The following is a 72,089-nucleotide window of genomic DNA, read 5'->3' as shown; positions in this document are numbered from 1 at the left end:
CTAGCATGCTTTTATGATCCTATACAAATTTGGCACCATCTATGGGAAACACACATGATTCTGCAACGTGGACATGGAAGACACTAGAAAACTCACAACTGTCACCTTTTCGCAAGAGGATCTGGACCTACTTGTGTTGGGTTTTTCGGGCCGTGAAAACCGCGTTTTCGCGTCGTGGAAACCCCGAATCACCCTAGCCAACGGATCTCGTGCGAAGAAAAGATTTAAAACAAAATTACGAGTACGAGTTTCTCCTTAGATCTACTCCTAGATCTACATGAAAAGAGTTATACCTTTGAAGCGAAGCCCTTCGCATTCCCGCTCGTCCAAACGGTGCCGGATCTCAAGAGTATCAAGATAGATACTCCTCTAGAAGTATCCACACGGACAACTTAGGTGGAGAAGACCTAAACAAAGGTGTGCTAGCACCTTGATAGGTCACGACAAGAAGAGGAGAGGGAGAGGAAGAGAGCTCCAAGAGGAAGAAGAAGGAATAATGCACTTGAATGAGGAAAATCAATTTGATTCCCATTCAAAAGTGGCCGGCCACTTTCAAGTTGTGTAACTCCCAAAAAAATTGCATTAAGTGCAATTAATGTGAAGCTATTAAAGAAAATGACTTTGTAACTTCCATAAGGTGGCACCCATGATGATGTGGAGTAACATCATTGGTCCACATCAATGCCAACTCACCAATGAGGTGACATAAAGTCAAATCAAACTTGACTTTTAATCTTCCTCTCAAGTCAAGTCAAACTTGACCAAATCTCTTCCATGGTTGATCTAATCTAATCATTTGATTCAAGCCAACTTAATATAATGAATCTAATTTATTAAATTAAGTTGATTTAATGAGTCATAATCTAAATTAGACTCATTGAATACATGAATCCACTTGAGTCTGACTCAAGTTAGCCCAATTAGGATTACTCTTAATCCAATTTGATTCATCAAATGAATCTAATCCTCTTGGTTCATCATATGAACCTAATCTCCATCTAATTGTCCTTAGTGTGTGACCCTATAGGTTCTTGTAACATTGGCAATGCTCTAAACTCATTTAGGAGCATAAGTAATGAGCGGTATCTAGCAACACATCATTACTACCCAAGTTACAAGAATGTTGAGATCCAACATCACCTTGTGACTACTAATTGTGACTCCTCACAATATATGACAAGTGTCCTTCTATCCTAGACATCTAGATTGGTCAATGTGAGGCATAGACCGTGTCATCCTCTAATCAATCTAAATCTTGAACTCCAAGTAGACTCACTAAATCAAATGAGCTCAATATCCTATATTGACTCATTTGGGCATGGCCATGCACTTCGTGGTCTCACTCTATCAAGAATACCGATGTCTCTCCCGTCATATAGGAGGGATAGATCTCATCTACATCACTCACATCCCTCTGCATAATTTGTTATATACCCCGTAATCACCTTTATAATCCACCCAGTTACGGGTGACGTTTGACGAAACCAAAGTACATAACTCCTTATGTAGGGATCTATGGTGACTTCAGGTCTAAGGACTAGTAGTCATACTAATAGCCACATGAGAAAGTATATGACACTCATATAACGATCCATGATACTTTCTCATGGCGGGTCATTCAGTATATATTCTCTAATGTATACCCATGTGTCAACTTGATATCTCTATATCCATGACTTGTGAGATCAAGTCATCGAGTTGACCTACATGCTAGTCTTATTGCATTAACATTGTCCCTGAATGTTAATACTCGACTAGGAATGATTAAGAGTAGTGTTCCTTATATCATCTCACTATCGGTTCAACTAACCGATTGATATAGGTGAGAACCGTCTACTCAAGGACATTATTATACTTAGTTTATTTGGCACCAATACAAGTAAGTATAATAACCAAAATCAAAATGTCTTTATTTATATAGAATATGATACAATAAGTCCAAAATACAATCATCAAATGATTGGCTCTAGGGCTCTAGCTAACAACTCGTTGCATCAAAAGCGCAAAGGTTGGTGCAATAACAAGTTGCTTGGCACCTACTGTCAAATGCCCTAGCGTTATCTATGATGGGGGTCTCATATGACAGAGCGAAGGACAAGGCCGAAAGGACTTAGTGAGTAAGTATGCCTTTTATCTTGGAGATTTTGGAAGATAGATTGTCACACCACTTTCTATCCCTGGCAATTGGGGAATATGGAGGTGCAACAGACTCGGAAGATCATCCACTAAAGTTCAAGAATGTATCTATAGTACATCGGTACACAGACTGTGTAAAATGCAAAGTGTTCTTGACGACACTCTCTAGTTTTGCCCAACGATGGTTTAACCTATAGGATCGATGAACATGTGAGGAGGAGGGGGTAATCTCGTATATTCAAAAAACTTTATCTTTTTGAAAACTTAAAGGAAAAGTGAGTGTGTAGCGAAATAAAAGAAAAGAAAAGACGGGAAATATAGAATATAGTCAGTTATTTGGTTCAGAGCCTTCAATGCCTGCTACTCTAAGACCTATGCCCCTTAGACCTATTAAAGGGGGAGAAGGAAAAGTATAAGTCTAGGGAGAGATAGAATATAATTTTTTCTATTTTTTTGTACTTTATTACAATATTAGTTATTTTACTTTAATGTCTATTTACTCTAGCTTAACTTGGGTTACTCACATCAAAAAGGGGGAGATTGTTAGAACTCCAAGGTTGTTTTGATGTAATTAATAAGTTAAGTTAGGTCCTGTGGTGTTTTAACCTTGTGTCTAAGTGTGCAGGAGCTTAGGAGCACAGTGAGTCGAGCAAAAGATGCAGCTAGCGAGAAGGATGACACGGGAGAGAGCTGACGGGCTCTGTGTGTCTGAGGTACAAGGTGCTGCGGAAGAGTACGCGGGCGGACGAGAAGGAGGCGCGCGACGTTTTTGAGGGATGAGAAGCCGGAGCGAAAGGTTGCTCAAGAAGGCCGAAATTGGGTTTTAGTGAGCCTTATTTCGGTTGGCTGAAATCACCAAAGCGAGTGGAGCCGGAGCGGAAGACCCGGACCAAGGCGAGCAACACCGGAGCAGAGGGCCCGGACCAAAATTCAACTTTGTTGACTTCAGTGGTCCGGGCGCTCGGAACCATTTCGGGCGCGTGGACCAGTCCGGGCGCCCGGAAGTGAGTTTTGACTAGATCACGGTCAAACGCGATCCGCTGCGAAGGGGATAAAATTGTATTCCCTCCCAAGTGCCTGGAACCCTTTCAGGCGCATCGACCAAGGCTATAAATACAGCCTTGGTTCAGGAGCTTTTTATCAATTCAAGCAATTAGCATTCCAACACTTGTGCGCTTTCATTTATAATTTAGCTTCTATTATTGTGTACGTCATTACTGTTAACGCTATAAGAGGTTACTCCGCCCGAAGGAGATCTTCAGATAGTTTGATTAATTCTCCTTGGATTAGCAATCTTCTGATTGCAAACTAAGTAATTCCTTTGTGTCTATTTCCTTTTTAATTAGTCTCTTTATTTTTAAATTACAAGTGTTCTTAATCTAGTCATAATTCGAGAAAGGATTGATTTATTTTTTCAGGGTAATTCACCCCTCCCCTCTTACTGGCCTACAAAGGGACCAACACTCTCTTCCCATGGGTGAGCAGGTGCTCGCACCTGGGAGCCTGTTGCCCGTACAGGTGTATGGGCACTTTGTTGGCACACTTTGTGCTCGGATGACATGTCATGTGCCTATGTGGCTGGGAGATATGACTAGGCAAAATGAATGACAACCATTGGATAAAAGAGGGTGATGGATCATAAGTGACATAATCTGGAGCGTTGATCACGAAGAGTCGCAATCTGACCATTAGCGACCATACCTGATCTGAAGCGTCATATTGAATGAATTAATCTCGCGGCTGAGATTAAAAGATGATCTGAAGGCTCGGATCAAGGGCTATCTGAAAGGATACAACCCTCTAGATTAAACGACTCAGATGAATCATGAAGTTATCCCACTCGTGATTATCCCAAATTGTTGGTGCAATATTCCCTAGGTCAAGGTTGACCTGGTTGACTGAGCTTGAATTGGGTCAAGCTCGAGTCTTGATATTGAGTTTCGATTTTTGACAATACATGGAGATTGCAAGTGCAATTGTTCATGTGGGGAGATTGTTGGTACAATTCCCTTTTTGGTCAACGTTGACCAGTTCAGATGTGAAGGAGAGTTGAGTAGGTCAAGGTTGAATGGATACTTGACTGGAAAATCCTGGTGAGTGAAGGCAGGTGAAAGACCTAGTGAGTGAAGCTAGGCAGAAGTGAAAGACCTAGTGAGTGAAGCTAGGCAGAAGTGAAAGTCCTGGTGAGTGAAGCCAGACAGATGAAAATTCCTAGTGAGTGAAACTAGGCAGAAGAGAAGTCCTGGTGAGTGAAGCCTGGCACAGGAAATTCAGATGGATCAAGGTTGATCGGACATCTGGTGTTGGGAAGTCCGAGTAGGTCAAAGGGATTGACCGGATACTTGGAACGAAGAAATCCAGATGGGTCAAGGGTGACCGGACATCTGGTGAAAGTTCAAGTGGGTCATGGAGGACCGGACACTTGGCATGAGACGATAAATCTAAGTGGGTTAAGAAGGACCATACTTGGTGATCAAAAGACCAACAAGAAGTTGGCAAAGAGAAAGTCCAGATGGGTCAAAAGTTGACCGAATTCTTAGCAGTCGTAAGTCCAATAGGGAGTTGGCATGGAACTAGGAAGTTCGGACGTATTAATCTTCCGAAGGCCATAACTTTTGACTCGGATATCGGAATGAGGTGATCTTGGATGCGAAATGAAGCTAATTTCAAGCTCTGCACAGATTTCTGCTTCCCAATCGATTGGGGGGTTCAATCAATTGGTCAATTGATTCGGCAACGTGATTTTGTGCAAAAAAGCTGTGGATCGATCGGTGGATCGATCGAAACTTCCCCAATCGATTTGTCAATCGATTGGGAGAGTTTCTGAGTGAACAGTAAGCTTCTGAATTGATCAATTGATCGATTGAAGCCTCCAATCGATAGGGCGATCGATTGGAGCGCTGGAAATTGCACGAGAAACCTTGAATCGATTGGGCAATCGATTCAGGGTGATTCCAAAGAGCACAGAGGCGCTCTGGATCAATCGACCAATCGATCCAAAGCCTCCCCAATCGATTGGGAGTAATCCAATCGATTGGGATTTGACCGTTGGCGCAGATAAAGTCGTTGGCCAGCATTTTTCTGTGCACGACTTCCTCTCTTATCCACAGGCGATCACAGCAAACCTCCACAGCGATCCTTTCTTCCTCACCGCCAGTTCTTGAAGGTTCTTGGAGGCACATCCAAGTCAAGAGGCGAGTTGCAACAAGAAGAAGAAGAAGCTAGAGTTTCATTGTAATCTTGTAAGATTTACTTGTATTTTGCTTCTTTCTTTCTCATTATTGTATTGTGAGCTTGTAAGGCTTCTCTGCCTACGGTAGTTACCGTAAAGGAGTGTTTTCAAAGTCGAGGGTGCGTGAGTGGGTGGATCCTTGGACTAGTCACCTCTTCTTGAGATGGATATCAAGTAAATCCCTAGAGTTAGCATTGTTGTGTTGGTTCTTGTATTTTCCGCTGCATATCTTCACATGAAGTGAGCAACGACGAACGAGATCGCGAAGAGCTATTCACCCCCCCTCTAGCTACTTTTCGACCCTAACAAGTGGTATCAGAGCAAGGTTGCTCTTCACCGAAATCATCGCCGGAAGGGGCAAAAAGCTAGAGGGTGAAGAAGTTGGAGCAATTCTACAAGTCGAAGACTTCATTCAAGAAGCTCAACTTCAAGATGGAATTCCAAGATAGACTTGGATTCGATACAAGGGTGCCTCCACCGTTCACCATGACAAGCTTCGATTCTTGGAAATCAAGAATCGAGAATTTTCTTATGATGGAGATAGAGCAATGGTTTGCTCTCATGAAAGGCTTCAAGGCTCCAAGAAATTCAAAGGGAAAAATCCTCAAAAAGAGCAAATGGAGCCAAGAACAAATTCAAAGGTGCGAGGCAAATGACAAGGTAACCAAATTATTGATTAATTTATTGCCAAGCGTCATTCTTTGCAAAATTGGAGAATTTGAAGATGCAAAGGAATTGTAGAGCAAGTTGGCCAAACTTCATGAAGAACCCTCCACTGTATCAAATCAAGATAAATCCAAAGAGGACAACTCATTGGAGCAAGACCAAGAGCAAGTGAACTCCGAAGTTGAGAGATGCTCAACTTCTGAAGAAGAAGAAGTCCAAGAAGCCTTATCTTCAAAGGAATGCAATGAAAAGGGTAAAGAGCATACTCTTTGTTCCATGTACAAGATGAAGATGATGAAGCCACCACCTCTAGGATTGAGGGGGAGCGATCTTCGTTGACACCGGATCAAGAAGAAGGAGAAGCTTCTACATCCGGGTCTAATGAAGAAGAAGACAATGCATCCTCCACAAGTCAAGTCAAATCTATTGGAGGAGCATCATTGTCAGATCAAGAGGAAATTTCTACCTCCGGATCAAAAGGAGAAGATGCCATCCCTACACATGAAGGTATAAATGTTTCAATTAAAAATAAAAATTATATTATATGTTTTGAGTGTAGGGAACATGGACATTATAAGAGCAAATGCCCCAAATTGGCCAAGAAGAAGGACCAAGTGACACTAAAGGGCAAAGAGAAGCCTAAGGAGACCGTTCCTGGAACAAAGAAGAGCAAGGAGCACATTGTGTGCTTCTTTTGCAATTAAAAAGGACATTATAGAAGTCAATGTCCTAAGGGGAAGAAAGCGGTCAAGCCTAAGGGAGGAAGCATGAGTAAAGGGGAAGTCTCCAAGGTAAAACGAAAGGTATCATTTATTGAGCCTACCCATTTAAATAATGATAAAAAGCATGCTAATTCTAATTTTTATCATTTTAATGCTATTTACCATAAAAATAGGGAGCATGATAGCATTAAAGAAAAACATATGGCTCTCCATGCTAAGACTACCACACCTAGGGTTAGGAAGATAGGTAAAAGTTTAGACAATAACACTAAGGACCATAGTTATAAGCCTAGAAATAAAAATGCTCAAGGATTTAAGGAAAAATCAAAATCTAGGGATTTATGGGAAGAAAATCAAGTCTTGAGGTCAAGGCTTGATAAAATGGAAAAGACCCTAAAAAGGACGGAAAGTATCCTAAAAGGGCAAAATGAGCAAAACCTAAGTTTAGCACAACAAGGGTCATTCAAGGGCCATAAAGGTTTGAGATACAAACTTAAGAATAAGAAGGATGTAACTTCTTACCATATGGTTCCATATAATTATGGAACCAACCCTAGGTCAAATGATCAAGTCAAAAATACAATGGAAGTTATCCCTAGAAGTATTTTTGCAACAACAAACGTGACTAGAACTTCTAAGAAGTCTAAGAAAGTCACTAAAAAGGTCACAAGGGAGGCAATCCCTAGAGTTGATCTAGAAAAGTGACCAAGACTTCTAAGAAGCCTAACAAGGTCACTAAAAAGGTATCTAGGGAAGTTATCCCTAGTGAGTACCTAGAGCATCCAAGGAGCTCCAATAGGTTTTGAGTTCCTAAGAGCATTTTATCTACCCCTTAGATGGGATAGAGAGTGTCAACTCCGATTAGAAGGGTAGCTAGTTAACCCAACTTTGATGAAGTTGACACTCGGAGAGCATTTTCAAGGTTATTATTAACCTTTGAAAATGAAAAGGATTATCATTTACTTCCTAAATGGATTAAAATGTGCCATAATTTGAGTATTTGGATATAATTTTAATTGGCACAAGAAATCAAGTGTAAGAAATGTCAAGTTGGGATTTTGACATTTTATTGGGAAGTTAAAGGCAAATCTAAGCCTTATTTTAATTTGTTACTCTTTAAAAGAGTAATTTGTGCCAAAATTTGAGGAATATGCTTAGTTTAAATTGGCACAATGTAGGAAAAGCAAAGGAAATGTCAAAATTGGGATTTGACATTTTCTTGGGAAATATTGGGCAATCTAGGCTTAAACTTTAAGTTAGCTAAGGTTTAAGGATACTTAGATAGTTATTCTAGATATTTTACTTGTGCTAATTTGCCATGCTTTGTTTGCCCATCATATGTCATGACATCATGTTTATTTTTGCATTCATGCCTTATTATGAAAAATATAAAAATATCATGTCATGTCATACATGCATCATGTAATTATAGGAAATTTTCTTTTGAAAATTATTTATCTTTGATGTATGCCATAACACATCATGAATTATTTTAATTCCTTACAAATCTAAGGACAAATGGCATTCATTAACAAGTAATGAATTATTTTAATTCCTTACAAATCTAAGGACAAATGACATTCATTAACAAGTAATATCCTTGGTTGATGTTCATAACCTCAAAATGCCTAGATAGATATGCATGATCCCTAGATTAGGGCAAAACCAAAGTTTACATCTCACTAAGAACTATAAGGTGACTTGTATGTGGTTTCGTACACATTAAATACAAGTGAGATGTTAGGATGATGAACAAAACTCAATTTAGTGCATTCTTTTGAGTTTTAAGTTCATCGAAACACATAGTTATATGTTTTCCAATTATTGGGAAAGCTAATGTACAAGTCATGTGCATTGAGCCCAAAGAACATGATTGGATATTGGTTTTGAAAATAATTTTAAAATACTTTTGGAAAACTTTGGTGAAGACTATCTTTTGATAATAGTCATCATTGAAAAGTTAGACACAAACTAGAAGAAAACACTAAAGTTTTTATAAGTTTTCAAGTTTGTGTCAATCTTGGAAAATAGAAAGTATTTTCATAGAAAACTATTTTTCCTTGATAATAAATACCCTAAATAATGTCTACATGAATTTTCATGATTTTTGAAATTTTGTAGAATTTTCTAGGGGTTTCTGAAGTTGACTGAAATGGAATTTCAGCAACTTCAGAACTTCAATCGATCACCCGATCGATTGAAGAGTCTCAATCGATCGGGCGATCCATTGAGAGTGAGCTTCTCGCAAACAGAAGCTCACTGGATCTATCAGTCGATCGATCTACGTAGTCTGAATCGATCAGTGGATCGATTCAGTAGGGTTCAATCGATTGTGACTCAACTCTAATCGATTGAGGATGCTGATTTTGGCTGGGAAAGCTTATGTTCAGCATTCTAAACCATTTTTAGTTTATAAAACCTTTCCTAACCCCTTAAAACACATTTATATACATTTAGGGGGAGTTTTCATGATGAAAACAAGGACAGATTGGTTAAGGGAGACTAAGTAGAGGTTTAGGTTGAGGTTTGGTTTCAGTATTGAATTTTTGAACCTCAAAACTTCTAAATTTCGGTTTCCTATATGTTTAGGGATTCCAAGTCATTATTGGTGCAATGACAGAAGTTACGTGCATGTCTTTAGGGGGAGTTACTCTTTAAGGACATGAAAATATATTTTTCATACACCTTGGGAGGTGGTTAACCTTCCTTAGCGAAAATGCTCAGGGTTGGGCATTTGAATATAATGGAGAGTGGATATCTTCATTATTCATGTGGTATATGCTCAAGGATGAGCGTTAAGAATAATGAAGGGTATGGGACCTTCGTTATTGTGTTGTAAACAACGAGTGAAGTTATAAACAACGTTGGGTAACTCTTCAGGGGGAGACCCTTCAGGGGGAGAGTTTTTGATGTGTGCCAATAGGGGGAGAATGTGTAGTTAAGTTAGGCCTTCATTACCTAAGAGGAAGTTTACCCTATAGAAAAGGAGGAGAATGAAGGAAACCATCATTCTTACATTGGTATGAAGGAGAGTTGAGGCTATGAGAGTAGCCTAACTTAAAGGTATTGTCAAACATCAAAAGGGGGAGATTGTTGGTGTAATATTCCCTAGGTCAAGGTTGACCTGGTTGACTGAGCTTAAATTGGGTCAAGCTTGAGTCTGGATGTTGAGTTTCGATGTTTGACAATACATGGAGATTGCATGTGCAATTGTTCATGTGAGGAGATTGTTGGTACAATTCCCTTTTTGGTTAACGTTGACCAGTTCAGATGTGAAGGAGAGTCGAGTAGGTCAAGGTTGACTGAATACTTGACTGGAAAATCCTGATGAGTGAAGCTAGGTGAAAGACCTAGTGTGTGAAACTAGGCAGAAGTGAAAGTCCTGGTGAGTGAAGCCAGACAGATGAAAAGTCCTAGTGAGTGAAGCTAGGCAGAAGAGAAGTCCTGGTGAGTGAAGCCAGACACAGGAAATTCAGATGGATCAAGGTTGATCGGACATCTGGTGTTGGGAAGTCTGAGTAGGTCAAAGGGATTGACCGGATACTTGGAACGAAAAAATCCAGATGGGTTAAGGGTGACCGGACATCTGGTGAAAGTCCAAGTCGGTCACGGAGGACCGGACACTTGGCATGAGACGGTAAATCTAAGTGGGTCAAGAAGGACCATACTTGGTGATCAGAAGTCCAACGAGAAGTTGGCAAAGAGAAAGTCCAGATGAGTCAAAAGTTGACCAAATTCTTGGTGGTCGTAAGTCCAATAGGGAGTTGGCATGGAACTAGGAAGTTTGGACGTATTAAACTTCCGAAGGCCATAACTTTTGACTCGGATATCGGAGTGAGGTGATCTCGGATGCAAAACGAAGCTAATTTCAAGCTCTACATAGATTTCTACTTCCCAATCGATTGGGGGGTTCAATCGATTGGGCGACACAATTTTGTGTAGAAAAGCTATGAATCAATCGGTGGATCGATCGAAACTTCCCCGATCGATTGGTCAATCGATTGAGAGAGTTTTAAGCGAACAGTAAACTTCTGAATCGATCAATTAATCGATTGAAGCCTCCAATTGATCGAGCGATCGATTGGAGCGTTCGAAATCGCACGAGAAGCCTTGAATCGATTGGGTAATCGATTCAGGGCGATTCCAGAGAGCACAGAGGCGCTCTGGATCTATCGACCAATCGATCCAAAGCCTCCCCAATCGATTGGGAGTAATCCAATCAATTGGGATTCGACCGTTGGTGCAGATAAAGCCGTTGGCGAGCATTTTTCTATGCACGACTTCCTCTCTTATCCACAGGCGATCACAACAAACCTCCACAGTGATCCTTTCTTCCTCACCGCCAGTTCTTGAAGGTTCTTGGAGGCACATCCAAGTCAAGAGGCGAGTTGCAACAAGAAGAAGAAGAAGCTAGGGTTTCATTGTAATCTTGTAAGATTTACTTGTATTTTGCTTCTTTCTTTCTCATTATTGTATTGTGAGCTTGTAAGGCTTCTTCGCATACGGTAGTTACCGTAAAGGAGTGTTTTCATAGTGGAGGGTGCGTGAGTGGGTGGATCCTTGGACTAGTCACATCTTCTTGAGGTGGATACCAAGTAAATCCCTAGAGTTAGCGTTGTTGTGTTGGTTCTTGTATTTTCTACTGCATATCTTCACAAGAAGCAAGCAACGACGAGCACGAGATCACGAAGAGCTATTCACCCCCCCCTCTAGCTACTTTTCGACCCTAACACAAATGAGTTCAGGTTGAAAGGAATTATATTAGCCACTGCACTAGTGTCTGTCCTAGTGGGAGTGATGGTAACCTATCTAGAGTATTGTTATTATTATTGTCATTATGTATGAACAATATTAGTTCATTTCATTCATGTTAGTTTATTATATATTAACAATATGCAACATAGTTTTTTATGTTAATGATGCGTTCATTCATTTATGCTATTTACTTTACATGATGCATGATAAATGATTAGTTCATTTTATTAAATAATTAGTTCATTTAATTAAAGAAATCATAATATAATAAATGATTAGTTCATTTGTTGGGATATGTGTAATAGTATTGATCAATATTGATTTGATTGGTCATACGAATGATGAGTGAAAAATATAGTTATCACTTAATTTTATAAACCAACTCAAATTAATATTGAGTTAATCATAAATTGCATACATATGAATTACACTGAATACTAAATAATGTGTTTATTTATAATAGATTATGACAATAAAAAATATTATAGCTGAACTGAACAAAGGTGAAAAACTTAATAGGGATAAATATAAGATCTGACACCTCGGGATACAGTATATACTTGAGAAACTAGAAGTTCTGGAGGCTATAAATTAGGTTATGGTAGAACCTGATGGAGTCAAAGAAAGAGAGTAACAAGCTAACGATATGGATCGTGGTCAACCCACTCTAGATATTAATGATGATCCATTATGCATCAATGGAGGGTCAATTACAAGGGCTATGGCTAGAAAAATGAAGGAAGCACTTAATGTACTAATTGAAGATGTAAAGGCCAAAGCTACCATTGAAGAAGGTTTGACCAAGAGCAAGTCATTCAGCATAGTCAACCTAATTCAAGCCTTAGATGAGCTTAATTAGCACTTAAGTCTCATGTCTATGTAGTAGGGATATGTAGGCTCAATTTAGACTCAATTTATACTTTTATTTGGGTTGTAATAAAACCATAAGCTTAAAATGACTAAGCAGCCTACATAGGCCTTTACTAAATGGGCTTTCTTGTGGCCTTTTAGGATTTTTTTTTAGTCACCTTATAGCTATAAATAAAGGGGGTGACGGTCACACATGTATCTTTGACATATTTTCAATCCAAAGCATGGCGAGGCTCTCACTTGTTGGTTCTTCATTGAATTAGAACTTATCAAGGCATTTCCTTATGGTGCTCGAAGACTTATCAACCTCCATCCCAAGGTTATGACGTCTTCCATCTTCTATACCAAGGTTCATGCTTTCCTAAGCATTGGGTCGAGGTTCTTTTCATCAATGTTATCGATTAAGTTCTTTCTTTCTTTCTTCTTCCATTCGTTGTGAGTTCTTGAGATATCTTTCTTTTTGGATTCACATCAAAACCTGTAGATGGTCCCACTACACAGCACAGACAAGATCTTAATCCCTATAAAGCATGGAAGAAAAAGGACTCCACTACAAAGGGCATATGGATTAGTTCAATGGTGGACGACCTAGCTTTTGAGTATGAGTCATATCTTTCGGCTCATGCAATCTAGGTATCCCTTAAGGAGAAATACAGTAGAGTAAGTCTCAGTAAGCTTCGACAGCTGACAATCAAGTTTGATAACTATAAAAAGTGTCCGAATGTTTCAATGGTTCAACACCTCAGAGAGATGTCGAACATGATTCGGGAGCATAAAATTGCTAGTCATGAGTTGACCGATGAACAACAGGTTTAAGCAATTATTTGTTCCCTTCTAGATTCTTGGGAGATCATGAAGCAGACCCTAACTCACAATGAAAGTATCAAGACTTTCATTGATGTCTCACACCATGCAGAATTGGAGGCGGAGAGAGTTGAATCCGCAAGGATTTCTAGACTAGCTTATGTGGCTGTCGGTTCCGTTGGATCATCTGGATCCATAAAAAAGAAATGGTTCAAGAAATGAAAGGAAAAGAAGAAAAATGATGTTACTGTAGGACAGGGCCCAATCAAGAAGATAGGAAAGAAAATTGAAAAGAAACTTGAAAGTAAGTTGACTTGCTTTAACTGTAGCAAGAAGGGTCACTTCTCTCGGGAGTGCACTAAGCCAAAAAAAGGTAAATCCAAATGTGTCTTCTTTTCTTGAGCATTTTGTTGCTAGCTCAGTATTGTTAGTTGATTCTTATCCTTTGTAGATTATAGATTCGGGTGCAACCAACCATGTAACTCGGGAGTGAGTTACATTGGTAAAGTATCGTCGGGTATCAGCTGGCAACAAATGGATCTATGTAGGAAATAATGCAAGAGTTGAAGTCAAAGGAGTCATCACTTGAAAACTCAACCTCCTTGGTGGTAGTATTTTGTTTCTACATGATATTTTGTATGCTCTTGAAATTTGACAGAATCTTGTTTCCATTACGTGTCTACTTGATTTAGGGTATTGTATTAGTTTTTACAGCCGATGTGTTGAACTTAAGATTGACTCTATGTTAATCGGATATAATTTTTTAACAAATGGTTTTATGGTTCTTGATATAGAACCAGTATCAATTCTATTATTAAAGGTTATTTTTCAAATATTGCTCTAACTAGTGATGCAGATATAAATGATGAGATTTTGCATGCTAGATTAGGACACATAGGATAAGAACGTATGAATCGGTTGGCTAGAGAGGGTCTATTAGATACTCGGGCTAAGATTCACTTGTCAATATGTGAGCATTGTCTTACTGAAAAAGCAAGTAGAAAATCATTTGGTAAGGAAGGCTATTAGAGCTGAATCACCATTGCAATTAATTCATTTGGATATTTATGGTCCAATGAATGTTAAGACTAGACATGGAGCTTCATATTTTATTACATTTATTGATGATTTCTCTCGTTTCAGTCATGTGTATTTGATTTCTCATAAATCTAAAGCATTGGATTGCTTCATTCATTATATGAACAAAGTTAAGAATCAAACAAAACGTAAAGTTAAGACTTTACACACTGACTGTGGAGAAGAATATTTGTCAAATATGTTCAAGACAATATGTAATGATAGAGAGATTATTAAACAACTGACAATCACTGGAACTCCACACCAAAATGGGATAACTAAAAGAAGAAATAAGACTCTTTTTGAAATGGTTAGGTCTATGATGGCACAAGCTAATTTTTTTATCTCCTATTGGGGAGATGCGACCTATATACTTAACAAAGTGCATTCAAAATATGTTCTATCTACCCCATATGAACGTTAGACAAGCAGAAAATCAAGTTTGAGTAATCTAAGACCTCGGAGGTCAGCTGCTTATGTTCATGATAGTTCTCACAAGTATGAGAAGCTGTGACCTAGGGGTAAGAAATGTATCTTTATTAGATATCATGAAATCTCCAAAGGTTGTACTTTCATAGGTGAGCAATAAGATGGAACCATCTCCGAAACATATTTGAGAGATGCGACTTTTCTCGAAATAGATTCCCAACTAGAGGTAATGTTGATAAAAGAGTTCCTCTATTTAAGGAGGATGAGATATTATCAACAAGAGAGGTGTCAAAAGGGATGTCTGAGTCTAGTCAACACGAGTGGGAGTGATATACCAAGTCATGAGTTGACTTCTTAACAGCCTAACTTACGAAGAAGTGTTAGTAAAATCAAATCTAAGAAGAGGTTTGATATTAAGAATGAGGCATTGATAACACTTCCAGTTGATGATGATGAACCTCAATCCATTGAAGACTCATTAGAATATAGAGTTAGAGAAAAGCGGAAAGCTACAATGGTTGAAGAAATGGAGTCTATGATTCAAAATCATGTTTGGGACTTAGTTGATTTTCCTCCGGGCCAAAAGATTATTGGGAATAAGTGGATTCTTAAGATAAAGAGGAAAGCTGATGGATCAATTAACAAATACAAAGCTCGTTTAGTTGTAAAAGGATATACCCAAATGGAGGGTATTGACTTTAAAAAGACAGTTTCTCCCGCAGTAAAATTTGTATCAATATGAATTATTTTGGCTTTTGTGACACATTATGACTTAGAATTACATCAAATGAATGTAAAAACTACTTTCCTAAACGATGAGCTTGATGAGGAAATTTATATGAGTCAGCCTAAAGGTTTCATTGTTGAAGGCCAAGAGGAGAAAGTATGTAGACTTAAAAAGTCTATATATGGGCTAAAGTAAGTGTCAAGATAATGGAATATAAGATTTAACAAAGTCATTTTATCTTATGGTTTCAAGATGGTCAATAAAGATCATTGTGTTTTCCTGAAGAGGAAAAAAGGAAAGTATGTCATTTTATTATTATATGTTGATGATATACTGATAGTTGAAAATCACATAAGGTATGTGAATGAAGTCAAGAAGTGACTATCATCGTAATTTGATACAACGGATATGGAAAAAGCTAAGTACATTTTAGGGGTAAAGATCATTAGAGATCGTCCTAAAAAACTTTTGGGTCTGTTATAAGAGTCTTATATAAAGAAGATGTTACATCATTTTGACATGTCTAATTGTAACATAGAATACACATATATTGTGAAAGGTACTATTTTGAGCAAGACTTTGTGTCCCAAAACTCCAGAGGAAATAATTGAAATGAATAAAAAAATCATATGCCAGTGCTATTGGTATTTTGATGTACACTATGTTGTGTACACGTCTCGATATCAACTATGTTATTGGCTTAGTCAGTCACTTCCAATTAAACCCAGGAGCGAGATACTGGAAGGTAATAAAAAGGATATTCAAATATCTGAAGGAGACAGCAGATTATTTTTTCTATTTTCAAGGATCAGATATGAGTCTGAAAGGTTATTCAGATGCAGATTGGGCTAGGAACCTGGATGATAGAAAATTCATATCAGGCTATGCATTCTTGTTGAATGATGGTGTCATCTCATGGAACAACAAAAACAAGCTTATGTAGTTTTGTCAACTATGGAAGCTGAATATGTGACATGTTTAGTGACTATGCAAGAAGCAGTTTAGTTGAAAAGGTTCCTGAATCATCTGAAAATTGTTCAGGACAATGGAAGTCCAATAACTGTCTACTGTGACAGTCAAGTTGCAATAGCTTTTTCCAAAAATCCTAAATATCATAGCAAAGGAAAGCATATAGCGATAAAATATAACTTTGTGAGGGATATTGTGGCTAAAAGAAAAGTAATTCTTTAGTATGTCCCTACATGTGTTATGCTTGCAGATCCTTTTACTAAGTCAATGACTAAAGAGTCATTTAAAAAATATGTAAAGTCTTTAAGACTTCATAGAATGTAATAATATTGTAATAACAATAAGATATTGTGATTTAATTGTGTAATTTACCATAATTTATTCAGTGTATATGATTTTGTTACATTCATAAAAGATCTCAGTGAGTATGTTGGCAGGTTGAGATTGGTCCACTCACATGGACAATCATCTCTGTTTGGTGAGTACAAATAGAGATAAGATCGCTGCTTATAGGACAAATTACGTAGTTGTGAACAGAGACAGATCCATAAGTTAAGATTGTCTTGATAATTATATCAAGTTGAGATCATTTATGTATTAATAATGATCAAAGTAAATACTCCCACCATTTACTAAACCTGTCGAAAGCTAGATTGGAATTCATAAATTCAGGGTTAGACATTAGGTATGTCTAAATCAAAATCTGTACGATGTTAAATTTGAGAAAAACATGCGCTCTTTTTAGTAAAGAGAATAACATTGTAGCATGTGATTCATACCACATGTGCTATTGCGACAATAAAGGTAGTAGGAGAATGAATCTCTGTTTCTCTACTATGTGAGACCTTTGCGATTATAAGTTTATCTCAGTTTTACCCTTAGTAACTATTTAGTTGTTGCTTGAAGTTTTAATCAGTATATGTTATTTTAGCATGTATCCTATGGCTATGGATGATTCGTTCTATGAAACATAACTAGGAAAATGACTGATTAGAATGAATAGATTCTAGCTAAAAAGAAAGATTAAATAGATTTACATCTTTTGATGTTATTTATTTGTCGACCTATTTCTGTTATGCATAGAAATAATTTTGAATATGGAATATGGAATATGTAACATGCTCATGACATAATAAACATAATAAGGGATCAGAGATGTTCATATTAATGTAAATGAAGATTATTTAATCTTGATAAATAGCAAGATATGTATATCTTCAAGATAATGGTTCCGTGCCACTAGGAGATTGGATGTATCCTGGATAAAGGCTATGTGCCACCAAGACAGAGAGGATATGTGCTATTATGAGAATGTCTTTGACTCATTTAGAAAAGCAGCTAAATAAAGTATAACAACTTTGTTAGCATTGATTCTTCAAAGAGCGGCTATGTAAGGTGTAACAATCTTCTTAGCATCTATCGCTCAGTGTGCTTGTTGTCGCACGAACCATTTTTCTAAGTATGGATTGGATGTTCTGATATGGTCTTTGTAACTAAACTCTTATATAGTCTATGTGACTTATTTAGTCTTTGTGACTAACTGGTCTTAATGACTTACCTTGGACGAGTGGGAGATGTAGGAAATGGGGAATGCGGGCAAGCCCACGTTGCCCACTACTCTTAAGGGAAAAAATCCCTTTTACCCCTTAGATAATTCGCATATAAAGGGTGCGCCTAAGGTGATTCATGAGAAGGGGGTGTGGAAGAACGAGACGAAGACATCCAAGGCTACGGGATTTAGTTTGTGAAATTGGCGAGAGTTTTTAGTTTTTGTAATTGCTTTTCCGATAGTAAGTCTGAAGATTACACGGTCACCGATTGCAGATTTATGGGAGATCACTGTAAATGTTTATATTACGATTTTATATCATGCTATACAATCTTTCAATCATACTTATCAAAATTATGGTTAAATCATAGCTAATTCATTTAATTTATTTTCTATGACATATAAATTTTGATAACTTCAACTTGCATAAACTTCTCTTTGTAGATATAATTGTAACTAGTATATCTAATAAAATTTTATAAACAACATAATCATTTGAATAATAATCATCCATTTTCTTTAGATAAATTCAATACATCAATCACTTTTTTCACTTCTGTTAGTATTTTTTTTTTCAATTATTAACTTTATATACAAACCATGATTATCAATATCAAAATTATCATTAAGCCTCAAAAATTGTTTTGAGGGAGCGTTTGGTTCTTTGTTAGGAATAGGAATCGGAATGAGAATCATTATATAGTGGAATGAGAATGGGTATGAGCATAAATATCACTCTTAAAAGCAATGTTTGGTTAGTTGTATATTTTCTATCGGAATAAATAAAAATATCCTTTTTTACCCTTAAAGAAAAATAAGAGAAAAAAATAGATGTAAGAGAAAGATAAATGTGAGAGAAAAATATGATGAAAGAGAATGATGAGAGAGAAAGGATGATGAGAGAGAAAGTGTGATGAGAAAGAATAAAGAGAGAGAAAGTGTGATGTGAAAGAATGAAGAGAGAGAAAGTGTGATGAGAGAAAATGAGAAAAGAGAGTGTAGTAGGAGAGAACATGATGAGAGAAGATGAGAGAGAAAATATGATGTGAGAGAAAGTACGATGGGAGAGGATGAAGAGAAAGAAAATATAATGAGAAAAAATGAAGAGAGAGAGTGTGATGAGAGAGATTAAGGAGAGAGAAAGTATGGTGAGAGATAAAGTATGATGAGAGAGAAAGTAGGATGAAAAAAAGAAAACATTGAGTATGATGGGAGAGATTGAGGAGAGAGAAAGTATGATGAGGGAGAAAGTATGATGAGAGAGAAAGTGTGTTGAGGAAAAAAAAGAGGGAGTGTGACAAGAGAGATTGTGGAGAGAGAAAGTGTGATGAGAGCGAAAGTGTAATGAGAAAAAAAGAGAAAAGGGAGTGTGATGGGAGAGATTGAGGAGAGAGAAAGTATGATGAGAAAAAAATAAGGAAGAGAGTACGATGGAAGAGATTGAGGAGAGAGAAAGTATGATGAGAGAGAAAGTGTAATGAGAAAAAAAAGGAAAGAGAGTGTGATAGGAGAGAGAAAGTGTGTGATAAAATGATGAGAGAGAAAATATGATGAGAGAGAACAAGGAGAGAGAAGTGATATGAAAGAAAAAATAAATAAATATATTTTGATATTTGATATTAAAGGAGAAAATTTTAGTTTTAGCTCAAGGGTATTTTTGGAATAAGGGAATATTTTGATTGATGAAAATAGGGTAATGACTCATTGAAGGGGAGGTACATGGGAATGAGTTATTACCCACTTTCAAGGATTCATTCCCTTATTTGCATTCCTATTCCTATAATCCAAACATTAACAATGACAATCAATGATTCTCATTCCCATTCCCCACTCCTATTCCCCTAAACCAAACGCCCCTCTTATAAGATTTCGATAAATCATCAACAACGTAACTTAACCTCTCCAAATAATTAAATAAAAATCCTAAAGTTTTTTTTCTTACTTTTAAAATCAATGAAACATATTTTATAGTGAGAAAATAGCTTGATCTAATTAAAAAGAAAAAAAATAATGAACTCCGAATTTTTTTTCCAACTAATTGTGTTATCTTATCATCAACACTTTCATCAAATGATTTTTTCCTCTGAATAATAAATATTTTTTATTATATTATTTAATTATATTTTATGTTTGCATATCAGACGATATTATTTTGTTAGATGAGATACATAAAAGAGTAATATTAAATTCAAATTTTAGTAGAAAAATTAGAAGTGAAGGTTTTAGAATTAGTAGAAAAAATATATAATATAAGAAATTTTAAGTTTAATAATATTAGATATAATGAAATAATTGTTAAAATTAAAGATTACAAGTATTTAAGTATTTAGGATTATTTTTATAAAAGGATAGAGTGATTAAGAGAAATATCTTACATAAAATATAAAAGAATGTTTGAAATGGAGGAAAGTGTTGAGTGTTCTATGTGATTGTAAATTACCTTTGAAATTTAAAACAAAATTTTACAAAATTATTCTAGTTAGACCTACTATATTATATCGAGCTAAATGTCCACTATGATTCGATCACACGAGCAGAGAATGAGAGTTGCAGAGATGAGAATGTTAAGGAAAATGTATGAACATATGAGGATGAACAAGACTAGAAACTAAAATATTAGAGAAAAGTCGAGTTACATTTATTGAGAAAAAAATTCAAGAGATACATTCAAGAAGATATAAAAATAGATTTAGATGACCAATAAATACTTCAATTAGATGATATGAAATTATGACAAATATATACATCAAAAGAGGATGTAAAAAAAAGACTAAGTTTGTTACAAAGTATAAAATTTTAACCTATAATTATAGGTTTGTTACAAAGTCTTATTATAGGTTTGTTACAAAAAAAGACTTGGTTACAAAATAAATTTGGTTACAAAATAATATAGGTTTGTAAATTATAGGTTTAGTAGAAAAATTATAGGTTTGTAAATTTACAAAAAATTATATCATCATGTATATTTAAATAAATTTTATCTTTTTATATTGTTACAAACCTATAATATTGTCTGATTTAGTAGAAAAATTTAACCTATAATTATAGGTTTGTTGCAAAGTCTTATTATAGGTTTGTTACAAAAAAAAAAGACTTGGTTACAAAATAAATTTGGTTACAAAATAATATAGGTTTGTAAATTATAGGTTTAGTAGAAAAATTATAGGTTTGTAAATTTACCTATAATAGGTAACCAAGTCACCTATTATATTTTTTGTAAATTTATTTTGTAACCAAGTCTTATATTGTAACAAACCTATAATATCGTCTGATTTAGTAGAAAATTTTAACCTATAATTCATGTATATTTTGTTTTCATTAGTGTTATATTTTAGAAAGCAAAAATTTATTTAAATATACATAATGATATAATAGGTGATATAGTTAATGACCAATAATGATTCATATAGTCCACCCATCTAATGAAATAAGGTTTGGTTGTTATTTATTTAATTATGTTTATATATTTTAAATGTTTTATGTTGATTGTTATTTTATATTTTACATCATTGTTGGTTTTATTAACAACAATTAATATAATTTTTTTTGTTAATTTACAATTTTTTTTATAAGCATAAATATGCCATTAACACTAATATACCTTCATTATTTTAAATTGTTTAATAATATATTAGAACAACAAATTAGTAAGAACGTCTTTTAATTAATTGCTTAAGAAATATTAATTTATAATTTCATGACTAAAAAAGGACTCCATTTATAGGCAACGATTTAATCTTTTATTATACAACTTGATAACCACAAATGGTAAGTTTCAAATGTCTAACCAAATTTAAGAATATTAATTATTATAAAGAAATCATTTGGGGGCTCTCTGGCTTTCTCAGTCTTCTTTCTTGATCCTCTGTGTTCTTGATTCCATGGAGAAATGGGAGATGAAGTGGTTGCGATGGCTGCTGCTGATGGTGGTAATGGTGTTGATGGAAACAGAGAGAGCCGATGCTCAGTTGTGGACGAATTTCTACAAATCCTCGTGCCCCAACGTGGAGGCCATCGTCAAGAAAGTTGTTCAAGATAAGTTCAAGGTGACGTTGGCGACTACGGCGACCCTGCGACTCTTCTTCCATGATTGCATCATTCAGGTGCTCTTCTTGTTCTTCTTTTCCATTTTTGGGAAAAATGGAAAACAGAGTTATTGTAGAGAAGAGAAGACGCAATAATAAGGTATATATTGAGTTGACAGGGCTGCGACGCCTCCGTGATGATCGCGAATGCTAAAGGCGACGCCGAGAAGGACGCGCCGGATAACCTATCGCTCGCCGGCGACGCATTCGACACCGTAATTAGGGCCAAGAAGGCGGTGGAGGCACAGTGCCCAGGCGTAGTTTCCTGCGCCGACATCCTCGCCATCGCCGCAAGAGACGCCGTCGTCCAAGTCAGTTTTTCGTTCTCTTTCTCCTCCTTCCGTTTCTAGTTTTCTATGAGAGAATTTTGACAATACTATATACTTCACTTCAAGGGCGAAGTGTGTTTTATGATAGACTTTATGTGGCATTTTGTTAATTCTCCTTTTCTGTTGATTAGACCGGCGGACCCAACTTCCCGGTGGAGCTCGGCCGGCGCGACGGCTTGACCTCCCAAGCCTCCATCGTCCACAGCAATCTCCCCCACCCCGACAACGACATCAACAGCATCATTAATTTCTACCGGGGACGCCACCTGACGGTCAACGAAATGGTCGCCCTTTCCGGCGGTCACACCGTCGGCTTCTCCCACTGTGCCCCCGTCTTCAGCCGTATCTACGACTACAAAAACAAGTCCGGTGCCGTCGATCCTTCCATGAACCCGGCGTTCGTGAGAGATCTCCAGCGCGTCTGCCCCCGCAACGTTGATCCAGCCATCGCCATCAACATGGACACCTTCACGCCGAACAACTTCGACAACAAATACTACCAGAGCCTGATCGCCGGCCGCGGCCTCTTCGCCTCCGACCAGGACCTGTACTCCAGCACCTTGACTAGGCCGGCGGTCGAGCGCTTCGCGGCGAACCAGACGGAATTCTTCCAGGCCTTCGCGGTGGCCATGGTCAGGTTGGGAAGGTTCGGAGTGAAGACGGGGACGGAGGGAGAGATCAGGCGAGATTGCACCACCTTCAACTGATCATAACAGAGATTTACTAGAAACAATAAAATATGATCAGATGAATACTTTAATTTACTGTTCCTGTTACTTTCTTTAAATTGCAAAATGAATTTATTGTTTTAGATTTGTCTAATCGAGAAGAAGATCATGTATGGACCCTGGCACGGCACGGTACAATAAGACTATCCGTTAATATTCGACGCACCACTATTTGATTTCCGAATGAAGCATTCACTTTTGTAAAAAGACGCTTCATGTGAGAAATTTGTTTCTCCAAAGTCTCTATTTGACGAGAATTGATTTTTATTTTATTATAGTAAACCTATCCTCCTCTAATTAATCAGTATCCAACGGGGACTGAAGCATACATGTATTTTATTTTTTAAAAAAATATAAAAAATAACACGAAATGCAATTACGCAGGTGGAGTCGAGCAGCCCTCACCTAGTGAAATGGTTGTTGATACTGTTCGAAGACGTGGAGTTAGAAAGTCGAGAAGGTGATAATTTCGTTCACGGAATGAAGACCTCGTTTTTTTCTGTAAAATAAAATTAAAATTAAGGAAGGAGTTTTTGACATTGGTCCTCCAATATTCAAATTAAAATAGAAGAAGAAGATAATAAAAATACTAGGGATAGAGATTCATCTTCCCTTTCTTTATATCTGACATACTCTTTTATAACTTTCTTAGTGATCCTCCATCTTTCTCGGTTTAATAATATTAATTATCGACGGAAGATATCTTTATCTTGGTTGCTTATCATTTAATGATAGATGGAGTGTTCTCTTTTGTCTTCTCTTTTCCCTATTAATTATTTGTCTTTTCCTCTTTTATTATTTTATCGGTTCGTTATGTATATAATGCCAACGACATACCTCGAGTCGGACGGGTGGCCCGCTCGGCTCGGGCTCCTAGCCCACTCAACTTGCTCTCTTGCCGCCTGGGTAGACCAGTCACTGGTTTACTCAGATAATCGATCGGACAATGATCCCTCTGATCAGTCGATGAACCGCTTCTCGCTCGGGTGCGGCCGAGCCTTACTTAAGCTTTAGCGTTGACCGTCTTGACTTTGACCTACACCGTCGCAATTGACCTGTGCCAGGTAGCTCCTCCTTATCGTCGTATCACAAGTCTCCCCTTCAAGTTTAGTCGAAGGAAGCTACAAGTCCGACTGACTGGATAAGAAGATGTGTGTTCGGCGATTTCAAGGTCCATTTGGCCCATATGTCGATCGGGCTGTGCTTGGTCTTTAATCGCCGATTGGCCTACAAGCCCACGCCACTTTAGCTTCATTCTTCCGTTGCCAAGTTTAGCCCTATGACCCGTTCTTTGCGCCGAATGGGACGATGCGTAGCAACACTTGGCACATATTTTTCTTTTTCCCTACGCGTCCTCAGGCGAGCTCGATCGTGACTAACGTCATCAAAATTTCTTGAAAACTGTACAAATCCTTGATAATTATGGTTTAGCACGCGACCATACCTTTTTAATTAAGCTCATTAAATGTTATTCGGTGACCGAAGGACACGTGCCCCCTCACTGTCATTGCATGATTGATGTGACAGGCGGATATTCTCTTATAACGAGGTGTGTGCCTTTTCAAAATCAATGATGGGATCTGCTTCTAGGTTTTCGTAGCTTTGGATCTGACGGCTAAGGTTGATCGGTCGCGAGGTTTATAAACCTTGCGTGTGTCGTCGTCTTCCTCACGTTGCATTTTTCGTCTCCCTCACTCTGCGTCATTGCGTTCTTCTTCTTCTTCGGCGGTCGTAGCGATCTCTCTAGTAAGCTTTCTGTACCCTTCAACCGACTATGTTCGTTGTGTTGGTGCAATATTCCCTAGGTCAAGGTTGACCTATTTGACTGGGCTTAAAGTGAGTCAAGCTCGATTCTGATGATTTGGTTTCGATGTTTGACAATACTTGTAGACAACACATGAACATTGCAGGTGCAATTGTTCATGTGGGGAGATTGTGAAGGAGAGTCAAGTAGGTCAAGGTTGACTGGATACTTGACTGAAAATCCTAGTGAGTGAAGCTAGGTGAAAGTCCTGGTGAGTGAAGTCAGGCAGATGAGAAGACCTAGTGAGTGAAGCTAGGCAGAAAGGAAATCCTGGTGAGTGAAGCCAGGTGAAAGTCCTGGTGAGTGAAACTAGGCAGATGAGAAGACCTAGTGAGTGAAGCTAGGCAGAAGGGAAGTCCTGGTGAGTGAAGCCAGGCACGGGGAAATCCAGATGGGTCAAGGTTGACCAGACATCTGGTGAAAGTCCAAGTAGGTCAAAGGGATTGACCGGATACTTGGCAAGAGGAGAAAAGTCCAAGTGGGTCAAAGGGATTGACCAGACACTTGGTTAGAGAGTCCTAGCTGGTCAAGGGTGACCGGATGCTAGGTTTTATGTACCAACAAGTCATGGTTGACTGGATGTTGGTTTAAGGAGGCTTTGGACTTGTTTTTGGGCAAAAACTAAGATTTGGATTGATCAGCCGATTGATCCAGCAGATCTGGATCGATCAGCCGATCTATTAGATCATGCCCAATCGATCAGCTGATCGATCGGGTGAGTCCCCACGAACAGAACCCCTTTGGATCGATCCGTTGATCGATCCAGAGGTCCCAATCGATCAGTGGATCGATTGGGAGCTGCTGTTTGTGCGCGATAAGCCCTGGATCGATCAGTCGATCGATCCAGGCTATTCCAGAGAGCACAGAGACACTCTGGATCGATCGGTTGATCGATCCAAAGCCTCCCCGATCGATTGGGGGCAATCCAATCGATCGGGATCCAACCGTTGACGTTGTATTTAGCTGCAGGCGAGCGTTTCCTTCAAAAGTGCTCACACGATTCATCTATGATCTTCACCAGCGACTCCACGGCTCTCTCTCAAGTTCAGATCGCCAGTTCTTGAAGATTCTTGGAGGGTCTTCCAAGTCAAGAGGCGGATCAAAAGCAAGAAGAGAAGTTAGGGTTAGGGTTTATTGTAAGCTTTTGCTTGTATTTCATATCCTTTCCTTTCTTCTTGTATTGAGAGTTTGTAAAGGCTTCTCCGCCTTCGGTAGTTACCGTAAAGGAGTGTGTTTCATAGTCGAGGGTGCGTGAGTGTGTGGATCCTTGGATTAGTCACCTCTTGTGAGGTGGATACCAAGTAAAATCCATTTGTTAGTGTTGTATTTTGTTTCTAGTACATTTCCGCTGCACATCTTTGAAGAAACAAGCAACGCCAACCACGAAGCACGCGACGAGCTATTCCCCCCCCCCCCCCCCCTCTAGCTACTTTTCAGTCCCAACACGTTGTTCTTAGCGTCCTTTCAATCCAACTTCTTCGTTGTTTCTCGTCATCGTTTATTTCGATGGCAAGCTCCTCTCAACCTCCTATCTCCGTCCTTGGGCTTTGGTACACGTCCATCGAATCCAGGTTCGATGGAGGCAATGCTGAGAGTTTGAGAGATGCCTTTGAAATTCCCTCCAATTATCAAATCAGTCTTCTTTCAGCTTTTGACCACCCTAACGAGCCGCCTCCAGGTCTTGTATGCTTCTTTAGGGACCAATTTACAGTCGGTCTATGATTCTCGATTCACCCTTTCTTCTCTGCTATTTGTAAATATTTTTGTATTTCTCTCCATCAATTAATGTCGAACTCCTTTTGATTGTTGTTTGGGGTCGTCATTTTGCTCTGCTTGTACGACATGTTGGAGTGTATACTGAGAGCCTAAGCTTTGTAAACATTCATTATGAATAAAGAATCACATTTGGTCTAATTATCTACATTTGTTTGTAGTTGTTCATTTAATTTATATTGTAGATAACATAGTATGTGGTGTCACATACAGAAGATGATGTTATCAGTACCTTATAAATTATAAACAGTAGCTCACGACCAGAATGGAAAGGAACAAACCATTAGAAAGTCGTAGTGTAATTAGGTATTAGTTTATCTTGACTATATAATTACACTAGTACACTCAGAGTGTATTGAGTAGGACCATTTGAGGTCGTTCCTTTTATACTGACTTTATAAAGGAACAAAGACCTCAGTTATTATGGAAGTGTGTGCTCTTAATCCTAATATAATAACAAGCACATATGTTTGATATTTATTTCTTTAATTTATCAATGGGTGAGATTTAGTTCGATGAATCAATAAACCCGATAAATTGGGAAATGGTATCACTCATAGTGTGTGTTGTTGATTATAGAAGGAAAGCGTGTCCTAGTGATACTAGGTTGATAATGTCCTCAAGAGGAGCTCATAAAGATTGTCATGTTAAACCTGCGGTGGACTTAGTCCGACATGATAATAAGGATGAGTGGTACTACTCTTGGACTTAGATATTAATTAAATGAGTTGTCAGTAACTCACTTGATTAGTGGACATTCGATATCTTAAACACAGGGAGACTAACACACTCATAATAAGAAGGAGCCCAAAAATGTAATTTGGGATTGGTGCGGTAGTTCAATGATAGTTCTCTAGTGGAATGAATTATCATTGATAAAATTAAGTTGTGTGTTGGGGGCGGGATGCTTAATTTTATCGGAGACCAAAACCAATTCCTCCTCTCGGTCCCTATCGTAGTCTCTTATTTATAGAGTACTATACCCACATATACCCACCTTTTATACCCATCTAAAGGGGGCCGGCCAAGCTAGCTTGGGAACCAAGCTAGGGCCTAAGCTTGGGTTTAAGGTGGCCGGCCCTAGCTTGAACCCAAGCTAGTAGGGCCGGCCATAATTAAATAAAAAGAAATTTAATTTTAGATTTTATTATTATGTGGAAGATATATTTTAAAGAGAATTAAAATTAAAATATCTCTCTTGTAAAAGTTTTACAAAAGATTAAAGAAAGAGATTAGATCTCTTTCCTTATTTGTAGATTGGAGAGTTTTTATTTTCTCTTTAAAATTATTCACATGTTAATAAAATTAAAATTATAGATATTCCTTTTATTAACCATGAAGAGATTTTAAAGAGAAATTTTATTTTTAAAATTTCTGAAACAAATAAGGAAAGTTTTAATTGTTGATTAAAACTTGTCCAATTGTTTCTCTTGATGTGGCCGACCATCATTGTTTAATTGGGAAATATTATTTTATTTTTCTCAATTAAATCATGTCAAGAAATTAAGGAAAATTTGTTGTAATTAAATTTCCTAATTTACCTAGGCAAGAATATAAAAGAAGGGGTGAGGTGCCTTCACAAGACACAACATCTATTATTCCTCTCCCTCTTTTGCTCCTTGGTGTGGCGGCCATCATCTCCTTCTCTTCCTCTTGTGGTGGCGAACCTCTCCCTCTCCCTTGGAGTTCTTGTGGTGGCGGATACTACTCGGAGAAGAAGAAGAAGAAGGAGAAAGCTAGCATCTCTTGGAGCTTGGTTAGTATTTTGTTTTCCTCCTTGGTGAAGTTTCCCTTTGTGGCCGAACTTGCTTGGAGGAGAAGAAGGTGGTTGGTGGTTTCTCATCTTGGAAGATCGTTGCCCACACAACGTCCGAGGTTAGAAGAGGAATCGGTAGAAGATCAAGAGGTTTTCTACAAGGTATAACTAGTAATTTCTATTTCCGCATCATGCTAGTTATTTATGGAAATAATACCAAATACAAGAGGCTTACGTTCTAGTATTTCGAATATGGTTTTCGAGTTGTGTTCTTTTGTTTCTTTCTTTTCCTTGTGATTTGATTGTTCTCTTTGGTTAACCTAAAGTTATTTTAGGAAATTAAATATTAGCTTTCTATTAAAGGTTTTGTCTAGTCGGTGGTGGTTGCTCCCATATCCAAGAAGGCCATGTGCCTCGCCACGTCGAACCTTTTATGGAAATTGATATTTAATGGAATTAATAACTTAAGGAGACTTGGGTCGAGCGTGTTAAGTTCCGCAGGAGATCCAAGTCAAAACCTAAAAGAACAAATAGATTAAGTTTTGGATCAAGCGTGTTAAGTTCCGCAGAGATCCAAAATTTAATTTAAAAGAACACATGGTAGCTAGGAAAGGTTCAGACCTTTGTACAAAATTTTTGTACAATGGAACCTATAGGCTTTCCGAGTAGCAACCAACAATTGGTATCAGAGCTAGGGTTTAGCCTCTGTGTGTTTGGTAGTTAGTTTAATTATGCACATGTCATGCATAATTTAGGCGGGGTAATAGTTGGATGTGTTAACTCTATGGATGCAGGATCCAACTATTATGGCTTTTAGTTAATTATGTGTGATTGGACCCTTGGACATGTCAAGGGCAATTTATATGTGTGTGCATGATTGTATTAAAATACAGCAGGAGTCGTATTTAGTTTTATTAGGATTTTATTTTGATCTAGATACATGTACATTCCTTTTATGGAATATAGGATCAAAATGTAAAATTCTATTTATGTCGCGGATCGAATCTTGCAAAGCGTGGAACCTTCTAAGGACCAGAGGCGCAGCGGAACTCGGAGCAAGATGGATGCGACAGTTAGACCCGGTGGCGATGGCCAAATATGGCAGCAGCTTCGGATGACAACACACGGAGGACAATTAAAGATAAAAGCCATAATAGTTGAAAATTAGATTTTCTATTTATTGCTTTTATATTGTGCTGTGTGTGCATGTTAGTTTACAAGTTTAGTAGGCTAGCATAGTTAAAATTCCTCATTTATAAATAACTAAGTGGGAGAGGGATTTTTAAATAAATCCCATGGTCTCCATTACTGGTTTGTAAGTGATGCAAACAAGCTTGCGCGTTGGCTCTGAGTGCCTTCCTCCATAACGGATGAGCTTGTTTGTGGATCACTAGAACAGACTTCCATTTATGGATGACTATAGGAAGTTAATTAAGAGCGTGTGATCTTCCCCAACGGAAGGGGCATAATCTTATTAATGGACTTAGTGTCAAGTAATGGTGTACACTTAGACACATCTAATAGTATCCTCCCCAACGGAGTCACTGCTATTATTTGTGTGACCAAATAATACCAACTATTAATTTTATTTGTCAAAAAGTTAGGTTGACAAGATAATAAAATTAATGGGTTAAAACCCTCCTTTTACAAATGTTGAATTTGTATACGTCCACACTAACGTGGCATACAAAATTCACGGTGGTTTAAGGTGTTGGTTAATTTAAAATAGTATTGTTTGAGGAATCAATATTATTCTAAATTTAGAGTTCTGACCAAAAGTTATTTGTGATTCTTAGGATGACTTTCAACCTGTCCATCATACTTCAACAAAATAGACTTCTTGGACCAAATTACATAGATTGGAAAAGAAACCTGGATATTGTTCTTCTGCTGAAAGCTATAAATTAGCATTGCCCTGATACACCTACTGGTGAATCTACCCAAGAGGAGATTGAATATCATAGGAAATGGGTAAAAGCAGATGAGATGGCGGTGTTACATTTGGCTTCAATGTCAAATGTATTGCAACATCGATAAAGATTTACCAACGACTTATGATATTATGAACAATCTCAAGGAACTCTTTGGTCATCGGGATAGGGCTTCTAGACAAGAAGCTATGAGAAAGATAATGACCACCATGCAAGAGGGTACTCCTGTAGGATCATATCCTAAACATGATGGCTTATCCGAACGAAATACTGATCCTTGGAGGAGAAATTGATGGGAAACCCAGATCGATATGATCCTCCAAACCCTACCTAGAAGTTTTGAGCAGTTCCCTTTGAACTATAATATGAATAAAAGGATTTATTCATTAGGGGAACTACTGCAACAGAAGGGTTATTTCGTCACAATGCTCAAATTCACTATGCTAAAAATGGTTCTACTTCTAAACCGAAGGTAAGAAGAAGAAGAAACAAGCTGGTTCAAGAAAGTGAATAAATCTCGAGTACGGATTTAAAATTTGGAATGAAGAAGTCAAGGCAAGTGCTTCATCTATGACGCAAGGGACATTGGAAGGCGGTGTCCTCGTAAGAACCAAAACAAAGGTATATCTCATACTCTAGTTGTTGAAACATGTTTAGCGGTGTTATCTACCAAGACCTGGTGTGTAGATACGGAGCCACTGATCATGTCTGCAATTCCTTGCAGGGGTTCCAGGAGACGACTATCTGAAGGAGAGATTACCGTCTACATGGGCAATGCTACTAAGGTGGCACTGTTGCAGTGGGAGGCGTCTACTTATCTTTTAGTAGAAATAGAAATTTGGTTTTAAGAAATTGTCTTTATGTACCCAGTTTTAGAAAGAATTTAATTTCAGTTTCTAAACTGTTTTTAGATGGATATTCAGTTTCTTTCAGTAACGATGTAGTTATTAAAAGAAATAAAGTGATTATCTGTTCTGGTGCATTAGTTGGCAATTTGTATATTTTAAATTCAAATTCTTCCACAAAGCAAAACATGGAAATTTATAATTCATCTTCTAATTCTAATAAGAGAAAAGAACCTTCAGAAATGAACCAAGCATATCTTTGGCATCTAAGGCTTGGTCATATTAACTTAAGTAGGATTCAGAGGCTTATAGCCGATGGACTTTTAAGTTCATTAGAGTTGGAAAATTTTCCAACTTGTGAATCTTGCTTAGAAGGTAAAATGACCAAGAGGCTTCAAGGCCAAGGGTATAGAGCCAAAGAAGTGTTAGAGTTGGTTCACTCGGATTTTGTGGTCCTATGTCTGTCCGGGCAAGAGGAGGTTTTGAATATTTTGTCTCTTTCATAGGCGATTATTCAAGATATGGATACATTTACCTAATGCGCAAGTCCGAGTGCTTTGATAAGTTCAAAGAATACAAGGTGATGTGGAGAAGCGACTAGGTAAAGTATCAAGACACTACTGATCCGATCGTGGTGGCGAATACCTCTTAGGAGAGTTTAGGAATTACTTATCGGAGGCCGGGATTCAATCCCAATTGTGTGCACCAACAGAATGGTGTAGCAGAGCGAAGGAATAGGACTCTTATGGAGATGGTTAGATCAATGATGAGTTATTCGAATTACCAAATTCGTTTGGGGATATGCTCTGGAAACATTCTCAACTTAGTACCTTCTAAATCAGTTTCTTCTACTCCCATAGAATTGTGGAATGGCGAAACCCAGTCTAAGACATATTCGGATATGGGGTAGTCCGACACATGTGTTGAAACCAGATCTTGATAAGTTAAAATCTCGTACTGAAGTTCGCGTGTTTGTAGGATATCCCAAAGGAACGAAGGTGGTTTATTTTATAGTCCTAAAGACCGGAAGGTCATTGTTAGCACCAATGCCCGCTTTTTAGAAGAAGACTATATAATGGATCACAAGCCCGATAGTAAAGTTGTTTTAGAAGAACTTAGAGGACATGTCTACTTCAGCAAGACAAGATGAAGTACCACAAGAGACCGCAACACGTGTCGCACATGATACACAACCACAGATAAAGTGCCTCGTCAGAGTGGGAGGGTTGTTAAACTGAAAGATTCATGTTTTGGGAGAGTCTTGGACTTGATCCCGGGTAAACATGATCCCGGACATATAATGAAGCACTCCAAGATATAGATGCAGATCTTGGCAAAAGGCAATGAATTCAAATAGAGTCCATGTACTCTAATAAGGTCTGGAGCTTGTAGAACCACGATGGTGTAAAAGCCGTTGGATGCAAGTGGATTTACAAAAGGAAAAGAGGGATGACGGAAGGTAGAAACCTTCAAAGCTAGGCTTGTTGCGAAAGGGTACACTCGAAAAGAGGGAATTGATTATGAGGAAACCTTTTCACCGGTAGCCATGCTTAAGTCTATCGGATACTCTTATCCATTCGCTCATATGGATTATGAGATTTGGCAAATGGATGTCAAGACGACTTTCCTTAATGGAAGTCTTGAAGAGAACATCCATATGAAGCAAACAGGATTTATTGAAAAGGCAAAGAGCATCTAGTATGCAAGCTCAATCGGTCCATTTATGGATCAAGCAACTTCAAGGTCTTGGAACATCCGGTTTAATGAAGTAATCCATACGGATTTATTCAAAGTCGGATGAGTCTTGTGTATATAAGAAGTGTAACGGAAACGTGGTGGTATTTCTTGTACTATCGTAGATGATATTTTGTTAATTGGCAACAATGTCAAGGTATTATCGGGCGTAAGGGTATGGTTGTCCAAACAATTTGATATGAAGGACTTAGGAGAATGTGCACACATTCTTGGGATCAAAGTTATAAGGGATCGCAAGAAAAGAATGTTGTGTCTATCCCAAGCTTCATATATAGATACAATCCTTGCTCGTTTTAGCATGCAAGACTCCAAGAAAGGTTTCTTACCTTTTAGACATGGAGTAGCTCTATCTAAAGAGATGTCTCCAAAGACATCAAAAGAGATAGAGGACATGAAAGCAGTTCCTTATGCTTCGGCTGTAGGAAGCCTAATGTATGCAATGCTATGTACGAGACGATATCTGTTTTACGTAGGCATGGTCAGCAGATATCGAGTAACCTGGACAAGGACATTGGACTGCGGTAAAGCATATATTAAAGTACCGAGAAGGACTAGGGATTATATGCTAGTTTACCAAGCGGATGATTTGCTCCCTGTGGGTTACACAGATTCTGATTTCCAATCGATAGGGATAATGATAAGTCTACATCAAGCTATGTGTTTACTTTAGGAGGTGGAGCCATTTCATGGAGGAGTGTTAAGCGAAATGCGTTTGGACTCAACCATGGAAGTGAGTATGTAGCACCTCTGAGGCAGCTAAAGAAGCAGTATGGCTCGGGAACTTTCTAATGGACTTAGATGTGATTCTGGTTTGCCCAAAATCATCACAATTTATTGTGATAATAGCGGTGCAGTTGCAAACTCAAAGGAACCACGAGCCCATAGCAAGTAAACTGTATCGCGTATGATAGACCGACGTGATAAGGGAGGAGAAGTTGTCATTGTGCATCTTGGTATGAGTGGACTACCAATCCTTTCAATTTGACTAGCTTTAGGGAGGAATGAATCATATGGTGAGAGATAGTCTTTGTAGAAGTGGGAGATTGTTGGAGTGTATATTGAGAGCCTAAGCTTTGTAAACATTCATTATGAATAAAGAATCACATTTGGTCTAATTATCTACATTTGCTTGTAGTTGTTCATTTAATTTATATTGTAGATAACATAGTATGTGGTGTCACATACGGAAGATGATGTTATCAGTACTTATAAATTATAAACAGTAGCTCACGACCGGAATGGAAAGGAACAAACCATTAGAAAGTCGTAGTGTAATTAGGTATTAGTTTATCTTGACTATATAATTACACTAGTACACTCAGAGTGTATTGAGTAGGACCATTTGAGGTCGTCCTTTTATCTTGACTTTATAAAGGAACAAAGACCTCGGTTATTATGGAAGTGTGTGCTCTTAATCCTAATATAATAACAAGCACATATGTTTGATATTTATTTCTTTAATTTATCAATGGGTGAGATTTAGTTCGATGAATCAATAAACCCGATAAATTGGGAAATGGTATCACTCATAGTGTGTGTTGTTGATTATAGAAGGAAGTGTCCTAGTGATACTAGGTTGATAATGTCCTCAAGAGGAGCTCATAAAGATTGTCATGTTAAACCCTGCAGGTGGACTTAGTCCGACATGATAATAAGGATGAGTGGTACTACTCTTGGACTTAGATATTAATTAAATGAGTTGTCAGTAACTCACTTGATTAGTGGACATTCGATATCTTAAACACAGGGAGACTAACACACTCATAATAAGAAGGAGCCCAAAAATGTAATTTGGGATTGGTGCGGTAGTTCAATGATAGTTCTCTAGTGGAATGAATTATCATTGATAAAATTAAGTTGTGTGTTCGGGGCGAACACGGGATGCTTAATTTTATCGGGAGACCAAAACCAATTCCTCCTCTCGGTCCCTATCGTAGTCTCTTATTTATAGAGTACTATACCCACATATACCCACCTTTTATACCCATCTAAAGGGGGCCGGCCAAGCTAGCTTGGGAACCAAGCTAGGGCTAAGGTGGTCGGCCCTAGCTTGAACCCAAGCTAGTAGGGCCGGCCATAATTAAATAAAAAGAAATTTAATTTTAGATTTTATTATTATGTGGAAGATATATTTTAAAGAGAATTAAAATTAAAATATCTCTCTTGTAAAAGTTTTACAAAGATTAAAGAAAGAGATTAGATCTCTTTCCTTATTTGTAGATTGAGAGTTTTTATTTTCTCTTTAAAATTATTCACATGTTAATAAAATTAAAATTATAGATATTTCCTTTTATTAACCATGAAGAGATTTTAAAGAGAAATTTTATTTTTAAAATTTCGAAACAAATAAGGAAAGTTTTAATTGTTGATTAAAACTTGTCCAATTTGTTTCCTCTTGATGTGGCCGCCATCATTGTTTAATTGGGGAAATATTATTTTATTTTCTCAATTAAATCATGTCAAGGAAATTAAGGAAAATTTGTTGTAATTAAATTTCCTAATTTACCTAGGCCAAGGAATATAAAAGAAGGGGTGAGGGTGCCTTCACAAGACACAACATCTATTATTCCTCTCCTCTTTTGCTCCTTGGTGTGGCCGGCCATCATCTCCTTCTCTTCCTCTTGTGGTGGCCGAACCTCTCCCTCTCCTTGGAGTTCTTGTGGTGGCGGATACTACTCGGAGAAGAAGAAGAAGAAGGAGAGAAAGCTAGCATCTCTTGGAGCTTGGTTAGTATTTTGTTTTCCTCCTTGGTGAAGTTTCCCTTTGTGGCGAACCTTGCTTGGAGGAGAAGAAGGTGGTTGGTGGTTTCTCATCTTGGAAGATCGTTGCCCACAACGTCCGAGGTTAGAAGAGGAATACGGTAGAAGATCAAGAGGTTTTTCTACAAGGTATAACTAGTAATTTCTATTTCCGCATCATGCTAGTTATTTATGGAAATAATACCAAATACAAGAGGCTTACGTTCTAGTATTTCGAATATGGTTTTTCGAAGTTGTGTTCTTTTGTTTCTTTCTTTTCCTTGTGATTTGATTGTTCTCTTTGGTTAACCTAAAGTTATTTTAGGAAATTAAATATTAGCTTTCTATTAAAGGTTTTGTCTAGTCGGTGGTGGTTGCTCCCATATCCAAGAAGGCCATGTGCCTCGCCACGTCAGTACTGGGAACCTTTTATGGAAATTGATATTTAATGGAATTAATAACTTAAGGAGACTTGGGTCGAACGTGTTAAGTTCCGCAGGAGATCCAAGTCAAAACCTAAAAGAACAAATAGATTAAGTTTTGGATCAAACGTGTTAAGTTCCGCAGGAGATCCAAAATTTAATTTAAAAGAACACATGGTAGCTAGGAAAAGGTTCAGACCTTTGTACAAAATTTTTGTACAATGGAACCTATAGGCTTTCCGAGTAGCAACCAACACGACATTCCCCTTACTCCTCAGCTCTTCCACTATTTTTATTATCCCAAAATGTCCGAGTCGGGGACTTTTCTCTTCCAAGCCTGAGTGGGCCTAGTCTTCTTTGACAAGATGTCGTCCTCTAAGAAGCATTGGAAGGACTACTATTTCTAGGGATGTAAATGAGTCGAACCGAGCCGAACCGAGCCGAACAGTATTAGGCTCGAGCTCGGCTCGAGCTCGAATCGAGCTTTTATCACAAGGCTCGAGCTCGGCTTATTTTAGAATTTTCAAGCTTGCGAAAAGTTCGAGTTCGGCTCGTTATTAGCTCGATTATCAAGGTTAACGAGCCTAACTCGTTAAGCAAGCTCGGGCTCATTTTCGGGCTCGTTTAGAGCTCATTTTTGGCTCGTTTTAGAGCTCATTTTTTGGCTCATTTTAAAGCTCATTTTAAGGCTCGTTTTAGAGCTCATTTTTTTTGCTCATTTTAGAGTTCGGTTTAAGGCTTGTTTTAAGGCTCGTTTTTTTTGGCTCGCGAGCCTATAAACGAACATGTTCGCGAACTCACGAGCCGAATATCCTTAAGCTCGAGCTTGCCTCGATAAAATTGTCGAGCTCGAAATCGAGCTCGAGCTCGGCTCGATAAGATAAACGAACAAACTCGAACGAGCTTTTTACCGAATCGAGCTCCGAATAGCTCACGAACCGTTTGGTTCATTTATATCCCTAACTATTTCTTTGTTCACATTCTCGAGCGGTCGGACTTCCCGATCAGGTGGCAATTAGAGATGTCGAACCCTCTCGAGTTCAAAAATACAAGATCCACTCGGACTACCTTCATGCAGCTTCCAGCTTGGCCGATCAGAAATATCATATACACAAGTTGCTGTTGGTGGGTGTCCTCTACATGTTCGGTCTAAGCCTGATCCGCACAAGGCTTCCGTCCAGCCTAAATATGATCTTTCTTAGTCTAACTTTTGAATCTAACTGATTTCTTTCTTTCTTTTGCAGCTTGAGTCATGTTGCACGTATGTCTGGCCGGTAAGTCCAAACTTGTGGACGCAGAGATCAATGTTGTGCCCATGGCTGAGTTGGAGAGCCGCGACTTGCAGCCGGTCAGCTCTCATGAGGATCCACTCAGGGAGAGTGCAGGAGCCCTAGCTCAAGGGAGCGATGGAGTAGCCAACTGTACAGTTGGTGGTGAAGTGATTGTCGCAGTGAATCCCTCGCCCGAGCATCTTTCGGTAATTCCAGTCGCCCGAGGCCTCGAAATCGGCTTCTTCCGGGGAGTCGTTAATAAGCCGAAAGAGGCATCGTGCGGAGATTGTCGCCCGATCTACTATCTCCGCTACACAGACTCTAACCAGGACCAGCCCACATCTTTCATCCGAGCAGGGCGAAACCTCCACACCTGTGCCCGAGCAAGCAACAGTCGTCCCACATACTTCGCTTTCATCCAATCGGAAGTCGTCTTTGTCTGAGCTGCCACAAGAAACAATCTATGCACCACCGGTCGCTTTCATACTGCCCCCACCGTCGAAGACTCAAAAGTCTCGCATCTGGCCAACGCCAACGTCTCAGTTGGCTGGCAGAGCAACCTTGGCCCTGTCCGCTCTGAGTGGCTAGCGCCACATAATGGTAGTCATTCATCTACCTATGGATGAGTGACGCGATTCTGACAGCATTGGATCCCAAGCCCCAGAGTACCAAATAATTATCCAGGGGCCACTAGCACAGATATGGGCCGACGCCCGAGCCCGTGCGACAGTCATGCCTCCAGGGGCGCTCGTCGATAATCATACCCAGATATCCACTGGGGTAAGTATTTTACATGTTACTATTTGTCGTCGCTCGACCCTAAAATTTTTTTTACTTCCTTGCAGTATTGGGTAGAAAGTCTGGCTATGTGTCAAAGGCTCGCCTTTTAGGAGCAAGAAGTTAAACAGTTGCGCGCCCCGAGCGGCTAGGCAACGACTTCTCAGGCATAGCTGGAGCAAATGAGCGTTGAGATGAGTCAATTAAGGGTTGGTCTGAGTAAGAGCTTCGAGTAGCTGAAGGTGGAGAAAAGCAAAGAGGCATGGTCAATAGGCGGATCGTACGACGGAAGATTCTACTATCTTATTATGGATTTGTGTGTTTTGTTAAGGTATGGTGTCAAAGTCATTTTTCTGACATGTCCATTTATGGGACAATTTGGAGAGCATGCCCACACCTTGAGGAGTTTGCACGTCACCCGCTATGGCGCTATATAAAGGGAGACTCCATGTATCGCTAGAGGTACGCGTTATTTATTATTCACACCTATGCTTACTGTTACTCCGCTTTCTTCCATTTTTCCGATGACTAACTTTAGTTGCAGTACTAATGTTTCTTGTGTTGTAAAGTAGAGTGAGGTTTACATGCGGTCAACTCAGAAAGCCACATCTTAGCTAACCTTCTTTACAATTTTTTGACAAGATTAGATGGGATGAGGAAGGTTTAAGGGAAGGAAAGTAAAGAGAAGTAAAGTATTTACCTTCAACTTATTTGGGAGGAAGGAAAGATTCCTACATTGTGTGAGAGAAAAGGTAAGATATGAAGGTTAAATATATAAAATTATAAAAATATCCATACTTTTCTAAATTAGATATATTTTATAATATTAATATTTATTTTATAAATATAAATTAGATATTTTTTAATAACAAAATTAAATCTTTTATATTATCATTTAAATTAGTTATTTTTAATAAAAAAAATTAATTCTGTTTTACTGCCAATAAAAAATTATGAAAATAATGGTAAAATAATTAAATGAGAAATAATAATGAGAATTTTCCAGTTCTTTCAAAACTTACTAAGTAAAAGAAGTTACCGATCTTCTTTGAAATTTTGATAGTAAAATAACTTATTCCTTACATTCAGTGAAAAGATGCGTTGGATCTCTTCCTTACGCGAGCTGTGAAGAAGATAAAAGGAATTGCAATAATTTGAATTGGCATAGTTGGAAATTAAAAATTTTCTTAGACTAATTTAAAATAGTGATAAAATTACTTATCCTTTCTAACCTTTACTTTCCTTCCTCGCCCATTTCCAAACAAGATTTAAAATTTTCCTTCCCCTTATTAGCCACTCCTTTGCAAATAAGATTCAAAGTTTTCTTCCCTTTATTTACTCTTACAAAAAAATTAAATAAAGTTGTAATGACAGTATTTAATTTTTAGCTCGAATGATTTCAACGTTTAGGATTTAGAGTAAGAATATTCATGATTTGGTACCCACGTGTTGTATGTAAAATATAATATCTAAATATATTTAAATTAGTATCCAAAATCTATAAATTTGACTTGGTAAAAATACACTAAGTCCAGTAATAAATTTTTCTATATAAAAAAATAATTTAATTTTTTTATATCATATATTAAATTGATAAAAAAAATACATTTTCTAATATTGTCGACTCAAGATAAAAAAATAATTTAATTTTTTTATATCATATATTAAATTGATAAAAAAAATACATTTTCTAATATTGTCGACTCAAGATATTCATAGAACCTTTTTTACTTGTGGTATTATTAATTTTAAGATATGAGACTAAAGAAAATCAATATATAATTTTATATAAAAATATTTCGAGAGAATTACTAATAAGACTTAAAATTATTTTAAGGATTAAAAAATATCAACATAATTTAATTTTAGATTTTCTCCCCATTAATTATTAAAGTCTTAGTTAAATAGTTATATAGTAAAGTTATTTTTTTTAAAAAATAATAATAATATGTGATATTCAATTAAATTATAAGAGTGAATAAAAATAAGAATTAGAGTGAATAAAAAAATAATATGTGATATTCAATTAAATTATAAGAGTGAATAAAAATATTCATGATTTCTCGTGGCTGAGTAATTTTTAATTATATAAACGCAAGGGTGACACTCAAAATCCCAACAAGAAATTATGGTAACAGACTCTCCCCCTCAAATAGAAAGTTTCAAATGCCTAACCAAATTTAACAATATTAATTATTATAAAGAAATTATTTGGGGCTCTCTGGCTCTCTCAGTCTTCTTTCTTGATCCTCTGTTTTGATTCCATGGAGAAATGGGAGATGAAGGGGTTGCGATGGCTGCTGCTGCTGGTGGTGGTGGTAATGGTGTCGATGGAAACAGAGAGAGCAGATGCTCAGTTGTGGACGAACTTCTACAAATCCTCGTGCCCCAACGTGGAGGCCATCGTTAAGAAAGCTGTTCAAGATAAGTTCAAGGTGACGTTGGCGACTACGGCGACCCTGCGACTCTTCTTCCATGATTGCATCATCCAGGTGTTCTTCTTGCTCTTCTTTTCCGTTTTTGGGAAAAATGGACAACAGAGTTATTTTAGAGAAGAGAAGACGCAATAGTAAAGTATACATTGATCAGGGCTGCGATGCCTCCGTGATGATCGCGAATGCTAAAGGCGACGCCGAGAAGGACGCGCCGGATAACCTATCGCTCGCCGGCGACGCATTCGACACCGTAATCAGGGCCAAGAAGGCGGTGGAGGCGCAGTGCCCCGGCGTAGTTTCCTGCGCCGACATCCTCGCCATCGCTGCAAGAGACGCCGTCGTCCAAGTCAGTTTTCGTTCCCTTTCTCCTTCTTCCGTTTCTAGTTTTCTATGAGAGAATTTTCACAATACCCCCCCGGTTTTAAAACAATTATATACTTCACTTCAAGGGCGAAGTGTGTTTTATGATAGACTTTATGTGGCATTTTGTTAATTCTCCTTTTCTCTTGATTAGACCGGCGGGCCCAACTTCCCAGTGGAGCTCGGCCGGCGCGACGGCTTGACCTCCCAAGCCTCCATCGTCCACAGCAATCTCCCCCACCCCGACAACGACATCAACAGCATCATTAAATTCTACCAGGGACGCCACCTGACTGTCAATGAAATGGTCGCCCTTTCCGGCGCTCACACCGTCGGCTTCTCCCACTGTGCTCCCGTCTTCAGCCGTATCTACGACTACAAAAACAAGTCCGGCGCCGTCGATCCTTCCATGAACCCGGCGTTCGTGAGAGATCTCCAGCGCGTCTGCCCCCGCAACGTGGATCCAGCCATCGCCATCAACATGGACACCTTCACGCCGAACAACTTCGACAACCAATACTACAAGAGCCTGATCGCCGGCCGCGGCCTCTTCGCCTCCGACCAGGACCTGTACTCCAGCACCTTGACTAGGCCGATGGTCGAGCTGTTCGCGGCGAACCAGACGGCGTTCTTCCAGGCCTTCTCGGTGGCCATGGTCAGGTTGGGAAGGTTCGGAGTGAAGACGGGGACGGAGGGAGAGATCAGGCGAGATTGCACCACCTTCAACTGATCATAACAGAGATTTACTAGAAACAATAAAATATGATCAGATGAATACTTTAATTATTGTTCCTGTTATTCTCTTTAAATTGCAAAATGAATTTAGGTGACGGTTGATTAAATAATAGGAATGACTATGGATATGAATTTGATAATAAGATGGAATGGACATTGGAATAGAAATGAAACTCATCTAATTATATGAGTTTTGTTGGTTCCCATAAATCTAGAAATCATTTCTAAATTATCATTCTCAAATCCACAATCTAAACACTATCTTTTACTATCATTTCATTCCCTTATTCCCAAATTCATCAACCAAACACCCCCTTATTGTTTTAGATTTGTCTAATCGAGAAGAAAATCATTTATGGACTCTGGCACGGTGCTAGTCACTATTCTAAAGGTTAGTAGTCACTCGTTATTTACCTCCTTCGTGTAAGTCCTGAGATGGGTTGACGGGGACGCTAAGGGCGAACATATTCGTCTTTTTACCATCAGTAAGACTATCCGTGAATATTCAATGTACCACTATTTAATTTTGACTGAAATTGCGCACCACCGAGTGACTAAGAATTTTTTTCTCCGACGTCTATCCACTGTGGATCAAGAATTGATCTTTATTTTATTATATTATAGTAAATTTATAATCCTCTAATTACTTGGGCATCCAACAGAATTGAAGTATACACATATGATAAAAAAAAAATGACCCGTTCATCCGAGTGCTTTTGTTAATCTGTCCCTATGTCAATATAAAGGAGATAAAATCACATATAAGTACTAATCATTAATACAAATGATCAAGATATAAGGAAGAACATGCTCAAATACACTAAATTTCGATCATAAAATTTTATATAATAATATCTTATGTTTTAACTATAGCATTATCCTAAGAAGACGAAGCATACGCATGTAATTTATTTAGAAAAAAAATATGAAAAATAACATGAAATACAATTATGCAGGTGGAGTCGAGCAGCCCTCACCTAGTGAAATGATTGTCTTCGTGACTTACGGTTCTAATACCCAAGTGGAACATAGAAGCCTACGGCCTACCGTGATGGATCGATTGCCAATGATCTTCAACACAAGTATTTTCTAATTTATTTTGATGTTAGATAAAAAAAAACTTCAATGGACAGAATACATCCCGAATGAATAGGTTGATAGAACTGGACATCCAGATAATAATGTGTTATTATCTTAAAGTATTCATATTAGATATTGATGTTGTCTAAAAGTCGAAGAGACGGAAAATTGGAAATGTGATATTTATATTGATCTTCTGTGGACTCCGCGTGGACCTGTAACACAGACTATGTCATTGCCGTACCAGGGAAGGGTCCTCGGCGTTGGCCCTCCGACGCTCAAGTCAGTCACCGACGATGAGAAATGAAGCGGAGCAACAAGAACTGTAGCACAAATAGTGAATATCACGTACCTCCGTTGATATTTGGATCCCCTTTATATAGAGCTTCGGTAGCGCGCGTGCACGCTTCCCAAGGTGAGTACGCTTCTCAAAGCTTTCCCTGAAAAGATGTGTCAATAAAGTGTCCTTGACACAGTACCTTAACGGGCCGAACATATCTCTGAAGTGACAGTGGAAGCTTCGTCGTATGATCTTCTGGCGGCTCATGCCCAGTGTCGAAGGCACCAACTCCCGAAAGGATATCACTGGATATCATCAGAAGTGTATTGCTAGGCCGAGCGGGTTGGGCGCTCGGCCTGAATTCCTCGGCCTTGGTGCCCTATCTGGCCGGCCAGAACCTCGTTGTTCCTCTGTGTGTGTCTGCTCCACCGAAGGTCCACTGTGTTATTGTCGAAGCCTGTTGCCGGGCCGAGCGGGGTAGCCACTCGGTCGAAGTCTATTACTAGGCCGAACGGGATAACCGCTCTGCCAAAGTTGAACTTTACATATCTCTGTTGCCTAGTCAAACGGGGTAGCCGTTCGGCTCGGCTTCTGCACATTGTCTCCCTTAAGCGTCGGTTACTTGATTGCTCCCCGTGTCGAGGGCGACATCGGGTTGGAGATTTCTTCCCGGTCGAGGCACACTTCGCCCGATCAGCCGATGTCATCCATCCATTGACCGCCTTGACTTTAACCTCTTTTGACCTCCACCGTGGCAGCGGGGGGTGGAGCCCTTCACCATTACCGCATCACAAGCCTCCCCCTCAAGTCTAGTCGAAGGAGGGTGTAAATCCGACTAACTAGGCAATTATCTGAGTAGATTTCCTCCCGATGGACCTTTGATACTGTGTGATTTTTGATCGGGATAAGATCGATCCTAATCGATCGGCCTGTTGAAGCTTGTCATTCGGCCGCATGTATGCTCCCTAGATCCGATCGGCACGATGCAGGTTTGCACTTGCGAAATCTCTTCTTGAGCTATCTCGGGTGAGTGCGAATCAGGCTGATGTCACCCCGATTTTTGGAAAATCGTACAAATCTCCGCACATTAAGGCTGAGCACGCTCCTGCGCCTTCATTAAATGTTGACCCATGGCGATGCGTATCCTGATGTGACAGGGTATTGATGTGACGTTTATCGGTTTGAATTCAATAGTCCGATCTTTACCTGGGTTTCTGCGACCTAGATCAAACGACTCTGATCGGCCGACCCCCATGCTTATAAGCCCGTGCGTGTCGCTGCCTTTGCACATTTCGCCTCCATGCTCTTTGGTGCTTCCTGCTTCGTGCTTCGGCGACATTCCCTCACGGCGTCTCCGGCGACCTCCCTCCAGCAGTCTTTCTCCGTCGAACTTTTGCGCATAAGCTTCTTCCATGTCGCACTGACCTCCGAGCTTTTTCATCTTCCAGCATTCTTTCCCGTTCTCAAGTTTTTCAGTGTCTGTCTTCCGGCGATAGCCCCGCCAGTAGGTTTTCATCAAATCTCGACCTTTGTTTTGTAATGGCAAGTTCTTTGCAGTCTCTTGTCGGCATCCCGGGGCCCTGGTACATCTCTATCGAGTCCTGGTTCGACTCCAGCGACGCTGAGAGTCTAAAGGCCGCTTTTGAATTTCCTCTCGAATTTAAAGTTATCCTTCCTTCACCTTCCGATCGACCAAATTCCCCGCCGACCGGCTGTATCACTTTCTATCGGGATCATTTTACCATCGGTCTGCGATTTCCCGTCCACCCCTTCTTTTCTTCCGTATGTAAACATTTCTGAGTCTCCCTCCATCAGCTAGTGTCGAACTCCTTTCGACTGTTGTGCGGGGTGGTTGTCCTTTTTCGTCTGCACGACATTCCACTTACTCCCCGGCTCTTCCATTATTTCTATTATCCCAAGTCGTCCGAGCTGGGGACCTTTCTTTTCCAAGCCCGAGTGGGCTTGATTTTCTTTGATAAAATGTCAACTTCCAACAAACACTAGAAGGAATATTTCTTTTTCGTGTGCTTTCCTGAGCGGTCGGATTTTCCAACACACTGGCAGCTTGACGTGGCGCCTCAGCCTCCTTTGAAAAAATATAAGAGTCGATCGAACTACCTTAACGCAACCGCAATGTTAACCAGTCAAAAATATGACATCCACAAGATGTGTTGGAGGGTGTCCTATATATCTTCGGCTTGAGTTCGATCCGCACCCGACTACCGACCAGCCTAGGCATGTCACTTCTTTAAATCCTTCTTTTAATTCTAACTAATTTCTCTTCCTCTTTTGCAGCCGAAGTCATGCTGCGTGCACGACTGGCCGGCAAGGCGAAGCTCGCAGATGTCATGATCAATGCACCGCTGTAGAAGAACTGGGGAGCCGAGGTCTATAGTCGGTTGGCTCGTAAGAAGAGCCATAGGACGAGAGTGAAGCGGCTCCTGTTCGGGCAAGTGTCGGAGCGATCGATGGCTCCCAACATTTTGAGCGAAATCCGATTGTCGAAGTTGAGGGGGCTTCGGGCTTAACCTCCTCAGCTGAGCCACTGATTAGGCGCAAGAGGCGCCGGCGCCGAGCCTTCGTCGTGCTCCGCCACTTCCGGTGCTCCGCCGAACGGGTGGAGACGTTGACCCCCGCTTCTGTCCAAGAGCCCACTGCCCCTGAGTTGTCGGATCGGACGTCATCCCTATTCGGTCTACCTCAGGGGACAGTCTGCGCGCCGCCAGTGGTGTTCCTGCCACCAAAGTCGAAGACTAAGAAGTCGAGCATCCGGGCGGCTTCTTCATCACGGTCGTCTGGGTGTGCCACTTCTGGACAGCTCGCCCCGATCAGGCAGCACCACTTCATCACGACCTCAAGGAGAAGAATAAGGAGGCCCGGGCCCTCGCCCAAAAGCTTAAGGAAGCTGAGGACTTCCTTGTTGTTGAGCGGCACAGCTGGTTGGCCAAAGAAACAACCCTTCGCGGCCAACTCGCCTCCAAGGATATCGTGCTGGCCACCGCCAAGGATGAGCTGGAGGACTCCCGAGCGGCCCTGACCACCTAACAAGAAGCTATGTAGAGTCATTTTGAGGCCATGAAGAAAAATTACCTCCGCTCAGATGTTTTTAATTAGAAAGTCATCAATCGGGCTCTGCGACTATTTGACCTGACCATCGATAGGACGATCGACCTGCTTCGTGAGGGAGACCACCTGCCGACTGCTCTGACCAGCAACGTCATTAGCCGGGATAAGCTCATTGGCACGCTGCCTGACGATGCCCTGGACTATCTTGAGTGATGCCGAGAGTTATGTAAAATGTCAAATTTTCTGAAGTCTTAATGAAACCCGTCCGTTCGGACGAGTTTTATCTCCTTGAATGTTTTTTCAACTCCTTTTTCTTTGAGTATTGCACGAACTCGTGGCCTTGTGACTCCGATCGTTCGTAATTAGCCCATCTAACCGATCGATCCCTTTTGAATTTAGTGACATACTGATTCTATGAACTTTCGATCGATCCCGGGGACGTCTTGAAGAATAGTGTCGAACGGTCACTATATTTTGAAGACTTGGGATTTGAGTAGTCGACGCTTGTCTTCTTACTGAGCCAAGGGTTTAAGGTTACCACTCGACCATTGCTGTGATCCCGGGTTTAAGGTCGCCGCTTAACCGTCGATGGAGAATACACGAAGACTCGAGTTTAAGGTCACCGCTTGACTGTCGATGGAGAATACACAAAGATTCAAATTTAAGGTCGCCACTCGATCGTCGATGGAGATAAGGATTTAAGGTCGCCGCTCGACTGTCGATGGAGACAAGGGTTTAAGGTTACCGCTCGACTGTTGATGGAGAATATGTGAAGACTCGAGTTTAAGGTCGCCGCTCGACCGTCAATGGAGACAAGAGTTTAAGGTTGCCGCTCGACCGTTGGTGGAGACACGCGTTTAAGGTCGTTGCTTGACCGTTGGTGAAGACACACATTTAAGGTCGTCGTTTGACCGTCAATGGAGACAACGGTTTAAGGTCGTCACTTGACCGTTGATGGAGAATCACGTTTAAGGTAGCCGCTCGACCATCGATGGAGACAAGGGTTTAAGGTAGCCGCTCGACCGTTGATGTAAATTTGATAGGCCCAGGTTTAAGGTCGCCGCTCGACCGTTATGTAAACTTGGATTTGAGGTCGCCGCTCGACCATTGTGTAAACTCGGGTTTAATGTCGTCACTCGACCGTTGAAATAGACTCGAGTTTAAGGTCGCCACTCGACCGTTGAGGAAGATGCACCTCAAGAGGCCTTTGCTTTTTATTCAAATTTTGCCCTACATTTGGGAGACATACAAAAAAATACAAGTACAGTATTCACTCGCGCACCTCTCATCCAGTCTGGTAGGGTTGAAGGTGATTTGCGCTCCACGGTCTCTCGAGATGCCTCTCCCCTTTGTCTTCTAGATAGTAAGCACCCGAATGGAGCTTCTGCACGACCATGAAAGGCCCTGTCGATGGAGCCTCGAGCTTGGTGATGTCACCGACCGGCTTTACTTTCTTCCAGACGAGGTCGCCGACCTGGAAGGACCTCGGGATCACCCTCCCGTTGTAGTTCTGTTTCATTCGCTATCGGTACGCCGTTAGCCGAACCGTTGCTTTGGCTCGCATTTCGTCCACCAAGCCGAGCTCCATAAGCCTCCGTCCAACGTTTCCCGCATCATAGTGCTAACCCGATCATATTCTACTTTGACCTCCACGGGGACAACCGCCTTGCCGCTGTATACCAAATGGAAGGGGGTCACACCGGTCGCCTCCTTTGGGGTTGTGCGGAGGGCCCATAGCACACTGGAGAGTTCGTCGACCCAGCCGCCTCCAACGTGATCGAGCCGAGCGCGTAAGACTCTGAGGATCTCCCGATTGGCGACTTCGGCTTGCTCGTTACTCTGAGGGTAAGCTATAGAGGTGAAGGCTTGTTGGATGCCATAGCCCTCGCACCTCTCTGAGCCTCTGACCGGTGAACTGCCTTCCGTTGTCAGATACAAGTCGGCGTGGGATGTCGAACCGGTAAATGATGTTCTACCAAATAAATTTGATGATCATCTGCTCGACGATTCTCGCAAGCGGCTTGGCTTCCACCCACTTAGAGAAGTAGTTGACCGCGATGAGCAGAAACTTTTGTTGACCGGTCGCCATTGGGAATGACCCAATGATATCCATGTCCCATTGGTCGAACGGGTATGATATCGTGGACGTCTTCATTTCCTCGGTTGGTCGGTGCGGCATATTGTGAAACCTCTGGCAGGACAAGCCGGTGGCCACCGTCCGAGCAGCATCCTCCTGGAGGGTCGGCCAAAATATCCGGCCAAGAGTATCTTACGGGCTAATGCACGGCCGCCCTGCCCAGATAACTTCCCCAAGAGCCTTGGTGCACCTCCTTCAAAATATACTCGACGTCCTCCATTCGACGCATTTGAGGAGGCGTCTGGAGAAGACTCTCTTGTAAAGTTGGTCCCTGATCAAGGTGAATCACCCCGCCTTCTTCTTTAACAAGCGGACTTCTTTCGAGTTGGCAGGTGTAGCTCCCAAGCATAGAAACTCTGCCAGAGTTGTCCTCCAGTCGTTCGGGAAGGTTATTTCTTCCATTCGGTCGATATGCGCCACTAGTGAGACTTGTTCGATCGGCTGACCTATGACTATTGGCGTCAACGAACTAACTAGTTTCGCTAACTCATCCACTGCCTGGTTCTCCGATCGGGGGATCTTCTGTATAACGACCTCTTGGAAGTTGACCTTCAGCTTCTCGAAAGCCTCCGCATAGAGCCTTAGCCGAGCGTTGCTTATCTCGAATGTCCTGGATAGTTGCTGGGTGGCAAGCTGGGAGCCTGAGTGGATGAGGACTTTAACTGCTTCCACATGCCGAGCTGCTTGCAGGCCGACTATCAGCGCCTCATTCTCTGCTTTGTTATTAGTAGCTTTGTAATCTAGCCGAACAGACAACTGCATCCGATCCTCCCGAGGTGAGATAAGCAATATGCCGATTCCACTGTCTTGCCGAGTGGATGAGTCATCCACATATATCTTCCATGTTGCCGCCGGCTCGTTGCTCTGGATTTCTATGACGAATTTCACCAAGGCCTGCCCCTTGATGGTCGCTCGGGGTTGATACTGAATGTCGAACTCGCTCAACTCGGTCACCCATTTGATTAGCCTTCCAGATGCTTCTGAGTTGAGAAGGACTCGTCCCAGGGCACTGTTAGTTAGTATGATAATTGTGTGCACTTGGAAGTACGGACGAAGCCTCCGAGCGGCGAGAATCAAAGCATACGCTAGTTTTTTGAGATCGGTATAGCGAGATTCAGCATCCTTCAATATATAGTTTAAAAAATATATAGGCTACTATTTTTGGCCATTCTGCCTAACTAGAGCCAATCCGACCGCATGCTCATTGGATGATAAATAAATCTAGAGCAGCTCACCAATAATTGGCTTGGCTAGTACAGACAAGGAATTCATATATTGCTTCAGTTCTTCCAATGCCTAATCACACTCGGCATCCCGCTGGAATTTTTTGACTCGGTAGAGCACCTTGAAGAATGACAGGCTCCGGTCGGATGATTTAGATATGAATCTAGACAGCGTTGTGATCCGACCGATCAGTCTTTGAGCTTCCTTTAAGTTCCAAGGCAGAGGCATGTCTTGCAAAGCTTTGACCTTGCTCGAATTGGCTTCAATGCCCTACTCGATGACGATGTAGCCCAAGAAGCGACCACTCTTTGCGCCGAACAGACACTTGTCGGGGTTCAGCTTTATCCCATAAGTCCTCAGCGTCAGGCAAGTCTCGTTGATATATGCGTATAGGTCAGTAGCTTGGAGGGATTTAATTAATATGTCGTCGACGTATACCTCCATATTACGATCGATCTGCCGTCGAAACACCTTGTTCATCAGCCTCTGGTAGGTGGCTTCGGCGTTCTTGAGTCCGAACAGCATGACATTGTAGGCAGTACATTTCGTCGACCGTAATGAAGCTAACCTTCTTCTGGTCCTCTCGGGCGAGTGACACCTGGTGGTATCCTTGGTATGCGTTAAGCATGCAGATCAGCTAATATACCGCCATCAAGTCCACCATCTGGTCTATCATAGGCAGGGGATAGAAGTCTTTCGGGCACACATTGTTTAGATTGTGGAAGTCGATGCAGATTCGCCATTTGTTGCCCGGCTTGGAGACCAGCACGACATTGGCTAGCCAGCTCGGGAATTGAACTTCCCTGATATGACCAGCCTCCAACAACTTCTCTATTTCCGCTCAGATGATCACATTCTGCTCCGCGCTAAAATCCCGTTTTCTTTGCTTCATCGACAGAGCGTACAATCAGACATGAAGCTCGTCCTGAGCCACACTCGGAGAGATGCCGGGAAGCTCATGGGTTGACCATGCGAACACGTTGTGATTTTATTTAAGGCAGGCAAGTAGCTCTGCCTTCTTCTCCTCCTCCAGGTCGACGACAATGAAGGTTGTTGCTTCCGCTCGACTGGGGTGGATCTGGACCTCCTCCTTGTCTTCGTATACCAAGGTAGGGGGGTTTTCAATGATCGCGTTTACCGCTAGTCGTGGGGTCTTCCGAGCTCTCCTAGCCTCGGACTTGACCATCTCCAAGTAGCATCGCTGAGCGGTCAGCTGATCACCCTTGACTTCTCTCTCCCGGTCGTCCACCGGAAACTTGATTTTTTGGTAGTAAGTAGATATTACCGTCAGAAACTCGTTGAGAGACGATCGGCCCAATATGACATTGTAAGCCGACGGCGCATCCACCACGATGAAGTTGGTGGTCTTGGTTCTCCTCGGTGACTCTTCCCCTAGCTAGATGGCCAGGCGGGCTTGTCCGAGTGGCGGTACTTTGTTCCCCGTGAAGCCATACAATGGGGTCGTCATGGGCAGCAGCTCGCTTCGATCAATTTGTAATTGATCGAACGCCTTCTTGAAAATAATGTTCACCGAACTCCCTGTATCAACAAAAGTTCGGTGAATTGTGTAGTTAGCGATTATCGCTTGGAAGATCAATACATCATCGTGGGGGATCTCCACCCTCTCCAAGTCGTTGGGGCCGAAGCTGATCTGGGGCCCTTCGGTCTTCTCCTTGCTGCAACCCACGGCGTGGATCTCCAACCGCCGAGCGTACGACTTCCTCGCTCTGTTGGAGTCACCGTCGGTCGGTTCTCCGGCGATCATGCCTATATCTCCTCGGGAAGCATTATTCCTGTTTTCCTCTTCTCGAGTGGATGGTCTATTTTGTTCGGCCGGAGCTCGGGAGGGGTCGATGTCCTCCCTCCGCTGATGTTGGTAGTGTCGCTCGGGCACCCTTCTATCATCCTCCCGTCGCTCAACTGATCTATGTCTCTAGCACCGATCTGGAGAAGGAGATCGGCGACAGTATCCTCTTGGGGTCGGTCGTCTGACGATCAGTGTCAATCTACGACAATCCCGCGTGTTGTGAGTCGTCGACTGGTGGAACGAACAAAACATAGGCGTCTATACCTTGCCTTCGACGCCTTCGGCCAACCGGATGCCACATGTTGTACAATATGTGCCCTGGTCTCCTAGTGCGGTCATGCTCCTTCAGCCCTCGACCCCTTGGGTGGCTGATGGCTGTTTGACGGTCAGCGCTCAGTCGACGCCGAATGTTCGGTCGGCGCCTCCTTTCTTCTGGCCGTCTGCGCTTCTTCCACATTAATATATTCGTTGACCTTCTCGAGCATGTGGTCGAATTCCCTGGACGTCTTCCTAATGAGTGACCGAAAAAATCTCCTTCGGCGAGCCCCTGAGTGAAGGCATTTATCATTGTCTTGGATGAGACCGAAGGGATGTCCATAGCCACTTGGTTGAAGCGCTGAATGTACACTCAGAGCGCTTCCTTAGGTCCTTACTTCAGGGCATAGAGGCTGACGCTCGTCTTTTGGTAGCGTCAGCTGCTGGCGAAATGATGCTGGAACGCGGCTCGGAAGTCTTTGAAGCTCCGTATTGAGTCGTCCGACAGTTTTCGGAACCAGCGCTGTGCCGATCCGGAGAGCGTAGTGAGAAAGATTCTGCACTTCACTCCATTTGTATACTGGTGCAGCGTGACCTCATTGTCGAACCAATCCAGGTGATCATTGGATCGGTCGACCCGTTGTACGTCCCGATCGCCAGCGGGTAGTAGTGCCTGGGTAGAGGGTCTTGTAAGATCTCCTCTGAGAACTGCTGGTTGATCCATTCGGGAGACACGTTGCTTCGGGGCACCTTGCCTTTGTGTGCGTCCCGAACGGGAGCATCATTCGAAGATGATCTCCGCTCCTGATGCGCTTGGGCTATCTCCGAGGGGGTTTGGAACAAAGCTCGATAGAAGGGGATCGACGCATACGACGCTTCCCCTAGCGTGTTGGTCGACCTTCTGTTCTACCCCCATACGGAGAGTTGCTCCTCTCGGTCTTCTTGCCCCGCTCGCCTGTCGACCGCCGATGTTGCAGGCTGCAGCGTTAGCCGATTGACTAACGCTTATTGTTGTTGTTGCTCGATCATTTTTGCTGCTCGGGCTTGAATGAGCATCTCAAGCTCCTCTTGGGGCAGTGTTACGGTGGTGAGTCGTCCAACGTCATCCATCTTCTCGGCTTGGATGCAGGTGACGTTACCATAGATAGCGCTTGATATTGTCCGAAAGTCGAAGAGACGGAAAGTTGGGGATGTGACGCTCACGTTGACCTCCTGTGGACTCTGCACGAACCTGCAACACAAACTACGTCAGTGCTGAGCTAAGGAAGGGGTCCTCAGTGTTGGCCCTCCGACTCTCAAGTCAGTCACCAGCGATGAGGAATGAAGCAGAGCAACAAGAACTACAGCGCAAACAGTGAATATTGCGAACCTCCACTGATGCTTGGATCCCCTTTATATAGAGCCCTGGTAGCGCGCGTGCACGCTTCCCAAGGCAAGCACGCTTCTTAAAGTTTCCTTTGAAAAGGCGTGTCGGTAAAGTGTCCCTAACACAGTACCTTAACAAGCCGAGCATATCTCTGAAGTGACAGTGGAAGCTTCTGCCGTACCAATTCCCATTGTCGGTGGCACCAACTCCCAAAATAATATCACTAGATATCATCAGAAGTGTATTGCTAGGCCGAGTAGGTTGACCGCTCGGCCTGAATTCCTTCATCCTGGTGCTCCGTTTGGCCGGCCAAAACCTAGTTGTTCCTTCGTGTGTGTCTGCTCGATCGAAGGTCATTGTGTTATTACCGAAGCCTGTTGTCGGGCCGAGCAGGGTAGCCGCTCGGCCGAAGTCTGTTGTCAGGCCGAGCAGGATAGGCGCTCGACCAAAGTTGAACTCTGCATATCTCTGTTGTTTGGCCGAACGGGGTAGCTGCTCGGCTCAACTTCTGCACATTGTCTCCCTTGAGCGTTGGTTGCTTGATTGCTCCTCGTGTCGAAGGCGATGTCGGGTTGGAGATTTCTTCCCGGTCGGGGCACACTTCGCCCGACCACCCAATGTCATTCATGTGTTAACCGTCTTGATTTTGATCTCCACCGTGATAGCGAGGTGGGATCATTCATCATTACTGCATCAGATATCATATTTAAAAATTTTATTTAAATTTTATATAGAGTAGCTAAAAAATAAATCAGTTACCCTATTTATTTCTTAAATTATGTATTTATAAATAGTACTTCTCTAAATTTAGGGAATGAATTTCATCTCCTAAATATTATAGAGGAGAAAGAAGAAATAGGGAAGTTGATGTTTAAAAAGTGATATATAAATTTAATAAATTAAGTTTTTATACTAAATTATATATTTTGGGTATACACTCAGCACTTTTTTTAAAATCATAATGTACTATAAAACAAATATTTTTTAAAAAATAAATATTTACCTAAGCATCTGTTTAGATGGGTGAAAAAAAATATTAAGGTAATTTAATTTTTATTTTTTAAAAAACTTAGTTATTAAAAGTCTTAATTAAATGGTTAGATAGTAAGATTATTTTTTTTAAAAAAAATAATTTGTGATATTCAATTAAATTATAAGAGTGAATAAAATTATATTTATAGTTTCTTATTAACAACTGCGCATGCGGAGCCAACGTAGACACGCCGCGCCGGCCCTCCCACTTTTTCGTCGGAATGTTCTTCCTCTAATCCCCCTTTTCCGGACCCAAAAATCGATGTTGTTCCCATGATCGATCGCTGGCAATCCATGCACGGAATCGATTTGGCGGCGGCGGCGGCGGAGAGGGGTAGTGTTGTATGGGCGCCGCGCCTAAAAAATCTGATCTTTAGGGGTTGTCCGCCCCTTAAACTCGGATCTGACCTCCCCGAAGATGAGTTGCTTCCGGTGCTTCGAATCGAGGCGGGGAGAGGCGCTCAATCAGGGGAGTCGGAAAGATGATGCGCGGGAAGAGCACCCCATGGTCCCTCGTCACGCCCATGGAGTGTCTACTGGTTTGTTTCTGTTTCATTTTCCGTTTTCTTTCTCTCTTTTTTCTTTCATCACCCCAATGCTGGTGTTTGGGCGGATCCGTTCGAGGGTTTATGCGAACTAGTTGACGTCGGTTGATCTTTTGGTTGGTTGTTTGACGTGTTTTGAACTTGATGAAACTGGTAATTTTAGGGTAACCATTTATGAACTTGATTCTCGTTGGCTTTTTGATTCTATGATTAATAGAGCGTATGGATGGTTAAAATTGGTCATTGTCTCTTTGGTGTGTTTTTATTCCCCATTTTGACCTTGACATGTAATAGCTGTTTGGTCGGTCCTGTTTCATGCGACATCAATCTTATCCTCTTCTATGTGCTTGTTGGTTTACAGGAGCTAATAGTGTTAACCCTAGAAGCAATACAGGATCTAAGAAGGATGCACGGATAGAAAAGGAACTGTCCCGTGCCACCATTTCAGCACACACATTTACCTTCCGGGAACTTGCAGCAGCGACTAAAAACTTCAGAGATGAGTATTTTCTTGGAGAAGGTGGGTTTGGCTGTGTGTACAAAGGCCAACTTGAGAGCACTGGTCAGGTTAGTTTTTCATCAGTACTTTGCAGAAATTGCAGTGTAATCTCTCCATCTATTTGGACAAGCTAGTCAGCAACTGATATTTTCTAGGAAAAGATGGATAGAATTATTTATCCATCTCAGATGTTTACTATGTGTGTGTGGATTCATGTGCACTTACACAAATTTTCTTGCTTCTTTAAAAGTTGAATTTGTTACAGGTTTATTTTGTTGAAGTCTAGTTGTTCAATTCTGTTGGCAGATCGTGGCTGTTAAGCAGTTAGATAGAAATGGACTTCAGGGAAATAGAGAATTTCTCGTGGAGGTCTTGATGCTCAGTCTATTGCATCACCAAAATCTTGTAAATCTTGTAGGTTACTGTGCTGATGGAGATCAAAGGCTTCTTGTTTATGAATTTATGCCATTAGGATCATTGGAAGATCATTTACTTGGTACTATTTCTTTGTCATTTTCCAACTGTTTCTGTCTCAAAAGTTCTAATTTTCATTTACTGTCATTTTTTATAATAAATTTTCACATCATGCATATGTATATGTGTAGTGTGTGTGAGAGGGAACACAAGAACAACATAGTATTAACTGCACTTGTTTGGATTTTAGACTCTTATCTTTGAGTCTTTTTCTCGTTTATTCTCTTGCTGTTGAAGGTGTTGAAAGCAAGAATGTTGTAGCAAGCTTGTAGTTCCTTTAACATGGAAAATTGATTTTCTTTTGTTTTTCATTCCATGAGTGGTCCATCTAGTGGGATAAGGCTTTGTTGTTGTTGTTGTTGTTTCATTCCATAAGTGGATCAGAGTCTCTTCACCAGCTTATTCAAGCCATATGCTGCTAGATTTTTGGAAAATGTATTTTCACTCTTCCATCATAAAAATTTAAACCATCTATGCATGAGCTGGATGCATATCACATCAAACATAGATAGTGTAAGAGTAACTAGGAGCTCTGTTAAGGAAAATAATTAGAAACAAGTTGGCACTTGGCCTTGTTATTGGTCATATTCTTATTCCATGGTTATGCAGGTTGAGATATTTAGTATTCATGCAAATCAGAAGATGTAATACAAGATAGATATTATTATCAAATACATTTCTGTACATAAATCTCAATAACTCAAAAAGTCCTTTAAGTAGATTGTGATCTATGGCTTATCTGGCTGCATGCATCGACCATTCTCCTGACCTGCAAACATGCTACAGGAACATCTTTTATTTTTCACCTTGAGCACTCCATTCTAGATTCTGAATAGGTGTCATTTTCCTACCTTCACTAATGGCTAGTAGCCACCCGTGATTTACCTCCTCCGTGTTGACCTAGGGACGGATTGGAGGGGCACTGGGGGCGAGCGAATTATCTTTTTGCCACATGAATAGGTGTCATTTTCAATCCCCAGTGTCCCCTAAGTAATGGGATTTACAGCGTCCAGTGATTGACTACCTCCTGGTTATCAAATCAAGGCCCCTGAGCTCTAGTTTATAGTTTTATAAAACAAACTTCAGTGATCCTGTAGTTACTATTTATTTGCTTTTGTTTTCTATATGATGATTTCAGTTGATATAGAGTGGTGCTATTTTTTTTTAGTTTTATTTGCTCTTTTTAGTGTTTTAAATAGTTAATTGGTATCTCTTTTATTTGTAAAATTGAGAATGTCATAGATCATCTCCATCACCTTTGTGATTGTTGTTCTTGCACAATCAAATTGACTGACATCATGATGCATCTATTTTGGCAATGGGCCTTGTTTGATTAGAGTTAAACTGGAAATAATATTTTGGTCAAATAACTTCAGTGATCTCAGAATTATCTGGATTTATTAGAATTTGAATTATTTCAGATCTCCCTCCTGACAAGGAACCACTGGACTGGAATACAAGGATGAAAATTGCTGCAGGTGCAGCCAAGGGGTTGGAGTATCTGCATGATAAAGCTAACCCCCCAGTCATTTATAGGGATTTCAAATCTTCCAACGTTCTATTGGGTGAGGGTTTTCACCCAAAGCTGTCAGACTTTGGTCTAGCAAAGCTTGGTCCTACTGGTGATAAATCACATGTTTCAACAAGAGTGATGGGCACCTATGGTTATTGTGCTCCAGAGTATGCTATGACAGGGCAGCTGACAGTGAAATCTGATGTTTATAGTTTTGGAGTTGTTCTTCTTGAATTGATAACTGGGCGAAATGCAATTGATAGCACAAAACCCCATGGTGAACAAAACCTCGTTCCATGGGTATGCTTTCTGTTGTTCTTGTATCATGCTAGTATATTGATTTTGAATATCATGGAGTTCAGACTCGGCTTGCCTCACATATGGATCAAATTTGATCTATAAATATACAACAGAGTTGTATATACCCTATTGTGTTTGAATTTGAATGCTTCACAACGTCAGAATAAAAGATCTCTTATCTTGGGACGGACATCATTTTTGAATGATACACTTAATTTTCCTGCTTGTCACATGTAAAAATGTATAGAAAGAACCATGTTGGACACTTGGATTCAAACCTGCGTTGGATGTTCTGTGATATTGCTCTTTCTCAATAATTCCATCTTTCGGATTTTTGGATCAAATCTAGACTGATGAAAGATTATTTAGATAGTGAATGCATTCATCTTCTTTCATCAACTGGGGTGGATCATAGAATGAAAATTTGATTCTGAGTTTGTGTTTCTTGATGTTTGATAGTCGTAACGTCTAAACTTGCACTTTTCATTTTTGATTATTTTAAATATTTCTTTAACCGGTTATTTTGTCCCAGGTGAGGCCCATGTTCAACGATAGAAGGAAACTCCCAAGGCTAGCTGACCCCAAGCTGCAAGGCAGGTTCCCTATGCGCGGTCTCTACCAAGCACTTGCTACAGCCTCAATGTGCATCCAAGAACAAGCCGCCAATCGTCCTCCCATTGCGGATGTTGTAACTGCTCTCTCCTACTTGGCAAACCAAGCTTATGATCCCGATTCTTCACCTTCCTCCAGTAACAAATCTGGAGGCGGAAAAATCAACACAAAGAAGGATCAGGGGGGAGCTTCTGGCCAGAAATGGCAGCCTGAACGATCCAAGAAAGACGACTCACCAAGAGAAATAATTGGCCTCTTGAAGAAGGATCTTGATCGAGAACAAGCCGTGGCAGAAGCAAAATTATGGGGAGAGAATTGGCGGGAGAAGATACGCGTGAATGCGTGCAATATTACAAATGCAAATAGCTGAAAGCGAACACTTTTCTTACTTTTTCAGAGAAGCAAGTGTTCATGAACAAGTTAGCATATCCTTCTTACTTTTTGATCCCTGTTTCATGGAAGAGAAACAAGTGGTCTGTTTACGAAAGTCAGGTAAGGATATGTGGCCATTGACGAGGCAAGACAAGAACTCCAATGCCAATCGCTTCGAGCCAAATTTTGTAACGAAAGCAAAATGTATCTGACATGATAATTTCTGCCAAGTTTTCTGAAATTCAAATTATTATAATTTCTGCCAAATTAATTTCTATTGAAATTAATTTCATTTATTATAATTTTCTATAAATTAATCTATTTACTTTGAATTTTTAAATATTAAATCATTTTAGTTTTAACTTATTAAATTTATTTATTTTATCTTTTTGTTTACTCGACATCTAACATATAAAGTTAATAAAAAAAATATATAATTTATCTAATATTTGTTTCGTCGTAGTAAATTTTTAAAAATAAGCATTGACTCGTGTTGGAGTTTCTACGGTCATGCCTAATTTGTCGTTTCACTTTTATTATATATACAACTTGCCAAACTCAGTCAAAAAATACATTTTTGTGTCGGATAAAACAAAAAAATAAAAAAAAAATTACTGCAATTCACACGTACGTGAGAAGAAAATACATTCTTTGATGCACGGCGCCAAGAACTCAGTTTTGATCTCGTGGGTTCAGACTTATGTTCCTGGTCAACCATCTCACTGAGTCAAACACCAGCGAGCGTAGGAATCAGACTATCAGAGAGTTGTTCAGGTCAACGACTGCCATGCGATTCAATGCTTTCTTCTTCCTTGAGTGCGTTATAAATAAGTGTAATGGCATGTCTTCACAACAAGTTTTAGCAGGGAGAGAGATTAAAAATGGGATCGGTTTGGGTAAAATGATTGATTTTAATTAGTTTGTTTTTCTCCAATTTTTTTTTAGTTTGCTGTTACGTATGCAGGCTAGATTTACACCGGCGAAGAAGACCTCGGACGCCAATAAAACTCCGGCCCGACCAGGAATCGGCGATGGTGATGGATATCATACTCGTGCTGTCAACGAGCGGCAGCTGCTGCCGATAAATGAAGATTTGGGACCTCAACGCTTGAGAACCCCGACTCCGCCGCCGATCGATGATGGCGGTGGAGCTCATCATCATGCAATCGACGAGGGCCAACCGACAGGAATAAAAAATTTAGGAAGAAGAATTGCACTTATGTGGAAGAGGAAACAAACCAAGGAAACGTGAACCTCAAAATTCAATCTATATCATTCATAAACAACTAACATATTTATAAGTTAATAATATAATCCACATAAACCATTAACTTTACTATTTTATTCCCACTAACTCCATTAACACAAATACATTAAATATATACTACCACGAGTACCGCTGCTCGCCACATTATCAACCCACTAATTCTATACGCTAGACTATTCCAATATCACAAAATCAATTTTAATTTTTAACATTCTCTCTTAAACTTAATTTTACGACTCTAAATAAACTTTGCATCTTAATAAAATCTTCAAATTTTAATGACTTGATGAATATATTAGCAACTTGATCTTGAGATTTTGTGTATTCCTCTTGCACATCTTTTCTTATGATGTGCTCTCTGATATAATGCTAGCATGTATCGATGTGTCTATTTCTATCATGGAAGACTGAATTTTTTGCTAGTGCTATCGTAGACTTATTATTAACTCGAATCTTGGTTGTTTCTTTAATTGTGGTAAACATAACTCCAATAAATTTCTGAGCCAAATAGTACAACAAACACATGAAGTCCAAACCATGCACTTCACTTCACAAGTAGAAAGTGTGACAATAGATTGTTTCTTCGACATCCAATTGAAAGTTGTATCTTCCATAAAGAATACAAATCCTGTACTATTTTTTTACTATCCATATCTCCACCCCAATCATTATCACTATATCCTTCGAGTTTGAAATTATTAGATGATAAATAAAATAATTCAAAATTTGTTGTACCTTTGATATACTGTAAAATTCTCTTAGCGATCTTAAAATGGGTGGTAGTTGGCGCCTCCATGTAGTGACTAACAAGTCCAACACTATAAAGAATATCATACCTTGTGCATATCAAGTATCGTAAGCTTCCAACCAAACTCTTGAAAAATGTTGGGTCAACTCTTTCTACTTCATTATTTTTTGATAGCTTGACTCCACATTCTATTAGCGTGTTTATGGGCTTACTGTTATCCATCTTGAATTTCTTTAAAATCTCTTTTGTATAACCCTCTGATGAGATGAAGATTCCATCTTCTCTTTGGTTCACTTCAATGCCTAGATAGTTTACCATGAGCCCAATATCAATCATCTCAAACTCCTTAGTCATCGTTTCTTTGAATTCTCCAAACACACTTAGGTTGTTTCTGGTGAAGATCAAGTCATCAGCATATAGGCAGACGATTAAAATATCTTTATCCTTATTCTCAGCATAATGCATGCTCACTGATCTTGTTTGAAATTGTGATGCTAGAAAGCTAGGAGGTGGCGGCTTTACTGACCAGATGCGGACTTCGCTCCGCTCTGCAAAACAAATGGTGTCAGTGTCGGGCCAAGGAAGAGGTCCCCGACGTTGCCCCTCTGACACTCAAGTCAGTCACCAGAAAATCTGAAGAAGCAGAGCAACAGTAGAAGTAGTGGAATTCAATATTAACGTGTACCTCCGCCAGTGAAGGGCCCCCTTTATATAGAGCCCTGGTGGGTAACATGCACACTTCTTGAGGCATGAGCATGCTCTCTCATATGTCCCATGAAAGGGCCTTATCAGGAAAGTACCCTTGACACCAGACCTTAACAAGGCATGCATATCCCTGATGCGACAGTAGAAGCTTCGGTCGTATGATCCGCCTATCAACCATGTCTCGTGTCAGTGCAATATCTCCCAAAAAGATGTCGAGAGATACTACAATAGTCCTGTTGCTTTGCCAAGAGGGGTAGCCGCTCGATCGAGACTCCGCTCCGTCCATGGCCAAGTCCCGTTGCTTGGCCGAGCGAGGAAGCCACTCGACTGGGACTCCGCTGCGCCCCTGGCCAGGTCCCATACGACGTCCTACCACTCCGTATCGAGCGTTGAGCGTCGATTGTCTTGTGTATCATCCCGATCCTAAGTAGGGGTCAGATCAGACCCGTCTCCTGCCTGTGGGGGCCTGACCGCCTGACCGGTCATTGCAATTATCCTCCGTTCGGTCCTTTGACATCCAGGTGTTGCCCATCTTTTGACCTTGACCTCCACCCTGGCCATTGACCTTATGCCAGATAGGCTTCCCTCCATCGTCACATCACAAACATCCCCCTTAAGTCTAGTCGAAGGAGACTGCAAGTCTGACTAACTGAACCAGTAATCTTCGATGACTCCCACGCTTTGGCCGTTCGGCCTCGCATGGGCTGATCGGGTATATAAATGCCACTCAGCCTAATTCCGTCGAAGTGACTGTGTTTTCGCCATTCGGCTATGATGCTTGCTTATCCCTATCGCCCGAGCAATGTGTGGCAACACCTGGGGAAAAATCTTTTTCTTGGGCTCTTCGACCGAGCGCCATGACGTTATCTAGATTTCTTGCAGACTGTGCAAATCCCTAATCATTATGGCCGAGCACATGACTATACTTTTTAATTAAGCCTCATTAATTCCATTCGGTGGTTGAGCGCCATATGTCCCTCTTGCCGCCGCTGCACGTTTGACGTGACCAGTAGATATCCACTGGCGACATGGCAGGCGTCTTTTCAAATTCAAAGGCTGAATCTTCTCCTAGATTTTTGCAACCTTGATCGGATGGCTTAGGTCAATTGGCCGCGAGGTTTATAATCCTTACGTGCGTCGCCTTTTCCTTACTTCGCGCACCTTCGTCTTTGAGTTCTCCGGTGACGTTTCATTCCTTCTGTTTCTCCAGCGATCTTCCAGTAAGCTTCCTCCCCCTTTCAATCGGATCTTTTTCGTCGCACTTCTTCAATCTCTGTTTTTCGATGGCAAGCTCTTCACAACCCCTTGCCTCCCTCCCTGGGCTCTAGTACACTTCCATCGAGTCCATGTTCGATGGGGGCGACGCTGAAAGGTTGAAATCCGCTTATGAACTTTCCCTCGATTACCAAATCGTTCTTCTTTGTACTTCCGACCGACCACACGAACCACTGCAGGGTACTCTCTGTTTCTTTAGGGAATAATTTACCTCCGGTCTACGATTCCCGATCCACCCTTTCTTTTCTACCGTTTGTAAATATTTTCTCATTTCTCTCAATCAATTAGTACTGAACTTCTTTCGGCTGCTGTGCGGGGTCGTCGTCTTGTTCTTCCTGCACGACATTCCTTTTACTCCTCGGCTCTTCCACTATTTCTATTATCCAAAATTGTTCGAGCCTGGGACTTTTCTCTTCCAAGCCCGAGTGGGCCTAGTCTTCTTTAATAAGATATCGTCCTCCAACAAGCATTGGAAGGACTACTTCTTCTTTATTCGCTTTTCCGAGCGGTCGGACTTTCCAACTGGCAATTAGAAGTGCCAACCCTCCGGAGCTCAAGAAATACAAGAGCCGATTGAACTACCTCCATGCAGCTTGAAGCTTGGCCGGTCAGAAGTACCATATCCACAAGTTGTTCCTGGAAGGCGTCCTCTACGTGTTCGGCTTGAGCCTGATCCACACAAGGCTCCCGTCCAACCTAGGTATGCTCTTTCTTTCTCCCAACCTTTGAATCTAACTGATTTTTTTTCCTTTTGTGCAGCTCGAATCATGCTACAAGCGCGGCTGGCCGGAAGTGCAAGCTTGCATATGCAAACATCAACGCTGTGATCGTAGCTGAGCTGGAGAGCCATGGTTTACAGCCGGTCGGCACCAATGAGGATTTGCTTAACGAAGAGGAGGGAACACAGGTGTTGGGTAGCAAAGCTGGGAGAAGTCAGACAGTCACGAGCATTGTAGCGGTTGCCACGACAGACCTTTCGCTTGCTCGACTATCGATGGTCCCTATCGTGGTCGCCTCAGAGTCGACCACCTCCGACGAGCCCCTTCGCCAATGCAAGAGGCGTCGAGCGGAGGGGTCCTCCCGATCTGCCACCTCAGCCTTGTAGACCCCAACAACGGTCGTCTCCCGATCCTCCTATGAGTGAGGTGAGACCTCCGTACTCGCTCCCGACCAGGGAATCGCTACGCTTCTCTTGCTTCCGTATCCTTCGACCGGACACCATCATTGTCCGAGCTGCCTGAGGGGATACTCGTTGCGCCACTGGTCACTTTCATGCCACCCCCTTTGCTGGCGACTACAACAACCTTTGCTTCATTCCCAACTCGCGAACTTGATTCTCCTTTGAAGTATATTCTACTATTCCTTAGCCCCTGTATGTCATTATATATATGTGAGCCACACCCAATATCTAATATCCAAGTGTCCGAGAAAATAGCATGACAATCAATAACAAAAATACCTGAAGAGGATGGGGCATTAGATGCCTTATTCTTCTTCATGGACTTAAGATAATCTTGTAATTTCTTCGCTAGTGTCCCATCTTGCCACAATGATGGCATATGCCCTTTTTGTGTTGGTTCTATTGTCTTGACCTTTTTATTCTTCCCCTTAACCTGATGTTTTAGTTTCCTCTTAGAACTTTTCTTCGAGGAGTCTACCAACATCACAGTTTTCTGTACACCTTTAATAGAAGACTCCACAATTTTGCGAATATTAATCATCTCAGGGATGGTCGATTATAAATTATTCATCTGATATTTCATCATAAATTGTGAATGACTTTTCGGCAAATTATGTAGAATTAAGTTAGTACTTAACTCGTGATTCATCATAAAACTGAGTGATGTTAAACATTCTATGTAGTTGTTCATCTTTAGTACAAATTGTACTATAGACGAACCCTCCTGCATCTTTGAGCAAAAGAGAAGCTTAGAGATCTCGAACCTTTCAGATCTAACTTGCTCATCAAACAGCTCATAAAGATGATAGACAATATCATAAAAATCCAAATGCTCATACTATTTCTGTAGTTCAGGAGTCATACCGGCTAGCATGATACAACTTGTAAGTACAAAATCATCCTTATGTTTCTAATGGGTCAGCAATTGCTCTGCAGTTGCATTGGCATCAAGATTTTTGGGAAGAGACTCATCAAGGACATAAGCTAGTTTCTCAGCTTTGAGAATAATTATCAAACTTCGAAACTAGTCCAAGAAGTTCAGCCCAGTCAGTTTGTTCGAGTCCAAATTTAAACACACATTAATAGAAGTTATAATTAAATGATTAACCTAAAAATACAAAAATGAGAATGTATTAGAAATATAATTTTATTTATGTAAACAATTTACATGTAATAAAGTTTGCTTATTTATCAAATTCAAATACCCTTATTTTGAATTCGAGAGATGGTAGATTTTCTCCAAGTGGGTTGATATCTATTATAGATAAGAATAACCTTGACTTTGGCCAACAAGTCATTCTTAGTTATAGTGGTAGGTAACAAGTTTAACGATTGCATATCGCTTATGCAACTATCACATTATGCTATCAACTAATTGATTGTTGCATAAATATTGGGTTGTTAACACATTAACAAGTATGCATCAAATGCATATCACCTAACTTCACCTCTATCCATATTGATAATGACTTTGGCTCAACAAAACAACGCTTCAAGTTTAAAACCAACTCATTAATCATGAGATTACATCTCCATGGTTTGAATATATTTAATTTCAAGTTGAGCTTGACTTTGGCCAACAACTTAAACAAGAACTTAAACTCTGGTTATTACCATATTAATGGAAGGTATAAGTTTTAATATTGTGTAAGAGATTTGGTCTCATCTACATCATGTAAATATTCTATCTACATGACATTATATGCATGGTATAAATGATGACATGACACATTGCATGCATAGCATATATGATGACATGACACATCGGACACATGGCATAGTATGACACATCACACATACGGCAAGAATTAATTACATCGCACACATGACAAAATATAATCATGTCATAATTAATGCATCTACATGACATATAATATGATATAAACATGACATAAATTTAAATATGTTATAAGTCTATTTTAGAAATAAAAATATGTTATAAATCTGATTTTAATAAATCAAGATTTTTCTAATCAAATTATGAAACTAATTTCTAAATTTAATTAAGATATCTCATCTAAAATCTTTCTATCAATAAAAAATCTTTAATTATTTTACAAACAAATTTCAAAATTATTTTCCTAACAAATTAGGAAATAAATAATAAATATTTCTTAATTTATTATAGAATAATTGCAATTTATATTTTTTATGATTTTTTTAAATATTTCCCAATTTGGTATTTCCTAACCATTTAGGAAACTTTCTAAAAATAGAATATTTTAATAAATTCAAATATTCTAGAAAAGATAATTTCTATAATTTAATTAAGAATATTTCAAATCTAGATTTTTAAAGAATTTCGAAATCTTTCCAAATTTGATATTACCTAATAAATTAAGAATTTTTTTAAAAATATAATATTTCTTAAAATTCTAAAATCATTCCAAAAATGATAATTTCTAAATTAACAGAATATTTATAAATTTAATTTTCTAAAATTATTTTAAAAACATTCCAAAGTAAAATTTTCTAACAATTTAAGAAACTTTCAAAAATAGAAAATTCTTAATAATTCTAAAAAAAAAATAATAAATTACAACACTAATTATGAATCGTAAAATAATTTTATGATTATATCGAAGTACGATCGGGCTCTAATACCACCGTTGAGATATGCCCAATGCAGTGTGTGCGAGAAACACGTTTCATAATCATGGACAACGGAAGACTTAACCATAAATAAATTAATTTATTACATCACACACGTCACATGAATGCAAGGTACAATCAAGCAGACAAGATCATAAAATAAAATAAAATCGAATAACAATTATTCTAGGTATAACTTAAGGATGACCTGTAACAAGAAGGGCATCAACCTTTTGCGACGTTATCGAACCTCGCCTCTATTCGTATCCACACCGAGCTCTTCAAGACAACTCCAAGAGAACAAACTTCACTTTTAGAAGGTACTAGGCATGAGCAAAGGAAAAGGATCAAGAAGAAGAAGAAGAAGAAGCAAAAGGCAGGTCTTCTTCCTTTGGGTGGTTCACGGTAACAACAGGAGACCCTCTTGTTGTGGTCGTGGTAAGAGAGAGGGAGAGAGAGAGAGAGGTATTGAGTTTTGGTTTTCAAAACCTAACAAGCCAATAATAAATTGTGTATTAATTCTCTTTTAACCATATCAATATATAGTTCTCTTTAATGAGTTAGATTAGAAAATCCTAATCCATCTCATTATATCTTAATCAAAAATTAGTCCATTAATTCCTTAATTTATTTCACAACTAAATCAAGTTGGTTCATGGCTAAACTAAATTGAGCTCAACTCTTTCATAAGAGATGTTGCCCATCCATGCTTCTGTTCTGACAAATATTTCCATATTTGTCTTATGTATGGTCGAACCAAATATTTATTTCTTGATCTAAGAATCCTATTCTCTAATTTGTTTTACATCTTTTAGAGACTTATAGTATGTATGATCCAATAGGTTCCTGATTTATTTTAGTTATCTATAATTAACTACTTATTATGGAATGATCATGAGTGACACCTAGTAGTACATCATGATCTCCAATTAACTAAAAAATTACAGTTGATTTTAGAACTAATTCAGAATCCTTTAGCAGCTACAGTGAGTCATGTCTCATTCCTTTCACTCGTCTTATATCTACTTGGTTCAAGACATGATCTATGTGTCTGTCCCCACTAGGGTGACTATGTCACACCTAGCCCAAGTAATACTTTCTCATTCTACGGATTTAAATTACTTATAAATGTGAAAAAGAGTGTCATACTCTTAACATGTGATGTTTTGGCCAAAGACTTTGAGTAATAATCCTAACGAATGGCCATAGGGTATATGTCTCCTCACAAGGAGTGGTGAATTCTCTGTGGACTATCCAAACACCTTCGGACACTTGACTTATACCCAATCATGATATACACCTCCAAGAGATGTTTACTTAAGATGTCAAAGTATAAATCTTCATGACCAAGATGACTTGTATAACTCAAGTCGAATGAAACTTGCACTCGAGTTGCAGTAAAAACTTCACTGATATATCCATATATATAGAGAATCATATGAAGTCTCACAGCAAGTCACTCTAATAAACTAGTTACCATAACTAGCATCCATGTTTAAAGCTCAACATCCCAATATCTCCAGCCAGTGAGAAATAGCTTGTGAGATATCGAAAAATTTAAATAAATAGGGTTATTTGAGAAATAGCCTTATAGAATTTTTCTGAAATTTTTAGAAATTTTCTGGAAATTTTTCGGAGCTCGTACGATGGGTTTTGAGGGGACGAATTAACGGGTTCGGATAAGGCCTGTTTGGGATACTCGTTTAAGTGAGGAAATATTTTATTATTTATATTCCTTTTCTTTTATTTCCTTCTCCCCCAAAATGCCAATCCCGACCCGACCCTCTCTTCTCCGATCTCCCCTCTGCTCACGCGCTCTCTCTCGTGGACGAATCGAAGCCGACGGACTTTCGACGACCATCGACGTCCACCCAGTGGAGCAGTCGCCGGTACATATCCGGTTGAGGATGACCTTCTCCAACCTTAGGTGAGAGCGTCGATCTTTTTCTCCTCTCGGTGTCACCATCGATGCCACAAATCCCGATTGCCTGCGAGCTCATCACAGGTAGAGATGTTCCTCTCAGTGTGCTTCATCACCGTTAGGTTCTTCTGGCTATCGATGGTCGATCCTCTCCTCCCTTTCCCTTTTTCTTTTTGTGTCTCAGCCCTAGATAACCAACGCACCAATTCCGAGATAGGTCTTCTTCCTTGGGCATCTTTGTTCCTCTACCGGTCCTAGATCTTGGCAGACGCTGGCTAATTGAGGGTGAGTAGAATCTCTGGTACGCTGCCTCATGGATTGGATCGGGTGATCTTTTCTGGAAACGATCAATTGAGGTAACATTGGGAATTTTGTAGATTCAAGGACCTTGTTGAATTGTTCTTTCTTGCGATGACCTTCCTGTTCTTGATTAGAGGAAGCATCGGATTTCTATGGATTGTTCTTGTTGCCGAGCACTACTTTCTCCTTTTTCTTGAAGCTATGGAAGTCTCGGAGTAATGTAGTTGTCGACAGAAGCTTTAGAGCAGTGAGGTAAGGTGTAAGAACTTATTCTTTGTTGTGGATATTGGATTGATTGGTATATGTTTGAATTGAATTTAGAATGGAACATTTGGTAGATCATGTGTAATGGGATTTAGGGTTTGGATTTCTATCTAATGGATTGTTTGGGGTTAAGGTAACTAACCCTAATTGACCATTGGATTTAATTAGGGTGTATTGATTGAGGTTGTACTTAGTCGTGATGTGATTAGGGTTTTACCCTAACTTAGTATTAGAGATTTTATTTAGCTATTCTTTTGAATTTAGCTAAATAAAATATATATATTGTTTGACGTAGGACTCTGATTCGAGACGGGCGTCTTGACTTTGGATTGCTTGAGAGTACCTTTTATTTAAGGCGGGTACCCTTTGACTTATCTCTTGATATTGTCTTATGATATGTGTAGTATATATATAACTAGTGGTAATTGGTAGATTTAACACTTCCTTGGTTATAGTTTATTCGATACCTGTTACATGCTTCTATTGTTCGCTACTATTCATTAGATCTGTATGTTCTTACCTCTTACCATGTGTATATATGTTCGTGGAGATGGATATTTATAGAGCTTCTCTATACTGCATTAGTTGTTAGATATATTGGTTATGTGATCTTGGATTCATGATGCCTATATCATTGTTATATATGCGTTTATTTTTCTGACACATATATATGGAGGAGGATATGTTCAGGTATGACATACTGTAACATTATGCACCATCCTGCATCATTGCATGCTGGGCGATTGACGACTTCATTATTGTTGAGCTCGTCGACGGGCTACATGGGCTTGCACACAACGTGACCACTGCATGATTAGTGGCACAACACCCAGGGTGTGTATGGAAGTTAGCTCTGTAGGGCTCTGCTGATCTACTCATGGGTAGTGTGACGTAGCGTGGTAGCAGGCAGGGATCCCTCCTCGTCATCGCGTACTGGGAGATGAGAGCATTGCGCTCCCTCACTATGTTTGAGGTAGGAGAATAGGTGTACTCCGACAGCATCCCGTCCACTCCGTCACTCTTCAGGGGTAGTGATGGCAGAGTGCATGGTTGTCACAACCCTACCCACTCGGTCTCACCATCGTGTCTGAGATGGCTGACTACGTCAGGGGTGACCAGGACATGCCATTTGCATCATATGCATAGATTGTATTTATTGTGATTGTTGCATATTGGATGATGCATTTTGGTGACTGCATATGATAGACATGCATACAGGATACATGCATAGTTACTCTGACTATTTTTATCTGTGTATGTTCACAGTCATATGCTTAAGCCTCGCAGGTGAGTTCAGTTTATTTCAGTTATGTATTTCTTATTATTCTTGTTGTAGACTGTATTTTATGCTTATTGTTAGTTACTATAGTTTATTCATCTATGCATACCTGTTATACTGTTAGGAGATTGTACTTAGGTTATTGTTAGTAGTTATATGTTATTGTACATATCTATTGGTTATCTGCTGAGTTCTTTTGACTCACACCGTTACATTACTACTTTTCAAGTTGAGGCCGTTGAGAAATTCTAGTCGCTAGCCCCCTTTGGCACAATGATTTTCGGTTGTAGACTTTGGTATTCGTTTCTATGTCGATATATACCTTGTGGATGTGGGTTCTTGTACTTTGGACTTTGTGTTGAACATTCGGGTTTGCTACTCTTGTTTTCTGCTGCGTGTATTTCATTACTTCGTGGATTTCATTTCCTTCGTTGTAGTGGAGTAGGATTTACATATATCTGCGATGATTCCTTTATCGTCTTTTCTTTTAGTTATATCTGTTATCAGCCGGAGGCTGTATATTAAACTACGTGGATTGTCTATATAAACTGCGTGGATTAGTTATATACTTGCATGGATTGTTTGTTATTTGTATTGTATTGTTCCGGCCGTGTGGGCCGAGGTATGGATATATGTATATCAGGATTCATATTGTCACCCGTACAGGGGAGATGTTGCCGAAATTTCATCGGTAGGGCTACCTAGGGCATGATAATTTATTTGGTATCAGAGCAGGTTTTTGATTCTCGGTTTACGCGTTCTGGATTTTCGAGTTAATCTGATACCAATTTATTTGGTATCAGAGCCGGTTTGCGATACCTGTTCCAAATTTTTGAGTTAATCTGATACCAATTTATTTGGTATAAGAGCTAGGCTACGATTTCAGATTTTTGTGTTATGGAGTTTGTGAGTTCGTTCCGTCGATTTTCCGATTCGGAATTCTGAGGTATGTTTTGACGTGGTTCTATTTGGGGGACTAAGCAGTGATAGGACATCTCCAGACGACAAATAGGTAAATTTAGGTAATTTTATAGTTCTCATACCTGTAGTGATATCTAGGTAACATTTTATTTACAGATATGACACATACATGTATTCCAGTACCGAGACGTGGTCGACCACGTAAGAGGGCGATAGATTCTTCGGAGACAGAGTCTCCAGAGAGATCTGCTGGGGTCGAGCCTGTCTGTCAGGGATAGACTCCTCAGGGTATTATGGGTATATCGGATTATCAGACCTTGACGGTTTCGACTTCAGAGGTACCTACCTCGATAGAACCACCAGTGGTACCACCATCGGTATATCCAGCGCCTCCCCCATCAACAATATCTATGGCATACCCGGCACCCACTCTAGCTGTGTCTACTACTGCGTACTCGGTACCACATATACCTATGCCAGTTACTACATACTCGGCACCCATACCAGTAGTACCGGTTGTTTCTTACCTGGTACCGCCCATCGTACCTTCAGTCGCCCCTTCTGCCCAGTTCCTCGGCGATTCCCACTGATATAGTTGCAACGCGTGCATGAATTCCAACCTTAACAGAGTCGGTGAAAAGTCGATTCACATTGTTTCGTGGGGAGATTGATCCGATCATAGCTCAGTCCTGGATAGAGACTATGGAGCGGACATTCTTTTATATGGCTTGCTTCGAGTAGGAGAAGACTGAGCTGGCTGCTTTCCACTTACGAGACGGGTCAGAGATCTGGTGGGACACTCAGCGCTCGATTATTGGTGAGCAGCATATTACATGGGCGAGATTTAGAGGGGCATTCAAGAGTCAGTATTTTCCCCGGGCGTATCAGATGACACGTCGGTAGGATTTCCTGAGTCTTTGACAGAATAACTGCTCAGTGATGGAGTATAATGCCGAATTTAATCGGTTGGCCAAATTTTATCCTGATTGCCGAGGATAGATCTCGTATGCTTCAGTTTGTCTAGGGACTGGACAGGCATCTTCAGGTGAAGATTGTTAGTTTTGATAGTTTATCATACACCGAGGCACTGGATAGAGCTCTTATGATTGAGTCTGCTCATCAGAGAGTGAATGCAGACAAGAAGAGGAAGCTGTTGGTTGGTCCTAGGAAGATCATACCGGTTCCACTGCACAAAAATTTTGTACAAGTGTCGAACCTTTCCTAAACAACCTATTGTGTTCTTTAGAAGTTAAATTAGGAATCACAAACGGAACTTAACATTATTGATTCCAAATTTAACTTATCTGTTCTTAATGGTTTAGACTTGGATCACAAGAGGAATTTAACACTATTGATCCAAATCCACCTATGTTATAAATTCAATTAAATATTAAT

The 72,089-nt window shown here is 40.2% G+C and overlaps 3 protein-coding genes across 5 annotated transcripts; all 3 read left to right on the top strand.

Moving 5' to 3' along the window:
• Positions 1-21,832: 21,832 nt before the first annotated feature.
• Positions 21,833-23,166, top strand: LOC121987571 (peroxidase 50-like). Its single transcript, XM_042541321.1, has 3 exons — positions 21,833-22,039; positions 22,141-22,332; positions 22,482-23,166. The coding sequence occupies exons 1-3, from the start codon at positions 21,833-21,835 to the stop codon at positions 23,055-23,057; spliced, it is 975 nt and encodes a 324-aa protein (XP_042397255.1). The 3' UTR covers positions 23,058-23,166.
• A 17,277-nt stretch (positions 23,167-40,443) lies between these two features.
• LOC121987570 (peroxidase 50-like) lies at positions 40,444-41,825 on the top strand. The gene is made up of 4 exons (XM_042541320.1): positions 40,444-40,465; positions 40,500-40,642; positions 40,740-40,931; positions 41,100-41,825. Exons 1-4 carry the CDS (start codon positions 40,444-40,446, stop codon positions 41,673-41,675), a joined length of 933 nt encoding a protein of 310 aa, XP_042397254.1. The 3' UTR covers positions 41,676-41,825.
• Positions 41,826-54,088: 12,263 nt separating this feature from the next.
• Positions 54,089-58,509, top strand: LOC121984729 (serine/threonine-protein kinase PBS1-like). Of its 3 annotated transcripts, none has more exons than XM_042537838.1 (5): positions 54,089-54,466; positions 54,834-55,039; positions 55,278-55,467; positions 56,867-57,258; positions 57,791-58,509. In XM_042537838.1, the coding sequence occupies exons 1-5, from the start codon at positions 54,346-54,348 to the stop codon at positions 58,238-58,240; spliced, it is 1,359 nt and encodes a 452-aa protein (XP_042393772.1). In that variant the 5' UTR covers positions 54,089-54,345; the 3' UTR covers positions 58,241-58,509. The 3 variants fall into 3 exon arrangements, with proteins under 3 accessions (XP_042393772.1, XP_042393773.1, XP_042393774.1); XM_042537839.1 differs by having other exon boundaries at positions 55,237-55,467; XM_042537840.1 differs by lacking the exon at positions 54,089-54,466 and having other exon boundaries at positions 54,901-55,039; positions 55,390-55,467.
• The last annotated feature ends 13,580 nt before the right edge of the window (positions 58,510-72,089 follow it).

The sequence above is a fragment of the Zingiber officinale genome, chromosome 5B (assembly GCF_018446385.1).
Source record: "Zingiber officinale cultivar Zhangliang chromosome 5B, Zo_v1.1, whole genome shotgun sequence".
NCBI classification, from domain to species: Eukaryota; Viridiplantae; Streptophyta; class Magnoliopsida; order Zingiberales; family Zingiberaceae; genus Zingiber; species Zingiber officinale.
This window is presented reverse-complemented; position numbering and strand designations above follow the sequence as displayed.

Coding starts and splice junctions, on each gene's coding strand:
- LOC121987571 (XM_042541321.1), top strand. CDS start 21,833: ATGAAGTGGTTGCGATGGCTGCTGCTGATGGTGGTAATGGTGTTGATG. Junction 22,040..22,140: donor TCCATGATTGCATCATTCAG/GTGCTCTTCTTG, acceptor TTGAGTTGACAG/GGCTGCGACGCCTCCGTGAT. Junction 22,333..22,481: donor CAAGAGACGCCGTCGTCCAA/GTCAGTTTTTCG, acceptor TCTGTTGATTAG/ACCGGCGGACCCAACTTCCC.
- LOC121987570 (XM_042541320.1), top strand. CDS start 40,444: ATGGCTGCTGCTGCTGGTGGTG. Junction 40,466..40,499: donor GGCTGCTGCTGCTGGTGGTG/GTGGTAATGGTG, acceptor CAGAGAGAGCAG/ATGCTCAGTTGTGGACGAAC. Junction 40,643..40,739: donor TCCATGATTGCATCATCCAG/GTGTTCTTCTTG, acceptor TACATTGATCAG/GGCTGCGATGCCTCCGTGAT.
- LOC121984729 (XM_042537838.1), top strand. CDS start 54,346: ATGAGTTGCTTCCGGTGCTTCGAATCGAGGCGGGGAGAGGCGCTCAAT. Junction 55,468..56,866: donor ATTGGAAGATCATTTACTTG/GTACTATTTCTT, acceptor GAATTATTTCAG/ATCTCCCTCCTGACAAGGAA. Junction 57,259..57,790: donor AACAAAACCTCGTTCCATGG/GTATGCTTTCTG, acceptor ATTTTGTCCCAG/GTGAGGCCCATGTTCAACGA.